Source organism: Gouania willdenowi, chromosome 1 (assembly GCF_900634775.1).
Source record: "Gouania willdenowi chromosome 1, fGouWil2.1, whole genome shotgun sequence".
In the NCBI taxonomy this organism is placed as follows: domain Eukaryota; kingdom Metazoa; phylum Chordata; class Actinopteri; order Blenniiformes; family Gobiesocidae; genus Gouania; species Gouania willdenowi.
In genome coordinates this window covers 44890193-44957256 of record NC_041044.1, presented here as the reverse complement: position 1 = coordinate 44957256, position 67064 = coordinate 44890193, and the positions used below count along the sequence as shown (strand labels likewise).

Below are 67064 nucleotides of genomic sequence, written 5' to 3'. Positions count from 1 at the left end.
TCAGCCCAAAGGAGATTCAGAAAGAGGACCACTTGTTACTGATCCATTTCCCAAGTGTTCATAAGTGGAGGTTCCTCTTCACCGTCACTGATGCCCATGTTGAAATGTTGGGAGATTTTTCCATTCAAAATGATTTTAAATGAATAAAAATGAAATAAATGAAACAGAAATCAGTGATTGCTATAACTGAAAGCTGGTTGAAGGACTCTGATATCAATGACGTTCAGATTGAAGGATACAACATGTTTTATGTCAACAGAGTAAGTAAAAAGGGAGGGGGTGTAGCCCTCTACATTGATTCTCATCTAAAATGTAAAGTTTTTGAACAAAAAACAATTGCTATGGAAAATTTGATGGAAATGCTTACTGTAGAAATAACAAATAACAGTGTTAAAAATATGTTGATCTGTTGTGTGTATAGAGCACCAGGGCCTTGTGTTGAATTATTTACAGACAAAATCCTTGAGATGTTTGAAAAAATTAATAAAAAATCATTCATTTTGTGTGGTGACTTCAATATAGATCTGGGAAACCCTTCAGCATCAAATGAATTTAAGAATGACATGAAAAGTACAGACCTATACCCAATGATAACTAAACCAACAAGGGTGACCACTCATAGTGCAACTATCATTGACAATATATTTACAAATGTACGTGGTAAATTAGTCAGTGGTATCTTTATGACAGACGTGAGTGATCATCTCCCTATATTTATAATTTATGAGAAAACCTGTTATGACATTGTACAAGATGAAATTACAACATTCTTACGACATAAATCTAGTCAGGCTATAGAGGCCTTCAGAGAAGATCTGAAGAAACAGAACTGGGATAGGGTGTACACAGATAATGTTAATACCGCCTATGAGGCTTTCATGACAACCTTAATTAATCTATATGATAAAAATTGTAAAATATCCAAAACGAGCGCTCATACCAAGAAAAATGCTGTTAACAATCCATGGATGACAAATGGACTGAAAAATGCCTGCAAGAAAAAAAAAAACTATTTGTATAGACTGTTTCTAAGAACAAGAACCAAAGATGATGAAGTTTGGTATAAAACATAAAAACAAATTAGTTGGAATCATAAGAAGGCAAAAAAAACGATTACTATACTAAATTGTTAGACAAAAATAAAAATAGTACAAAAGACACATGGAGCGTATTAAATACTGTCATGCAAACAGGCAAGATAAAAACAAAATTTCCTAATTATCTAACAAAGAATAATGTTGACATTTACAATAAAACTGAAATTGTAAATGAATTCAATAATTATTTTGTAAATATTGGTCCTACTTTGTCACAACAAATTTCAGATGGAAACATCAATGATGGAACAGTACCAGATAATGTTAACAGTATTTTTCTTGAAAGTGTACAAGCGAGTGACATATTGACAAATGTCCAGAAGTATGCCAACAAAAAATCAAATGATTATACTGTAATGAATATAGTATTGATAAAGCAAATTATAGATGTAATTATTGAGCCTTTTACCTAGATCTGTAATTTGTCATTTACTTCAGGGATATTTCCAGACCACATGAAAAAAGCCAAAGTTATTCCACTCTTTAAAAAAGGAAATAAATCTCAATTTTCTAATTATAGGCCAATATCATTACTTCCACAGATCTCTAAAATTCTGGAGAAGGTATTTGCGATTAGACTGAATACATTTCTAAATGAATTTAAGATTCACGTGGTGACGTATCGATCATTTCCTGTTTATTTGCTGTTTTTTTATCTTAATTTTTCTTGTATGTTTTTTTGGAGTCATGTGTATTTTTGTATAATTATTGTTTTTGTTGCTATTGTAGTGTGAATCAGGAGTAATTCTGTGTATTTTTCTGTAAATGTATGTATTTTTGAAGTTGAGTACAGTGCCCGTCAGCAGTATGTATTCTGGGGAAAACCGAACCTGATAGGAAGAGATGGAATCCACCCTACTTTGGAGGGAGCATCTCTACTATCAGAAAACATGGCACAGTCCCTGTTATGACATCTCATAAATGAGACCATGTTACAGAGGCGGAGTCCTCCACGCCCCTCTGCGCTTGCCTTAGGACAGTTTCCCTCCCATTGCTATTATGATAGCTGTGTTCATCGCCATGACAACTGTTGTGATGGTGATGAATATTATTTTATGGAGACGGTGTCAGTCCCCCGACCCAAATTTCACAATGATTTTAACATAAAATCAAATAAAAGAGGTATCAATTATAAAAATCTGAAAAAAATTAAAAATCTCAAATCTAGAAACACCAAAACATAAAAGCATTAGATGTGCTCTATTAAATATTAGATCACTGAGATCCAAATCTCTACTAGTAAATGACCTTATCTCAGAAAATAACTTTGATTTATTCTGTTTAACTGAAACATGGCTGTATCAAGATGAATATGTTAGTTTAAATGAAGCCACTCCTCCCAGTCATTTAAATACTCATATGCCACGAGACATAGGCCGTGGAGGTGGTGTAGCAGCTATTTATCATTCCTCTCTCCTAATCTATCCTAAACCAAAGGCCAATTACACTTCCTTTGAAAGCCTGGTTCTAAATTTATTTCATACCGAATCAAAAACCTGCCAGCCAGTCTTATGCTGGCCTACTCGTTGTTCCATTTGTCTCTAAAAGTAGTATAGGAGGAAGAGCTTTCAGTTATCAGGCCCCACTTCTCTGGAACCATCTACCAACCACGGTTCGGGGGGCAGACACCCTCTCTACCTTTAAGGTTAGGCTCAAAACATTCCTCTTTGGTAAAGCTTTTAGTTAGGAACCAGCTCATAGCTCATAGTTAAGATGCAATAGGCATAGACTGCCGGGGGGGGGTCTGGCATGCTCGGTTGGAGAGAGGTTGGAGAGGGCGTTAAGAGAGAGGTCATATAGGTTAGAGAGGGACCGGAGAGGGTCCCATTCCTCTCTCAAACACTCCCTCTATGTCTGCTTCTTCCCTTGTGTGTTTGCTCCTGTTCTCCTTCTGGCTTTTGTCTTGCAGGTCCGTGGGATCCTCAGTGTGGAGTTACAGAGTCTCAACAACTCTGTCTCCACCCTTTCCTCTGCACACACCCAACACAGCATAACGTGGATGGCTGTTCATCATAGGAATGGGATCAACACAAGGTTCCTGCTGCTTAAGGTACTCAGGACGAATCTCATCCACCCCGGAGCCCTGCCCCCGAGGAGCTTTTCAACCACCTCGGTGACTTCAGGCCGGGTGATGGGCGAGTTCGCCTCTGAGTCCCCAGCCTCTGCTTCCTCATTGGAAAACGTGGCAGTGGACAAACTGTAGCTAGCACAGAAGTCCAATAACAAAACACCACTCGGGTTCAGATCGGAGAGGCCGTTCTTCCCAATCACCCCTGTCCAGGTCTCACTGTCGCGGCCCACGTGGGCGTTGAAGTCCCCCAGTAGAACAATGGAGTCCCCACATGTGCAGCTTCCTTAATGGGCTTGAAGTCCAAAGCAAAGAAAATCCAGGATGCCAAGCAAATTTTCGCAAGCTCCTTCTAAAACGATGTCAGAAGGAGTTTGAAAAAGACAAAGACGCTAATGAGGTCTTTCAGAAGAAAGAACAAGAATTGGAAGTGGCCTCTGGGGAGGAGGACAAGCAGCGTGTCCGGGAAGAGTTAGAAGATGCTAAAGATAAGGCCAGGAGACGCTCGCTTGGCAATATCAAGTTCGTCGGCGAGTTATTTAAACTTCAAATGATCAGAGAAGTCATCATGCATGACTGTATCATGAAGCTTCTAAAAAACCATGACGATCAGTCCCTGGAGGCCCTGTGCAAGCTGCTGTCCACCATCGGCAAAGACCTTGACGTGAAAAAGGAGAAGCATCGTGTGGACCAGTACTTCCGACAGATGGAGGAAATGGTAAAAGAGAAGAAGACCTCCTCAAAGATGCGCTTCATGATGCAGGATGTCCTGGACCTCAGAACAAACAATTGGGTGCCTCGTCGAGTGAACCAGGGTCCAAAGACCATTGACCAGATCCGAGAGCAGGCAAAAATGGAGGAGCAGATGGAAGGACCACACCATCTGAGACCAAGACCTGCCCAAAACCAGAATGCACCAAGACAAGACGTTTGGGAGTCGAGACCAAGAGCGAGACGATATTAAATCAAATAAAATATGTAAATCATGACAAGGTTTCACAGTTGATTCTCTCTTTAGTTTTTTGTTTCTTTTAAATACATTTGATGGACAAAAAATATACTCATATGTAAAAAAAAAAAAAAAGTTATATATATATATATATATATATATATATATATATCCAACTCTTCTCTGAGCCCCTGGTATTTCTCTAGTTTCTCGTGTTCCTTTTTCCTGATGTTGAAGTCGCTTGGTATTGCTATGTCGACCACAACGGCTTTCCTCTGCTCTTTGTCCACCACCACAAAGTCTGGTTGGTTCTCCATTACCATTCTGTCCGTCTGTATCTGGAAGTCCCACAGGATCTTGGCTCGGTCATTCTCTACCACCTTTGGAGGTGTTTCCCACTTTGACCTTGGGGTTTCCAGCCCATGCTCTGCACAGATGTTTCTGTACACTATACCAGTCACTTGGTTATGGCGCTCCATGTAAGCTTTCCCTGCCAGCATCTTACACCCTGCAGTTATGTGCTGGATTGTCTCATTGGCCTCTTTGGAGGCCAACCTGGAGGGTGAAGGCATCAGTGGTGCCCGTGGTCATTGGGGCACTCGGGGCAGTGACCCCCAAACTGGAGGAGTGGCTCCAGCAGATCCCAGGAAATACATCAGACATCTCGGTCCAGAAAAGTGCAGTTCTAGGAACAGTAAAGATACTGCGTAGAACCCTCAAGCTCCCAGGCCTCTGGTAGAGGACCAGAGCGTGGAGGAAAAAAGAGACCGCCCGCGGAGGGTGAGGAAGAGTTATTTTTTTTTTTTTTATATAAGAGATGTGACAACCTTGGCTTTAGCCTTGGCTGGGGAGCCAAAAGGAAGAAAAGCAATGTGTTTTTGATACAGGCTATGTCAATTTTCATTAGCCTTCTGTCCTGGGTCTCTCTGCTGTAATCCAATGAGTGGCCTAACTACTTCCAAGTCAGCCCTCCAACTTCTTCCAGTTGTTATCCATAATGCGTAGACGATCCAGGATCAACACATGAGTCTGAGTGTTCAGAGCCCTGCTACATCCTTCAGAAATCACTGGCAGCTTTTCCAAAATAGTCTCCAGCGTAGTACGGACTTTTCGATAGATAAGGAAACCACCAGCTCCGATCAGCAGCATGTCCACTATCATTATTCCAATCATGTAGATGTCCTCCACATCTTCCATGGAAAGAATCGACCGACACACAATTTGAAAAAAAGGGACATTTTCTGGCGCCCACTACGAGCCATCCCACCCACCCAACCAAGCTCCAGTATCCCTTATATTTTAAGATAGGTGTACAAGAAATCTAAATAACTACTTATCAACCACTTACTAAATACAATTATGTGATTATAATCTATAGGTCGACCTTTAATAACAATAAAATGCTGTGAACATTCCTACTAGGGCCGGTCATATGGACCAAAACTCATATCTCAATATATTTTCTCAAAATGGTGAAATATGATATAAATCTAGATAATTTTATCAAATAAAGTCTGACCAGAAAAAGAATTCTGGGTTAAATTTGCTGATGCTAAATGTTACACAGGCTCATTTATTAATAAACAGCTGATCAATATGTGACACTCATAAATCATCTAACTGAGCTTTACATGTTGTTCTGAGAAGTTAAAGCAGCGACTCCTAAAACTAGTATTTTGATTCATAATAAGCTATAATATACAGTATATATACATATGATATATGAAATAACATAGTTTTCTATATCGTCAAACAGAAAACTCAATACATCTTGAATCTCGATATATCGCCCAGCCCTAATTCCTAAATTATAAAACAACCTAAATTAAAACATAAATGTGTATATGAAGCACATGTGTTTATTTAATATACTTACAGTTTATATACAAGTCAACATGTTGCATATTTACTGTTAATTTCACATTGTTTGTCTTTAAGTTAGACATTAACATTTTATTTTATTATATATTTTATTATAATTTCTTTTTGCTGATGTCAGCACTAATCTCGCGAGAACTGTCACTAAGGCCATTTCAGGTGGAAGTTCGCGAGGCTAGTGACGACGTTCATTTTAGTGAGACATTTTTTAATTATTATTACAATAAAATACAGGATATTTACTGGAAAATACTAATACAGGAAGATGGCAGGAAAGAGGGTAAAATACGGGAGTTTCCCGGCCAAAACGGGATACTTGACATGCATGCACACAACTCGCCACTTGTTCCAAGAGTCAAGTGCATATCCAGCCTCAGATGTCCCGCTTGGACATGCGGGTTCACCACCCCCGGTTCTTTTCGTCAAAAAAATCTGGTTGATAGCACTGAGTGACCAATTTATTAATTCCATTATTCCAGTTTTGGATGAGTCGCAGAGAGAGGTTCTTGTTAGGCTCACAGGACCAGACAAAGCAGCAGCAGGGAGAGATAAGGGTGCAAGGGAGGGAGAAACAGAGAGTGCTACTGCCTTCATCGAGAAGCAGATTGGAATGTTCTCTAGCTCACATACGGGAGTAAGAAAGGAGGAAATGTGACAATGTCATTGATGACATCGCTGGCAGGAAAACCAGGAGAATAAACTATTAAGGCTGGACTGAAGGATGAATAGAATGAATGGGGCTTTTTTTAGCTTGTGTTGGTTAAAGCTGCTTTATAAATCACCACCAGAAAATGACACTATTTTTACTAAATCATTCTATGTGCAATACCTCTGTGAACTGTTTAAAATGAGTGTGTTCATTACTGCAATTTCAGTATTTTTATGTTAAATCTGGAAGTTTTGTATCTTTTCACAAAATGTGAATGTCAATAGTAAAATATTTTAGTCATAAGTATTTAAAGGGGACATATCATGGTTTTAAATCCTTCCTTTTTACATATAAATCATACAGTTGTGGTCTATATAAAGCAGAACTGCACTGCTTGGGTCTGAATTCCTCATTATTATAGCTCCACCCCTTTTCTACCCCTTTTCTGATGTGCTTCTGAGAGCAACTCGTTTTGGTGCTGTCTCTTTAAATGCAAATGAGACACTTCATACCCCGCCCCCTCTTCAGATGACACTCGGTTCAACTCCACCCTGCTCGGCCATTTTTGTAGTTTGATAGAAGAGATACGGCTATGTAGCGGAGCATAAACTTTTTATTCAGAGGTTATTTACAAAATGTCAACAACGTTAGACTTGTCCATCCAGCCTTACATGTTCCAGCCAGAGTCTGACCCAGTGGAGCGAGATGAAAATGAAGATGATGAACCTGCAGAACCCTAACAAGTGAGCTAACACAAGCACCGAGCTAACGCTAGCGCCAAGCTAACGTCACGAAATGCATTTTAATACAGTCTTTTCAAAGACAAAAACGTCAAAATGAAATGACTAATAAAACTTTAGACTTAAATTAAATCACGTAGGCCATATCATCAAGGATCTAAAACGAGCACACAGCGCTAACATATGAAGACGGTGCAACTGCTAATGCTAACAAAACAATGACAGGGACGTCTTATCATCACACTTTTTAGCGTTATTTACAGCTTACCGAAGTGCTCTGTTCATCGTCTCCAAAGATAGAAGGAATTGAACCCTCAACCAGACAAAGTCTTTCTGTAAATCCTTCTTTATACTGGTGGAGGTTGATGAAGCAGTCATCATTGAAGTGCTTCACACACACAAAAATGACCTTACCCACAGATGTGGTACATTTCTATAAAAAATAAAACTCAACCAGACACTTTGAAAAGGTTCTGATGCTGGGAGACGGTGTAATGAAGCGTGTGGGTTACTACATCCAACAACCCAACATTTAGACTTATCCTCTCGTAACTTCTGCATCCTGGAGCTTGGACTACAAAATAAAAGCCAGAAATAAAAATGGCGGATTGCTCGAAGTGTTGGACCTGGAGTTGATGAACTAATTTGGCAGTTCTGCTGCAAATACTGTGATGTAATAGTTCAAAAAACATAATAGAGAATAGAAAAATTGAAACAGATTGAAAAATATGAGCAAAACAGAATATAAAGATATCTACGGAGCACCTGAAGAGAGAGACTAGTTTGATTTTTTCTGTACTTCTAAGCACTATAAATATACAACAAAATGCATTTAAGGGCTAAAAAAGTGGATTTAACATGATATGTCCCCTTTAATTTAAAAAGAACCTATTTATCATTTATTTGTATCTTGTTTTTGTGCAATGCCTCACTCTAATAATATTAATGATTTGTATTTTGAACCTGTTACTAAGATATTTAAATTTTTAAATTTACATGTTTGTGTTCTTTTATATGTGTATTTGAAACCATTATCAAAATAAAATAAAAAGTCAAAAAAGTAATTTTGCTAATTTTCTCCTTATGTAAAGTGTCTTTGTTGATATGGTGAAAACCACTATGTAAGTGTTAGAAATGATTTTGATAATAATATAACAATGATGTAAATATCAATTACTTGGTATAAAAAAACGCCCTATAAGGGGATGACAAAAGAAAATCTTGCCTTGAGCACCAAAGAGGCTAGGGTCAGCACTGCTAAAATGGATCCCTGAGGAACACCACATGTTATTTTATGGACCTTAGAGGAGAACATATCCAAACTTACCATAAAAGTCCTATCTATGCGATATCAAGCTGAAAAAGGCAGACTGAGGTGGAGAAGCAACCGAATAAAGTCACAAACACTGAGGAGGAACGAATCGCTTTTGCTTTGTGTCGTCGCAGATCCCCATGACTGAGGAGGGTCCGCCGCACACACACTGGCTTCAGGTGAAGAGAGTGGGAACAGATGGGATAAATTGCATGTAAACCCAAGAGAAGCTTATTCAAGGTGAATAAATGTTACAGTCTGAATGTGGCTGCCGCTCAGAGCAGCTGAGATCACAGCCCCCTCTGTGTGCTAGTGGGGGGACAAGCTACAGCAGCAGCTGCTGAGGGCAGTAACCACAGTGATTTGTGCATTCATGTCAGAGTCTAAAACACCAGAAAAATCTCCACGAACACAAGAAAAAGTCCCTACATTTGTCACTAAGTCACGAAGAGCATTCACAAAACATACCGGTATGGGAAGTTGAGTTTCTGTTTCAAAACAGAGTGGAGAGAGGATTCTACAAACTGCAGCTTTAATTTACTGTGTTGATAACCTGTTTCGTAGTACAGCTGCTCTGTAACAGAGAATGTTTGGTTAAGTGAAGCTAACGGAGAGATATCAGGATTTACTTATCCAGCTTCTTAGTACAGGCCCTTAGTGTAAACCATTAACAACATATGCAGACATGGTAGAAAAAGTGAGATCACTAAGTGAGACACATTTAGGACAAGATCATGTAACTGTAGACAAAGTGGTAACTTGTTCAGTATTTTATTTCATCTCTGCACTACAGGCTTTTTTGCAACGGTTCTTCACAACAGTGACATTTATAAGACGATGTAAATGGAAAACATTGGTCAGAAGTTTGTGAAAAGTCAAACACTTGGAACAAAAATGAAATGTAAATAGCTAAAGTACAATTTTGAAAAGTGAAAATTACACAAGCAAGGAAAACAAAACAGATTTAGTACATTTTCAAAACTTCAAAGTGATACAAAAATAGAGATGAGTTCAAAATAAAGTGCAATGTTGCTTCCACGTCACACAAAAACCTTCCTTTTTAGTTTAAATCATCACAATGTCAATAAATCTGAATAGTAATAAATATAGGGTGCAAATTATTGTGTAAAGATTGGAAAGATACCCAGGCAGATCTCCCATAAAATGCACTTCAACTTTTTTCTAACGCAAGACCTGATGTCATCCACTAGGTGGCAGCCTCAGACATATTTCATTCTACCACAATGAACTTAAATAACACATGACTGATGATAAGCACTCCATAAATCTATTCCTGCAAGTGTGACACTTTTATTGATAAAGGTTCTCAGCCAAGCAAAGCTGGGCACTATTGGATTGCATAATTTATTTACATTTTGATGCAAAAAAACTAACAGAATCTTTTAGATGGTTTTGCAAAGTTCATCCTGCATGAGGCGTTTACATTTACTCTTTACCAAGTGCTCAGCGAGACTGAACATTTGCTCTGAATCACATATTCTAGTACGATGGTCTGGCTTTAGTATTTATTTTGTTAAGAGATAGAGATGTGGTGTGTGGAGTTAAGAGCAACAAACCAGATGTATATTTTTCACATTAAAAAAAAAAAATAAATGCAAATAAAATGCAATGTTTGGTGTTTCAATCAGTTAAACACCACAAATATTAAAATTAAGAAACTTTGAGCATCACATGCTAAAAATAAATTTTACTTTTTACTGTTTTGTTGCTGCTCTTCCAACATTTTTGACGTTCCTTCTTTGTAACAATGACAAAATTAGATAAATACATCCTAATAAAGAAAACCCCAACTCAGTTAATGTGTTGCATTCAAAGCACTCCAAGGTAAAATCAGGCTTTAATTGGTTTTATCACATCATTTTGTATGTTTTAAAAACACCCACTCTTTTTAAAATGCTCAATGGCACTGGGGCAGGTGTAAAATGTGAGTAATGCCAGTCTGAAACAGAAACGTCACGTTCACGCATGCTTCATTTTTTTGTTCACAGTGTTCTCTACCTTAGAGGTCAGCTATCAGGTATTATTTCATGTACAGTGTCACACATGCATGATGCTTGTTTGTTATGCAGGACATGACAAACACATACTGTATGTTCACACACACACACACTGGGTTGACAGTGTTACAACAGGAGTGAATGCATGTTTATTTGGTTTGTTTTCTTGTTGTTTAGAGCCATGATATGTCAGATGTCGGTGTGAGGCTACAGTAAAAGGCATTACACTGGACTCTATATCACGAGTGATGCTTGGCGCTGCGGTTGTTTCCTTTGTCATGAGTGGAGCTGGAAGTGGCTGAAGCTCCAGCGTGCCCTACCCTGCGTACGCTGCCAGCTGAAGCCTCTGCTCTCACTGCTGTGTGGCACCGCCTCTCCTTGTTGCTCTCCTGGGATCCCTTCATGGGCCCGAGAACTGTCTTGGCCACGCAGGTGAGCTGAGTGACGAAGCTGCCTTTGTCTCCTGGAGACACGGGTCGTGACTTTGCTGAGGAAGGTGAGAAGGGAGACATGGGATTCTCTTCAAGAACCTCGAGGCGAGCTCGCTCCTCTCTGAGCCCAGAGTGACTGCCTGATGGCTTCTCCTCTTTGGATCTGACTGTAGTTGTTGGTTGAGTTTGAGCTGCTGGTGCAGGTCCTTTCACTTTCACTGCCTCGGTTAGCTTTTCATGGCCACTGCCTTTCTCTGTGGTCTCCATGTTTTTACGTTGCTTAAGCTGCTCTGATGATGACACCTTCTTCTGGTTACTTTTTTCCACACCTTTCTTCTTGTCCTCTGTCTTCTCCTGAGCCTTACCTACAGCTCCGCTGTCAGCACTCTCTTTTTTCTTTGTCGGGCCAGGATTCAAGGTTTTCTCACTTGGTTTGCTCTTTATTAGTATTAGCTCAGGATTCAAGGAGTTGGAAAGTTTGTTTGCAAAACTTGGCTGGTTCTGTGTGGATGAGGCACTAGATTTGGTCTCAATAACAGCTGCATTCTTCACACCGTCAGCAGCAGTGCTTCTTCTGTCTTTGGAGGCTTTAGCGTCTGCTTTTGAAAGCGTGGTGTGTTCTGGGGCTTGGGTGTCTTTTTCTCTTGGTATGAGCGTGTCACGACTGAGGGGTGACTCCTGTCTTCCCAGTCGCCTCACAGGTTTCAAACCTCCAATTTCCCCTCCCATAGTAGGTGAGGGGGAGGAAGAGGAGGAGGGGGAGGGTGGGGCAGGGCCGTTTTCTCCGTCCATCTCCAGTAAGCTTTGAAGACTGTGCTCACAGTGAAACGACTCCCTCCTGTAGTCACCATGCGTCACCTCCAGGCTGTGTTTGCGCAGCGACACTCCTCCAGTCAGTGGGGATGGCGATGTCGAGTTGGAAGAAGATGAAGGTAGCTTCTCCACCGACTGCACACGCTGCAACAAGGGGGACCTGGGAGGCTCGGCGCTCTTGGGACGTGGACGGGAAACAGGGGGCGACGAGTGCAGCTTGGCAGGGAAAATCTGGGTAGTGTTGGAGCTCCCCACTGTGTGTCCGCTGAGAGGCGGAGGGGAAGAGGTGGTTGGGGACGGGGTGTGGGCCAGCGGGGAGAGAGGAATATTACCGGCAGACTTGCAGCGTGCAGAGCGATACTGACGGTGAAGTTTGGGAGACAAGCCGTGCAGGGAGCTGGGTCTCATGTGGTGTGTGGTGGCGGGGGAGTTGGGGGTGCTGGATGCTGGAGAGCTGCTCTGGGAGGAAGTACCTGAGGAAGAGACAGAAAGAAACCTATTGGAGCCAGAGTATGTCATTCTCCCCTGGTTATCAGCAGGTTTGAAAGCTATTTGACAATGGACATCACAGTGATCTGAGCTTTTCTGTCAAAATTATCAACGTTTTCAAAACCAACCAATTAAAACTTGCCTCATTTGGCTCAACATACTAACCCACGTGAGGTGATTCAAGGGTGGATCGGTGGCTCTGTGTGGGTGAGTGGGCTGAGAGGCTGTGGGTGGGGGATCCTGGCAGGCTGTCCCCAGAAGACAGGGAGCGGTTCAGAGACGAGAGGCTGCGGCTGGTCTGGAGCAGGTTGGACTGCTTGGTAATTTTCCTGAATAGGGAGCTGCGTTTCTTACTGAAAAAGAGACAGAGTTTGAATGAAACGTGTGCATTCACAGAGTCCAATGTGTTTGTTGAGCAGATACACACTCCTGTCCCTCTTTGATTTTGGTCCCCTTGCTGCGTCGAGCCATCTTGGATTTATAGCTGGACTTGCGTGCAGGACCTACTTTTATAGAGGTGTTCTCAAAGGGCGTTGTTGTTACTGTCACAATGTTTCCACTCTGGGAATACAAAAGTATATCATTTCATTTGCAGTCCTATCAAGGTGAATAGATTTGAAACACATGTTCTTTTTGAGATCACCTTCAGAATGAGTTGCACCACCTCAGTGTGGACCAGACCATGGACTGACTCTCCATTTACTTGAGTAATAAGGTCACCAGCACTGAGTCCTGCTACTTGGGCAGGTCCACCATCCTCCACATGCTGGGATTAACACACATCTGTTACCATCATCAGTGAATGTTGCATTAATTAATGAACAAACATTTTAAACCTGATCATCTAAATTCTTAGAGGTATAAACATTGTTTACTGATCACATTTTTTTCTGGGTTTTGTGACATTAAAATGAAAGCCTTTCATGAAATGAAGATATATTTCCACTTTCCCTGCTGCAGGCAGAGACAGGAACCCTGCGTGTGGTTCTACTTGCTTACCCAGACCATGTGGTGGACACTGTACACGTCGCTGTCGCCGATGTAGACACGGATTGCTCTGAGAGTGAAGCCGTACTTCTTCCCTGAGCGGTGGATGGTGATTGGTGAGTGCAGGATGTTGACCATAGGGCAGTAGTCCCGGCTGGGGGAGGAGTCACGGGATGAAGGGTTGGAGGAGAGAGAGCGAGGAGACATGGGGCTCACCAGAGGCGAGGCGCCATGCTGCTCCACTGGGGAGAGAGTTCAACTTTAGTCACATGAACAGTTTTCACACCTGATGCTACATGTCATCACACCTGCAGGAATGATGACGGACAGAGCTGTGGCAGAGGCAGACTTGATCACTTTGGTTCCAGGGCGAGAGATATGTTTCTCTCCTTCAGACAGCTGCTGCCGAACTCTGCGCAGCACCAGGTCTGAGGCGGCGCCTCGGGGTCCTGCTGGGTCAGGAAGCCCCAGAATGCCAGCACTGCTTGGCAGAGGCAGTGATTCATCAGCTGGTCTCAAAAGTTTCTCTATGAAATAAAAAAAGACTTTCTGGTCTGGTTTGTTGGTCATTAAACAAAAACTTTGCTCTGTGTTACCTCCAGCTGTGAGGCTGTTACTGTCTTTAGGGAACATTCTTAGATCTCCATGTGAGGCCATTGTTCCTTCCAGAGAGCTGCCCCTGGCCTTCTTCCCCAGGACTGACATGTCTGAGTCCAACTCCAGAGTGGAGGCCAGGCGGTAGGTGTCCATGAGGGTGGAGAAGCGTCTGCGAGCTCCGGACGGTGGGCTGGACTCGCTGTCATTGAAGTAGGACTCAGAGCAGGACAAGCGCTTCCTGGTCAGATAAAGTGGTCCCACATTAATTGAAGGATTTGTTGAATGAGATGAACCCAACTTTGGACCCAGAGGTCACCTTGAACAATAACAAATCTATTTGAACTTAATCTCCTCTTAATGATAAAAGTAGAATCAATAAGACAATACAGTAGTCCCTCGTTTATCATGGCGGTTACGTTATAAAAATAACCTACAATAAGTAGTCAGCTTTATTTTTTACAATTATTACACATGTTTTAAGGCTGTAAAACCCCTCACACACTTTATACACTTTTCTCAGACAGGAAGTTTGTTTGAGAAATAAAAATATAAATGTTTTCCTATTAATATATAAATGATAGCTTTTAGAAATCACAAATGACATTTTAATGATCAAACTACGAGTTTGAACACATAAGAAATTATTAATAGTGACTCACACATATTTCACAGATCATCTGACCGTGACGTGGCCTCTTCGTCCTGGAGCTGCTCTACTGTAATGTGTTTTTCCACTGAAGGCCTTGGTCCAGGTGTGTTTTTCCAAAAGAAGAACATAGTACAGCACAACCTCTGGCCACAGTTTTTTTCCAGCAGGCATTTAAAGTTTCAGTTTTCATCTTCTGAATGGCCCTCTGAATATTTTGGAGACATGATGCAATGGTATATTCACACCAGTAGGTCTTCAGTGAGAAATCTGGATCCGAGTCCATAGCCTCAACAAGACGCTGCAGGGTGTTGCACGTATAGAGAGCCATGAAAGCGCGGATGATGCCTTGGTCCATGGGCTGAATCAGAGATGTAGTGTTTGATTTGCACACCATCATTCAACAAATCATCAGCGTGGCATTGTCAAGAGCAGAATCACTTTAAAGTCTAGTCCTTTTCCTCTCATATAACGTTTGGCCTCCAGGATGGAACATTGTTTGAACCAATCCAGATTGAGCACTTTTGTCATCCAAGCCTTTGCGTTGTGCATCCAGTTATTTTAGTTTTTTAGGGCTCTAGGACTTTTTAACCTATAAATAGGCCCTGGTTTTATCATAAAACCTGCATCATTTCCACACATAACCAGAGTCACACAATCTTCTTGGGCCTTAAATCCTGGGGCTTTGGCTTCGTCCTGCATTATAAACGTGTGAGAGGGCATTTGTTTCCAAAATAAGCCTGTCTCATCCATTTTAAAAACTTGTTCAGGCTTACATCCCTCCTTGATAATCGCTTTAAATGTGTTGTTCACGTATGCCTCTGCTCCAGCGGTATCCACAGAGGCAGCCTCTCCGTGCAGAGAAACACTTTTATGTCCAAAGCATTTCTAAAATTTGTCAAACTAGCCCTTGCTGGCATTAAATGGACTTGGTACTGCGTGAAAAGCATTCGTCGATGACCCGGGCTCTGCATCCTCCTCTTAATCGCTGTCATGAATGTCATCGCTGTCAGCAAAGGTTTCATAAAGATTTTTAGCTTTTGTGCGGATGTTGTTGGTATCCAGCGTAATGTTCTTTTTCCTGCTGTCACTGATCCACAAGGCTAAAGCAGACTCCGTCCTTACGATGGTCTTGTTGCGGACAATTACAACCCTTTTTGCATCTGTGTTAAAACTTTTATTGCTGCTGTTGTCCTTATGTTATTTTCCTCCTTCTTTATGTAACAAACCAAAGATTCATTTATTCCGTAATGGCGAGCTACAGCCGCGTAACTTTGACCTTCCTTCAGCATGTCCAGGAGTCCAACTTTTTGTGCGATGGTTAACATCTTCCTCTGCCTTTTGGGTGCGACCGCAGGTGCCTTTGTCGGTGCAGAACGTTTTGTCAAAGTTGTGGGTTTTGTCGGGGAGAAAACTTTGCAAACATAGAGCACTTCAGAGTCACACTGCTAGTGATCCGACATTGATGCTGAACGCATTATGTACTGTACAGTACAGTACAGGAGACACGGCACAGAGGAGATTGACTGACAATGGTCTACAGTCTCTTAGCCAATCAGGACGCAGAACACAATGCGCGCTCACGCGCTGTAAAAAAATGAATGCAAAATTGCACTGTAAAAAAAATCCGCGAAACACCGAGGCCGCGAAAGGTGAACCGCGTTATAGTGAGGGACTACTGTACTCATAATTACTATCATACAAATAAATGTTGTGCTCACATTTCAGGTGACCTTGCCCTCCAGCTCTTGTCTCGCAGTGTGACACTTCCCAGGCTTTCTCTCTTGGTTACCCGATTCTCTCTGGGGACCTTGTGCTCCCTCAGAGTTACACCGTGGGGTTTATGCTCCAGCTGGGACAGATGCTCCATGCTGCTGTACACCTTTAGGTTCCACACAATGACAGCACGGCTATCAGCTGTCAAACATTGACCGATGGAAGTGAAATGTAACAGTGTGATCCTGACCTTACTAAAGCGAGGAGAGCAGGAGGAGAAACGATGAATCTCCACTGGCTCGTCATCATTGGTGTCGTCTTCATCGTACGACTGTACGTGATGGTAGCGTTCAGAGCGTGCTGGAAATGAGACAATGATCCAATGATGATGGTGACCATGGTTAACAAGTGGTGCAGGGATCAAACCACAGACGCAGGCTTACTGTCAAAATAACTGGTGTCCTCCTCAGATTCCAGGTGAGGGATGAACTCAGCCTTCTGTCTCAGCAGACTGTTCCAGTCGACGTCAGTGAAGAAGGAATGCTGCTTCACTTCAAAAGCACCACCTGATCCCATCAATGGAGGAGAAACAGGATGATCCAAACTACGTCATTACAGTCCAATCAGTGGCTAAATGCAAAGTAAAGGGTGGGTCAAGATGTTGAATTAGCCAATCAGAAGTAGTTTATGTGTATGAATTATAAAACAACAAACCAACTAAACACTTGAGATTGAGTCCAATAAAGTGTTTTCATTGACTGCAACTAGATGAAAATTATTATTTGTTTATGAATGAATAAGACATACATTTAAATATACATTTTCTGTCCAAATAAACACTGTTTTACATCCTGTCATCAACTAGCACTGCAACGAGCTGATAATGGACAAAACAATGGGCTTTTTTATCTCATTCTTCAGCTAAACTCACAGCAGTAAAACACTGTTCAACTGCTTTTTATACATTATACAAGTATTTAAAACTACGTGAGACCTGGTGAGGCACAAAGTAAAAAAAAGACCCAACTGTCTTTGACAATTTAAATAAGCAGTTTTGTAAATCTGTCTAGGAATCTTTGTTATGGCTTATTATTATCCAGCAGACTGACCTGTGCCGAGTCGAACCAGTGGATTTGTCTGCAGAAGTAAAGAGATCAGATTCTGGGCATCAACAGGAAGAGCCTCGTCTCCTTCTGGCCACACAATGTCATCTACCAGACACAGCATTGAGGAGCAGAAGATGTATGAGTGTGATGAGACATGTAACACAAAAAGAAAGAATTGTTCAGACACATTTAGTGAAATGTAGCACTTAACTTGTATAATGTTAAAGTTTATGTAATTGCATTATTATTTAGCATTATGTTTTCTGTATAGGTGCTCAGTTCCTTCTTTTCTTAGTTGTACCACCATGCCTCAGACAAGCATGGTCTATATTCAGTTTAACAGCCTGAATAAAGTTTTCTCATTGCTCATGTCCATAAAGATTGAACAAAAGAGTCAGGGGTGGATTAATAAAGGTTTATGGGTATTAAAACATATACAAATGTCATTCCACGAGTTAATAAGGAGAACAAAGGCCAAGGAATCAGGAATGCACCGCTGCTGCGCTTCCAAATGTGCCCTCATTCCATTTTCCTCTGATGAATATGTAAAGTAGGGGGATCTCCCAGGTACAGCAAAAATATGGGAGGAGGAAATGCAAATAAATTAATGCAGGGGACGCAATGCAATTCATGAAATCTGGAACTGTTTGAGGTGATAGTTTTAGTACCAGAAAATACCATGAGTGAGAAGGAGGTGCAGACACACACACAGAGATCATCACTGCAGTAAATGTGGACAGAAAACACAGCAGAGATGGAAAAAAAGGCTCCAGTTGTGTGTGTGTGTGCACAGAGATGAATATATGGATATGATCATGGATCTATAACTCTTCAGACTCACTGCTCCACTGATCTCCTTCAGTCAATGTTTTAAACTTCAAATTCTCGTGTCGTTATGATGTCAGGCCAGAATCAGCAGATACAGCAGTGTAATTTACGCATGATCAATGATGATGACACATTAGAGAGTGTGTGACACAGCGCTGCTCAGACCTGCTGGATGATGGTCAGTAGTTCATCTTCAAATAATGCAGACTGATTGACAGACTGTGTAGCTCAATTAACTCAGATCAATAGTAGATCAATAGGACGGTTTCTGTTCTAATCTGACTATTTTTCATTCACTGATCAGAGCAAAGTTACAGGGAACTGTGTCACTAAAGGATTTAGGGAAGCAACTGGATTAACACCTTTATTTCAGATGTTTGTGAATCCGGCCTTTAGTGTACAATGTATTTCATCTCCTGTAAATATAAATGCTGACCTTGTTCCAACCTTGGTTCCTCACCTGTAATGACTTGTCCAAACAGCTCTTCTGGAGTGTCCCCAAAAAACGGCACACACCCCACCAGGAACTCATACAGGATGATGCCCATTGCCCACCAGTCCACTGGCTTTCCATAACCCTGTCGAAGAATCACCTCTGGAGCAATATACTCTGGAGTCCCACACACCTGTAACAATATATAGTACATGGTCATTTATCTAACACCATCCCTAAGCAGTCCAGTCTACTGCGTGAACTCAACCATCTTCACTTCCTCGATTAACACCAATTTATAAAGATGCAGTTAGCAACTTTAAGGCGTGCATTGATGCATTGCATCACCTAGTAAACCAGTGGGGGCTAGTGTAGAAAATGTAAGTACTGTACGCCCAAAAATGTGGGTATGTCAAAATCCACTGGAGTGAGCGTGGAAATGTGCGGTCTTTCATGTGAAGTCCTGAGGTGGTGTACGTACATTTCTACATAGTTTGATGCTTTAAATTCTAAGGATTTATTAGGCAAACTACCAAAATAATACAATACATTCACACATAAACCTCTGAGCTGCTGTTGACATGTAGCATTTACACATTTGTTTTGAGTTATTCATTTATTTTTATCTGTCTAATCTGAGTCACACACATGTTGTTCACTACCTGTCAAAGTTATGTGTGCTGGGGTCTCCACACGCACGCACGCACACACGCACGCGCACACACACACACACACACACACACACACACACACACACACACACACACACACACACACACACACACACACACACACACACACACACACACACACACACACACACACACACACACACACACACACACACACACAGCCTGTTTGATGATCAGTTGGAGGACAGAGACAAACGTTTAGCCTGATGTGCTTGACCAGAATGTCATATTTTGTGATTATTATTATTATTAGTAGATAGCGTTTTCTGTCTCCTCCTTAAACATCTTCCCACTTCTTCTCACACCCACAGTTAAGCATTCAGTGAACTGTGTGTGTTCATTGTCATATACTGAATAATAAATTACCTCATGTTTACTTCATCATCCTTTTGCACTACTATTATACTATTATATTATCTGATTATATTATCCTATTTAGTCTTGTACATATTAGTTTTTAATTACTGTTTACATTTTTTGTTGATTGTTTTTATTTAATGTTTACATTGTTCAGAAAGAGCAGAGTCCACCAAAGTCAAATTCCTTGTTTGTTGAACATACTGTACATGGCTAATAAAGATGTTTCTAATATTATTTCAAGTATCTTCACTGTTGAATCATCTCCGTCATACATGTTGCTGTCGGTCTAATAATTCAAAGAAATCTCTTCTTTCCTGTGTTATTGGTGGTAAGATCACGCTGAGAAGAATCCTGGTGACAATCTCATTTCAATATTATTTACATATGTAAATGACCAGATGTGCATTCCCATCCACACAGATGTTCAAAGGATAGGTGTGTGGATCCAGTCCAGAACTGTTAACAGCTGTCTCTGGATTGATACGTACGCTTATTTCACACCATTTTTCATGCAAGTCTTTGTACATGAGGTCCATGGTGTGTTTTCAAATTCAGATGAGCTTCGTTCCTAACATGAGGTCTGAATTAATGCTCACCACACAATTATAGTGGAGAACACGTCAAAGGCTCAAACATTGCTCTGTTTCAAAGCTAAAATGGCCATGTTCACCTGGGAGCATTAATTCCTCTTTAATTCAGAATAAAAGTTAATTCCTCTTTAAACTGACCTTGTAAACACCTAATTTCTCATGCAAATGTAATTAAATCCAAATTTTTGGGGCTTGTTTATTTCGATTTTAATTCTGAATTAAATAATTTCTCTTTCTTGTGAACACTTAATTCCGCTTGAAGTTAACTCCTGTCGTTCTTCTCATGCGCGACCTGCCACATTGGCTTGCTGGTGATGTCATAATCCAAGATGGCCGCCCGGACTCCAACCAAGACTATTTATTTAATAAGAGGCTTAGAAGACACGTATATAATGAAAAAAGTGGATGGACAGAAGAATAAACAAGAGAACATTCACACCTACTTATTACACACACACAGAGAACAGCAAACGGAACGGCTTCATAGGGGCATGAAGCACCAGAGCTTCACTAATGATGCATGGATCATTATAAAGTTCATGTCCTGTAAAGTGGAGGTAGAACAGCTGTTGCATTAACCACTGGTTTTTATACGACTTCTATCTCCTTTTCCTGCTCAGCTGAACAAAGTGTGTTATTGTTGAGCTGCTGCTTCAAAACTACATCAAAATAAAAGTGAAAACACTTCTCATCATGTGGTCTTCTATGTCGGAGCTGAAAATAAAAGGTTTGTTGTGTGTTTTTCCCGATAAATGTGAATACGTTGCATTTTCCCCCTGTTCAATCGCTTCCAAACCCCCAGACCTAAAGCAGATTTAAATAAACCTGTTTTCCATGTAAACCTCAATTCAGGATTATTATTTCCATGTAAACACTTTAATTCCAAATGATTTAATTCAGAATTACTAATTCTGAATTAAAAAACATCACGTAACCGTGACCTACAGTATGTGCTGTCCATCCATCCATCCATCCATCTTCTTCCGCTTAGCCGTTTCCGGGTCGCGGGGGCAGCATCCTCAGTAGGGAGGCCCAGACTTCCCTCTCCCCGGCCACTTCCTCCAGCTCTTCCGGGGGGACCCCGAGACGTTCTCAGGCCATTTGGAGGTGTTGATTCTCATTCCGGCCGCTTCGAACCGATCCAGTGAGAGTTGAAGGTCACGGTATGTTGGAGCCAACAGGACCACATCATCTGCAAAAAGCAGTGATGCAATACTGAGGCCCCCGAACCGGACCCCCTCAACGCCCTGACTGCGCCTAGAAATTCTGTCCATAAAAGTTATGAACAGAATCGGTGACAAAGGGCAGCCCTGGTGGAGTCCAACCCTCACCGGAAACGATTTCGACTTACTGCCTGCAATGCGGACCAGACTCTGACTCCGGTCATACAGGGAACGAACAGCTCCTATCAGGAGGTTCGATACCCCATACTCCCGGAGGACCCCCCACAGGAATCCCCGAGGGACACGGTCAAATGCCTTTTCCAGGTCCACAAAACCCATGTGGACTGGTTGGGCAAACTCCCATGACCCCTCAAGGACCCTGCTGAGGGTGTAGAGCTGGTCCACAGTTCCACGGCCAGGACGAAAACCACATTGCTCCTCCTGATTCCGAGGTTCAACTATCCGGCGGACCCTCCTCTCCAGTACCCCTGAATAGACCTTACCGGGGAGGCTGAGGAGTGTGATCCCTCTATAATTGGAACACACCCTCCGGTCCCCCTTCTTAAAAAGGGGGACCACCACCCCTGTCTGCCAATCCAGAGGCACTGCCCCCGATGTCCACGCGATGTTGCAGAGTCGTGTCAGCCATGACAGCCCCACAACATCCAGGGCCTTGAGGAACTCCGGGCGGATCTCATCCACCCCCGGAGCCCTGCCACCGAGGAGCTTTTTAACCACCTCGGCAACCTCAGCCCCAGAGATAGGAGAGCCCACTCTCGGGTCCCCGGGCCCTGCTTCCTGATTGGAAGGCGTGTCGGTGGGATTGAGGAGGTCATCGAAGTATCCCCCCACCGATCCACAACGCCTCGAGTCGAGGTCAGCAGCGCACCATCCGCACCATACATAGTGTTGACGGTGCACTGCTTCCCCCTCCTGAGACGCCGGATGGTGGCCCAGAATCTCTTCGAAGCTGTCCGGAAGTCGTTCTCCATGGCCTCACCAAACTCCTCCCATGTCCGGGCTTTTGCCTCGGCGACCGCCGTGGCTGCACTCCGCTTGGCCCGTCGGTACTGCTGCCTCCGGAGTCCCACAGGCCAAAAAGGCCCGGTACGACTCCTTCTTCAGCTTGACGGCATCCCTCACCGTTGGTGTCCACCAACAGGTTCGGGTATTGCCGCCACGACAGGCACCGACTACCTTGCGGCCACAGCACCGATCAGCCGCCTCAGCAACAGAGGCACGGAACATGGCCCACTCGGACTCAATTTCCCCCGCCTCCTCCGAGACATGGTTGAAGTTTTCCCGGAGGTGTGAGTTGAAGCTCCTTCTGACGGGAGTCTCTGCCAGGCGTTCCCAGCAGACCCTCACCATACGTTTGGGTCTGCCAGGTCTAACCGGCATCCTCCCCCACCATCGGAGCCAACTCACCACCAGGTGGTGATCAGTTGACAGCTCCGCCCCTCTCTTTACCCGAGTGTCCAAGACATGCGGCCGCAAATCCGATGACACGACTACGAAGTCGATCATCGAACTGCGGCCTCGGGTGTCCTGGTGCCAAGTGCTCATATGGACACCCTTATGCTTGAACATGGTGTTTGTTATGGACAATCTGTGATGAGCACAGAAGTCCAACAACAAAACAGCACTTGGGTTCCGATCAGGGGGGCCGTTCCTCCCAATCACGCCCCTCCAGGTCTCACTGTCGCTGCCAACGTGAGCGTTGAATTCCCCCAGCAGAACGACTGGAGAGTGCTCCTTCTGGGGATTCCCTCGTTCTGCTGGGGGACTTCAACGCTCACGTTGGCAGCGACAGTGAGACCTACAGTATGTGCTGTATTTCATAGAATTCACTGGTTTATTCATATTGGGCTAAAGGTAAGGAGCAAAAAAATCGCATAGTCTGTGAAAGAGGGCGGGCTGAAGGAAAGGCAGCGGTGAAGTCATTTTTTGGGCTGTCTAGAAATCACGGAACATGGAGTTTTTCCAATGCTTGTAAATGTCATTGAAATCTGTGAAAATGATAAAGTTCACTTTTAATTTGAAACGTCTTCATTGATAAACAATGCAACAGATTGATTTGACCAGATCATTGACCAGATCATTGATCAGATCGTTGCACTGTGAGGATCGGCCACATTCTGTCCGAGTCACAGTTAAAATCTCTCTCCTTGTTTTGAGCGCTTCATCATCATCATCATCATCTTCATCATCCATGCACATTACATCACGTCGTCATGTCATCATCTGTCATTAATGTTTCACTTGTTAGTGTGAGCAAACTGTGGCTTTACGTTGTACACAGTGTGAAAATAGTTTAATCACTCTGACATCTGTCAGTTTGTAACGAGCTACGCACACACACACACACACACACACACACACACACGCACACACACACACACACACACACACACACACACACACACACACACACACACACACACACACACACAGGTCATAGGCTCCGTGATGCACAGGTAAAATATAATGAAATGTAACACATTTTGTCTCATCTAGAACTGGTAAATATGAACATATTAGTAACGCTGATGGTCAATTTTTTGGCATGCTTCTGTGACTCCTCCCACCCCTCTGACAGCGTGTCAGTGTCGCTTTGGATCGATTCTTTCCGAGAGTCTCTTCTGTAATATTATGAGTCCGGCTTCAAATGTAACTAAGTCCGTATTTCTAGTGCAATATAATGTTTCACCTTATGGGGGCGCTGCACTTATTCCAGGTTTAGAAGAAGGACTTATGCACACCGGAGAATGTGCATAAAGCCACATTTGAATGGGAACGCCCACATTTCAGGGCTGCTCCACCCATAGTGCGTAACTGACTTAAGTACAGAAGGAGAACAGCACATGACCAGAAACAGCGCCGCTGTGTGGCTTTTTGCACATGGGAGAATAGAGTCCTTAGAGACGACCAGTGTGATCATTAAATGTGCTGGCTTTATTTAAACCACTTTAGACCTTTGGGATCTAAAACTACCTCATTATTAAACCTAAACTAGGTCTTTATCACAATGTGAAGGAGCACAAACCATCATCTACATACCTGTTTATCCAAGAACTCCCGAGTATCCTTCTCTATGTGTCCTTCGTACAAGTTAGTGGTCAGACTCATGAGACCCATCTTAGAAAGTCCAAAGTCAGTCAGTTTGATGTGTCCCATTGAGGTAATCAGGAGGCTAAGAATAAATTGAGTTCAAGTGAAGTGATGACCTAACAGCATTAGCATCATCTCTTTCCATTTGGCTGATGTGCTCCAACTTACTTGTCAGGCTTGAGGTCACGGTGCACAATGCCGTAGTTATGTAAGTACTCCAAAGCCAGGACCGTCTCAGCAAAGTACATGCGTGCCATTTCCACAGGCAGAGCCCCGATGTTCTTCAGGAGAGTGGCACAGTCCCCGCCTGCAGACAAAGCCTTGTGATTAGTCCTGCTGCCATTAGCAATTAGCACTAGCTTATGTTTTATTGAACAACAGTTTTATATTTCACACATTGGAAGAATATCAACATTAAAAACAGATAATGAACAATGCACCAGCACACACCAACACAGCAGCTTCAGTTCAAACTGTGTACATATTATAACGTCCAAGAAATTCCCATAACTCTTCAAATTCTCCTTCTTTTCCTCTAGTGATGTAGGTCGTCTCTCTAAGAACAATACAGTATGTCATCTCCTTCACCCACATTAACTGAAAGCACCTCCATTTTCATCCATTACACAGCGATCATTGTACAAAATCAATTAAAGTCAAAACTTTTCAGCTAAGTGTGAAGCTAACTTTTCTGGGTATATACTATTGTTACACACGTCATTGTTTGAAGAGGGCAGTGTTGTGTTTGAGGCTATTTTAGGTTCTCTATGACAGGGATCACCATGTACAACAAAAACTATCATCTAACAGCAATCTGATAAATCAGGAGGTGCTTGATTCAGATGGATGAACAAGTCAAGAACATGAGATCCATCCATCCATCCATCCATCCATCCATCCATCCATGTTAATATAAAGCATTTGTAAACACAATTACAACATGCATATGTTTTTGTGTAAATTACCTCATGAACAAATAATCCAACCATCTATTAAGGTTTATTCTCCCACTATCATCCCCTTAAGCACATTAGTAAAAAAAAGTGATTTATTTTCAATGATGAATGTAAATGTATTCTGAGGTAATGTTTTTTTTTATTTGGGCGGGTGAAGGCGTGGACAAAGTAAACCCTTGTTTTCCCTCTGATACAGTCAGATGATGTGTTCTTGGTAGTTCTGGTTCAGAAGACGTGCGGTCCTGCTGGATGGTGGCTGGTTTGTGGGCTGGGGTGGGGGGCTTCACCTGGAAGCTTGCCCTTGGAGGTTCTCGGTCCCAGGGGGGTGTCTTTGGGGTCCAGCGGGCTTGGCGGGGGTCTTCCAGGGCAGGTGGCGTGGGCCGCACCTTTGATTTAATTGCAATAGCAAAAGATGCATTGCTGTCTTTAAAAGGTTACACTTCTTGTAGTGTTGACCTTTGATAGCATGTGCAGACAAAGAAAAAACAAAAAAGACATGTATTTTGCAGAAAAAGTGTTTCCATAGCGCTTTTGCGCCACATTTCAATATCGAATCACCTGAAAATTAGGAGGAATTGGGAGAATAGAGCCCTATACAGTATGTGCAAAAATAGAAGGACTGCATATCTGTTGGGCATCACGTCTAATTGACCGACTCGTTACACAGCAGTGACAAACGCATCATTGGCTTCAGTCATTCTGAAAAAGGTCAAAACCTCACAGCCATAGGTCATAATAATGTGAATGTAGAACAATGATGAAGCAAGTGGAGTAGAAGATGGATAGATGGTGAACATGACCACAGCCTTACCTTCTACATATTCCAACACCATGCAGAGGTGCTGGCGGGTTTCAAAGGAGCAGAACATGGACACGACAAATGGGTTTTCAGCAAAGGTGAGGATGTCCCGTTCTACAAAGGCTTGTTGGATTTGATTCCTTAGGATCAAGTTCTGCTTGTTGATCTTCTTCATAGCAAACCTCTGTCGTGTCTCCAGATGACGCACCAAGTACACAGTGCTGGTTTTCACAAGGAGACATACACACCAAGGTTTGTTGTACCTAGTAAAAATACAAATATCATAACCAGGGATCCACTCACCCATATGCTCCATTACTGATCAGCTTGATATTCTGGAAGTCAGCTTCACCTGGAGGTTTCATTGCTTTATTCTTACCCTGAGGTACACAGATGATGATGATGATTATTATTATTATTATTATAAGTGCTGTAATGTCTTCATCCTAAAAAAAAAACCTTGATTTAAATTAAATGTATGGAGAGAAAAAACACAAATGATATGAAATTTAGAATATGAGGTCAGTCACTTCTAAACTTACAAAAATATAACATTTCCTGGCTGCCACACACACCAATTTAAATAAAACTGATCAATTAACACTAAGATGAACAAAACGGTTTAAAATGTTACTGCTTCCTGTTATGTTCTCTGATATAAATATGCATCTGTGGATATATTCAGTTATGTTAGAATTTGAGTTACTTTGTTAAATAATTTGTAATATACAGGTATAATGACAGCCCAGAAAGGGAAACATTAAATGAAGTATTCAATTGATTAATAATTTGAGAAACAAATTACATAAGATAATATTTTCAACTCCCATTTGATGAATGAATGGATTTAAATGTATAGCTTTATATGTTGGGAGAGTAATCAAATACATTATAAAGGTTGTGCAGGGTTAGTATTAAATATAAAAGTTCTTAAGAAAAAACATGCAGCAAAAAGGATCCTTAACATCAGATTTACATCCTCCATTCATATTAATCATTTTCCTTTTTGATCCACTTTGTTTAATCTTGGAGGTGTGCCTATATAAGGAGAGATGGAGTTCTGCTCCTAGAAGCTCAGCATAAATAAGATGGAATGGAAACCTGTATGCTAAGTCATTAGCAGGATGACGTAAGGCTTTTTCACTCAGATCTGAAACAACTGTTGCTGTAAGAAACTAACGTATGTGACAAGGTAAGAAAAGATGCAGCTTACCTCAGTGGAATCATCTGTTTCAGGCGTCACTGGTCCCTCACTGTCATAACTGTCCAGGTTTACCATGTCTGTCAATACACAGTAAATACAGTCAATGCATTTAATGTCAGTAACTGTAGATTTAGTTTTTGGCTTGCCTTCTATTGGGTCTCTGGTCAGTCCCAGCTGGCTGATGATGTAACGTGGAATGTCTGTTTTCATGAGATGACCCTCCTTGGCGTGATCCTCCGCTGCCTCCAGCAGATGGTAAAACTCCTCAGGGTTAAACTCCTGCAATGGTTAGAACTGAACGCTTAGGATGTACAGTCATCTACGGACTCTTTCCTACAGCCAAACATTTAATGGTTTTAAGAATCACCATGTATTGTTAGCAGTGCCATAGTCATTGTTTCAGTGAAAGCTTCTTTGCTCTTTGTACATTTCTGTAAAAGTCAAGCGTTGACCTCAGTGCTGCTGGTTCTTACAGTAAAGGGAATGAAAGAATATCTTTTTATGGCAACACCTGAAAAAAATGCAGATTACTATCATATTTAAAAGTGCATAGGGCAGAATTTGAGAAAAATTAAACATTCATTTTAGGTTTTTTTTAATGCTAAAGGGTGATGAAGCGATCTAAACCAAAGAGAATGAGTCCACACACAGTTGTTTCCTTAAAGAGATGGTGTGATACATGTTGTTCTGCTGTTATGGTCCAAACACTGCAGACATAAGGTCAAATGACGCTAGTGTGCGGTCTCAACAGCTCGAGGAGGTGTCCCCATAACCCGGAAATAAAAAAAGAACGAGAAGACGTACGCAGAGGTATGTGCGTATTTTCTCATCCAAGTCCAACCCAACAGTGAAATGTCAAAGAAATGACACATGTCCGTTTGTTTTAGTGGCAAGCACCGATTTTATTAACAAACAACTGCTAATGTCAACATCAGATCAGCGCACGGGTAACAAGAGAATGTCAAACACAAACGGGCGCCATGCACGTAAGAGACCCACTGGATCTATTTACATAATACATGTATCAATGTTGCAACAGTGTTCCTTTCTAGTTGTCTTCTGCTCCATCCTCCTTACCCCACGGATCACAGCTCTCATCAGCTGTAGCTCCTACTGCACCTTAACAACACTATGTGACCAAACCCAACCACCAGTTTTAAATATCTGTCTGAACCCAACACGTTGGGTCCTGTCACCATTCAGCTGGGTATCCATCCTCTATCCACAGTATCAGCTGTGCTCCAGTGATAAACAAACATTAGATATGGCTGCAGTTACACTAACCACTGTGGTGTCACTATGGAGTCTGATTTATACATCCTGCCACAAAGATCCACAAAGGTGCATTTTAACATCAGAACAAACCAGTGGATAATCACAATAAAGTTAAGCTGCCAATAAAAACCTGAGAGTGAATAGTGTAAGATGAGTTACATGTCCGTCATCGTCACAGAGTCAATCTGCGAGTAGTGACGTGCACTGGTAAAAATGAGTCACACTGAGACGTCAGCCATTCTTTAACATGAAGTGACTGTGTTTACAGTCGGACTGGAGATTCCTGTATGAATGGTAATCTAAATGCAAATGTATTTTCCCTCCAGGAACACCAAGCTGATGCTTACATTTCTGTTGGCTTGTGTTGATCTTCATCCCATGCTGTGCAACACATCAGCTAGTCTACTGTAAATGCCATTATTGTGCTTACCAATGAGAGTCTGTACTAATCTATATGTAAAGCTAAATCAATATGCAGGGCTGTGTATAATCTTACCAAACACTCCAAAAGCCTGGCAGGACGAGCGATGATGATGAGAAGCTTTTTAACCAACTCTGTGACAAAGGCAACCTCAGAGCTCTCTGAACGCTCGAAAGCCTGAATGCAAAGACACAAAGTGATCATGTAAACACACATTATACACAGGCAATTATCTCTATCATTATATGCCATTTCATTTAAGTTATATTTGTTCATGAATAAATTAAACTAATATTATTTTTAATGCTTCTATACAGGAAAGAAGGAGGAAGATGTCAACACAGATGTTCTTCCATGAAGCAGTCAGGACTACGTCCATGGTCCATAACCTCCAGCTCATGATGAACACCACGACACTGGTTGAACTGGTGTTGGTTCTGGAGCAGATAGAGGCAGACTTTGGCCCTTTGCTATAGAAAACCCACAATCATCCAGAGCATCACAAACATGTCACTGTGCTGGTCATTGAACAACTGGGATGTTTTTAGCTCCAGGAACATGAGGCCTACACTATTTCTCTCACATCCATCCATCCATCCATCCATCCATCCATCCATCCATCCCAGCTGGCCTATTGTGCAGGGCAGGGTACACCGTAAGCATGTTATTGGTCCATCATAGAACTAACATAAATATTTATTTCAGAGTCTCGCTCGTACATTTGGAACATTTGGTGACAAAGTAGCCTGTAGTTTAACGACTTTATGGTGATCAAATTGTAAAGGTGGCCACCTGAGGGCTGATGGACCACATGTTTTGGATCACTCACTGTTTTGACTCATTTACAGTGAAAACAGGCTTGTTAGCAGGCTCAGCTGAATAATTACACAATATCAAATGTGTTAAACACATGATGCTCTGCCTTGATTCCAGTGAGACTCTCAATGTTCACAACATAAACTGCTACTTTCTAAATAATTAGAATGTTGGTGAGATCTTTTACCAGAACAAAAATCTAAATCAACAAAAGATGATTAAAAGAAACTAAGATTTACCTCCACGTAGCATTATGAGTGTTATCTGAAAAGTCTGTTAGCATCAATAGTTTTCTCACATCGTTGAGCAGCTTCTCAAGATTCTCCTGAAGCTCAAAGAAGTAGACAGAGGTGATGAGGCCCTCACGGGCTCTGGTCAGGCAGTCCCTGGACAGCTCAGTTATCTGGTGGTGGATGAAGCTGAGAACTCCGTCTGCCAGAGGAAGAACGTTCTCAGGTGTGAAAGCCTGGATGAACTCTGCTAGCTTGTCCTCCATTTGTGCTGTAGCCTGGAGATGGAAACATGAGTTGTATGAGAGGAGAAGTTGTAGAAAGAATAATGAGGTACAATCAAGTTAGAAAAGCTTTCAAAAGACAGAAATGAAAAAGAAAGAAATATAACAAAAATGTCTTTATTTTAGAATTGAGAGTAGATGAAAAAGTTGTACTTTAGGGGCTTCAGAGTTTAAGGGTTTAACCCCCCCATGCCTTCAGAACTGCTCTATAACATTGAAAAACACATTTTTCAATGAACTCTAAACCTTCTTTGGATATTCTTCCCTGATAATTGTATAAGAGGAGGAAATGTAAAATATATCTTTGCAAATTCAATTATAAATTTCATATATATAAATGTACCCACTAGTGTTTGCCTACATGCAATATGAAGTATATAAACTACAATTCCCACCTACTGACATTCATTCACAAGTGAATTTTTGAGCAGGAATTAATCATTTTCGTCTGCTCGTCAGCAGTGCAGAAAAATAGCCAATCGTGTTCAGTTGCCATGGCAGATTAATAAATAAATGGCCAATCAGAGTCGCAGAATTTTAGAACACTTTCTCCCAAGGTATGACCCATTTCTGCCAGTAACTACAACCCAGGAATAATTCAAACAACGTTGTGGTCCTATTCACACACAGTATGAGCACAATGGTGTGTTTGATGTCCTATGACGAGAGATGCTGGTTTATTCCTGCACACGCTGTATAACCAGGTAAGATATACTGTACATCTGTGAACAGTGTAAACCAAACGTTAATTATCTTTGAATAGACTATATATAGCACTTAATGTTTAACTCATCTTATTAAAACAATGAATATAATTAAAATTTTATTTAAATGAGATTGAAATGCTTAATTTAATACAGTCTTGTGCGTATGTGTTATATATTAACCTACTTTCAGTAATGACCTTTGAAACTGTAAAGTATTGTTTCTGTTTTTCTCCTTTACAGAAACTCGAACCCTTCTTAACATCATCACCAACCAATGACGTCATAATCAGAGAGGTGCTTCTTAACTTTAACGAAGATAAAAAGGAATATTATGACAAACGATGGCCTCAATGCTCTCACTATGTTCTCAATAGAAAAAAAACTACTAAAACGAGTTTTCCTTGATTTCAACACCAGAGTTAATGAGAAACGATCTGTCCATCATATTACACTCACTCACACACTGTTGATGTGTATACGTTACTGTACATTTTATCTTATTTGATACCTTTCCTTTCTAAAGCATAGAGCATTATATGTTCATTTACCCACTGTATCTGTGGAACTGGTGATTCTAAGGTGAAATCATTACTGTTAAATTATAGTTGTCGTCTGACTGTTGATTTAAATTCACATACTGGACTAGGTAGAGAAATGTATTGTCACATGATCAGCCCCCCCAAGAACATTTGTCACCAGCCGCCACTGAAAGAAAAGTATGTTCATGTTTAACAGACATTATCCTGCTGGTCAGAGCAAGATGTTTGGGTTTAGCTGATGCTCCATCACATCTGTAGCATCCTGAGCTGTTCATGCACTGAAATCTGCTTTTAACACCCAGGCCATGATTAAATCCCTTTGGAATGTTTAGTCTGACATTGTCTTCATGTTAAATGCAGTATTTACTGCCCTGATATTCTGTGTTTACAAGTAGTTAAAGAGGAAAAGAAGTTACTTTGTTACTTTGTGTAACTTGTTTTGTTCTGACTGAAGGTTTTGTGAAACAATTCATATCTTAACATTCTTTTATTCAAGATTGTTTGTTGGGATTTAGCAGCATCTATGTTCCCTTCATTTCTTTGTTGATTTTTACTTCACACAGTTCTATCAGTTTGAAAGGTATTGATAAAGTGGGACTAGAAGCAAATGAATGGACTGGTTGAACCCATGCTACACTGTTGTGTGTGAACCTTACCCTTGGAAAGCGCTCTTTGTACACATGGTTCATCATCATGATCTCATTATCGTAACAGGAAGATGATAGTCCATGACTGAAGAGAGAAAACAGACAATGATTCATGAGCTATAAAACCTTAAACATTCTAATAATCATAATGGCTTAAGATTTATATAGCAGCTTTTTTTGAGGAGACTCCAAACGCGTACAGAAACCATTATTAATTCACACCAGTCATACTAGTGGTGGTAAGCTACAATGTAGCCACAGCAGCCATTTTGTGCCTACAGCCCCTCTGACCACCACAACATTCATACACAATTCATACAAGGCAATGTGGGTAAAGTGCCTTGCCCAACAACACAACAACAGCGGGATTCGAACTCTTTGATTATTGGATGACCCACTTTACCACTGAACCACAGTCCGTACATGCTGCAGGCGTTGAATAAATGACTTTCTTATATCATAAAAAAGTCCTTTGAAAGTAGATTTTATTCAGTCAGATACACACGTAAAAGCTTTAGTTTGGTTTTTTACCCTTTTCACACTCAGCCGTGGTGTGTTGATGTGTGTTCTTTCTGCTGCAGCTACCAAGTTAAATTCCTTGTGTTGTTCTAAACTGTACCTGATGGTGATGACTAACTTATCTCACATTTACAACTAGTAGGAAAATAGTGATGAATTATAACATCCAATTTTTACCATGATTCATTTTGAGTCTTTGGGATACGTTTGCTGCCATTCATGTTTCCAGTACCTAATGTTCTACTTTCCTCCACATTGTCCATAGAATTATAAGGAAAAAATGAAAGTCTTTCATTGATTGAGTTACAACAAATCATGGTGAATATCATATTGTCCCGTGGAGAGGCACCAGTATTGTGACATAATATGTAACTGGATAGTTCTGTAGAGAAATGCATAATGTTGCTTTTTCAGGAGATGCATTTTCTAAACAACATTTGAAGCAAAAGTTACATAAAGCAATAATAATGTCAGCTTAAATCTGCTCCTTTTAAAAACAGGCTTGAGCCGATTGGCAGCAGCGTAGCTCGCTTAATCTCCCAAATGTTTGCTGACCTGAGACTGTGGGAGCGAGGGCGCATGTGGGGAGAGCAGCGGCCGCCGTCGTCATCCATGATGCTCTCTGTGCTGCCAAAGTGTTTAGATAAGAAGTGGAGCTCATCCATGGTGGGCTGGAAGGGAAGCTGGTGCAGACGTTCCTGTGAGGAGCTGGAGGACTGGAGCAGGATCAGAGGGACACCAGTTACGTCAACATTAGCTGCAAACTACGTTTCTCACATGAGGAAACATTTTAAATGTTAAACTTTATTCATTGATTGTTATTTATTCTGACAATAGTGAATAATAGGCAGCAGTGGGCTGCCACTTTGGTGGGCTGCCACTTTGGTGGGCTGCCACTTTGGTGGGCTGCCACTTTGGGGGACTGCCACTTTGGTGGGCTGCCACTTTGGTGGTGCACACAGAGAAAGTTTGGGGTTGAGGGTCTTGCTCAGGGATCCATGTTGGGATCCCTCCCCCACCCAACCACCCCACACCCTGTTCTATTCCCTCCATTCGTCCTTCTTTGCTTCCAATGCCAGATGGATGAGGGCATCAGGCCTGACGTCACGGTTATGCAACATGTCACACACCAAAAGAGAGACAAACTGTGAATACATCAGATCAAACTGTCTGTATAAAAATCTTTAGATAAAAAGTTATTAAAGATTTATATTTATACACAACTACAGAAGCTTGACTAAGACAGTTTTCTATTATTTCTTCAAAAAATAAACATTTATTAAACAGAGGTTTGCATTTGGTAACAGGAGTAATTGTCAACTTAAACATCTGTAAAGATTTGTGAAAGGTAAGCATGCATCTATAGTCAGACACCATGTTTCATAGAAACAGTCACTACTTAATGTAGCTCTAGAATATAGATATATATAGATAGAAGATCAGCACATTGGGAACATTCATTTATAGATAATTCAGTGAAATCTGTGTATGGGCAAAACAATTTACTACATGGAGCAAACAATACATTTTGGTCAACCTCTGTGAAGACATTATTAGATAAATCCAAAATGCATAAATTGCTAAATAGTCAGGAATATGAAAAGCAATGGCTTGAATGAATTGTTGTATTAAGGAGCCAGCAGACACATACAGTACTGAACAAGTATGGAAAGCATATGCTTGTCATGATAAGAGATGTTCATAAGTCTTTGTTTCAAAGTCTGAAGTAAAAAATAAAAGTCTTGTGTCTCTTCTGGTTGTAACAATTCTTCTGTCATCTGTCATAAGAATACTGTACCTATATCTAAGCATTTACTGTATTATCTATTAGTATACAGTATCAGTGCTGATGAGTTGTTATATGATCACTATAGTCAGGCTTTAATAGCTGAACTGCAGACTTTGCATTTTTTTTGTTGGGACCAAATGTGATGACTAATGGTACAGCTGCAGGCGTGCCGCCGGTCGCCATGGTCGTCAGCCGATGCGTATTATGGTTACCACGGTTACCATGAAAAAACAACTTTAATGAATAATGATTGTTTGTCTTACGTGTGTTTATAACGTCATGGATTCCCAAACTAGAAAAAAGAAGAACTTAAACCTTTTATTAATAAGTTCATCATTTTTCATCAAACAAGGCACAAATAAACACAATTTCAGGTCAGTACGGTTAATTAGGTTAAAGAATATTTAAAACTATTATTTTTTATGAAATGCAGGTAATAATGTGTAAAATAAGGCATTAATCAAACACAAAACTAGGTCTACTTTAATAACCTGAAACCTTTTCTTTGTTTATATCAATTATAAATATTACAATTTCAATTTTAATTTAGCAATTTCTCAACAGAAATACTTTTATATTATACTATTTTCATACATGAATGAAATATTTTCTCTGAATTTTATTAAAGAGAAATTCACTATATTTTAAATATTAACTTATTTTAGCCCTTAAATGAATAAATAATGTTTTAAAATACAAACAACTTAATTAACCCAGCAAATGAATTATAGAATGATGAGTTCACATGAGTCATTATGATCTCACCAGTAGCTCTTTTTCAGTATTGTGCAGTGCACGTTTCTGATGTTCACAGCTTTCCCTGTTTATAGGGTGATTTTCACATCAGTGCGATAGCGCTCACCTGGTGAGGTGCACCGCGGAGAATCATGCGCTCACACGGAGCAGTATGAGCGTGTCGGCATGTGCTTAGAGCAGCACGTGCACCCATCAGGACATGCTTGGAGCACTCACACAACACTGTTCATGAGTCAAGTCTGAAGTCTCTGTGTGTGCCACTTAAGTGCGACTCGAGTCTGAGTCATAAACTCGAGTCCCCATCTCTGGTACCACAAACATCAGCTTTTGGACGTATTGATAACACGTTATGACTAAGGAGAAAATGGGTATTCACCGTTGAGCTGGGGGTGTTGGTCCCATATCCAGAGGAGGGCAAAGATGCCAAAGACCATCGTCGTCCATCCGCCCTGCAAAGCACACAGCTGTGTCAATTCATTTAACTCCATGTGAACCTGTGCACACTTTAAGATCCTCAAGCAGTGGTCTCCTGCTGAGAACCAAAAAGGACGGAGCCTGGGAATACAATGACTCGTCATGTTGATAGAATGCAGGGCTGGGCCAGATTTATCAAAACAACCAACATCTCTTTCCCTCTGGATCAACATGTTTAGTTTCATTTGCAGCTCATTTCTATTTACTGTCACATAAACAAGACGTATGGCAATGAATACTCACCGTCTGGAGGATGTGAAGGAGAAATGTGCAGGATTGCTGGGAGAGAAGTTTCTGGGGCTGTCCAGAGGGCTGCTCCCTGATAGGATGACAACATATTTAGGATGGATGGATGGATGGATGGATTGAAGATAGATAGATAGATAGTAGATAGATGTATAGATGTATAGATAGATAGATAGATGTATAGATGTATAGATAGATAGATAGATGTATAGATGTATAGATAGATATATAGATGTATAGATAGATAGATAGATAGATAGATAGATAGATAGATGTATAGATAGATAGATAGATAAATGTATAGATGTATAGATAGATAGATAGATAGATAGATAGATAGATAGATAGATAGATAGATAGATGTATAGATAGATAGATAGATAGATAGATAGATGCATCCTTAGTGTTGCTGAATTATATCAACAACTTTTTCCCAAAAGCTTTTGTGGTGTCCCTGATGGCTATTGCTGCACCATGTCATGCTCTGGTGTTCTCCCCAGTACCCCCAGATGTAAGCGCAGTACTAGAGAGATCACATCCCCTGTCAGACATGTCCTCTTGTTTTCACACTGATATAGCCCAGCACAGCGTCTGTATATTCCTCCAGGTCAATACAGTCTCCAGATGCTGTTGCGTCTTTAAAAATGCTCCACTGGATGAATTCAAAGCAGCTCTGCAGTGATTGGATAGCCTCCTGTGGCCAAACTCTGGATTCTCTAACTGAAGGTGGAATAGGTTTCCCCTGAGGCCTGTGGGCCGGCCTTAGGATCACAGCTAAGTGGTCAGACCTGTCAACGTGAGCCCATTTAATTAGTTCAGTTGTGTAATAGTTCTCAATGATCAATAGAAGCACTTTCTTCATCACCAAAATACATTTTGGAATAGACGAACCAAGCCACTCTGCGATGAGTAATGAGGTGCGACCAATCATGAGAGAGATTTACAGTATCAGTAAACTTTGTGATATAAAGACGCAGGTGTAAAATCTAACAGTCGTGTGAATATTTTTTTTAAGATGTCATTGGGAAAAAAACCTAAAAATCTAAAAAGCTGTAAACTTTAGATAAAGTTTGAGATAAAGATATTCAATATTAGATGAAGTTACTTTGTAAAATGAGTTTGTACAAAGAATACAAAACTAGAGGGGGTAGATCTTTGTTCATTTAAGAATATAAATTACTCTCTCTTTCATCAATTCCCCCAAATGTGTTTGATAGTTGACGGACATTTATTTGAGAATTCTTCTGTGGGGTCCTGTAATAAATAGACGTACGGCTGATGTTTCTGAGTTATACTGATTAAAAATACAGTTAAAACAACCCATGAATGCCTGGAGGTCCCTTTTGTGTCCGAGTATATTTGATTTATCTGTTTTGACATTTTCTGTTTTATGATATTTTTTGGTTGATATGGACCAGTTATTATTTCTGCAATAGCCTCAAACATACTTGGACTCCGCCGTACAAATTTTGTCACACAAAACACTGTTCTGCACGTATTTTTCACATCGTTATGTATTTTTCACATTAAATGTAATAGTGACCAGCATTTCAGCACCTGGTGAAACAGAGGAGAGATGGAGACGAGCTAGGAAAGTACCGACACTTTTAAAACACATCCCAGGAGCACAAGGACGAGAGAGAAGCACTGAGGATTGTGGGAAATGTAGGATTTTAATGGAGTACGTGGTGGTGTGCCTGAGTATGTAAGCTGTGAGGAGTGGGACGGTCAGCGCTGCCCACTTCTTCAGAATGTTACCCCTAAATCTACCCATGTTCTGGGGTGGACTCCACACCCCCATGTATCCATCATTACCTGTATGTTGTTTGTATGTACGGTAATAGGCACTATTTCCATGCAGGTGATTAGAATCACATCTACCAACAGTCTGTTCCTTCTTTATTTTTTATTTTTTTAAGTTGGGAGCTTTAGATTATGGGGTTCTAGTTTCTATAAAATGTAATCTTGTACTAATATGTTTGTCAGAAATTGAACTAAATTTTGCATTTTTCTTCAGAAAAATGTCACTTTCTGTGTTAATGCTTTGTCCAACTGAGAATTAGTTTGAAGGCTAAACATCTCAACATATTAAATATATTTATATGTATATACAGTATATATAATATATTAGGGATTGTGCTGTGATATCATAAGAAACTTATTTGTAAGTTCTTTCAGATTTAATCATTTTACTTTCAGTTATTTCACAACAAGATTACCGAAACAAAGATAAATCAAAAATAGGATGAGAATAAACAGCCGTGATTTTTTAATCTACACCTTTAAGTATTTTTGGCTGCAAAGTTCACTTTAAATATTGTATTTGGTTTTTGGGTTAAGAAAGTTTCTGTGCAGTTAAAAATACAGTTAAACTCTGGATGAAGTGATTAAAACAACAGCAGTCATGCTAACTTGTTTAAAAAAAACAAGCGTATTGACAATAAAGCATATTTTAGTCAGGATAATGGTAACCAATGGTAACCAATGGGAATCATGAAAGTATCTCCATTGTACATACCAAGGTGACCTGGTAGAGGCAGAGGGGAGTGTGGGCGGGGCAGCGTAGGAGACGTAGTCGTCAGGATCAGACTTTTTCTGTTGCTTGTCCGACAGCTGTGGAGAAAAATAAGAACGCTGAGGTTAGACAAACGTGCAGTGATTGTGACCATGTTAATCACAGCTGAGCCTTAATGTCTGTGTCAGAGTAGATAGATCTGCCTGAACAGCCTGCATATGCTAATGAACAGTACGGTAGCAGCACAGCAGATAAAGGGGTGTATTTCTCTAATGCCTGCCTCCTTATATCCAACATAACAAATGAGGAGAATTACAGATGAGAGGGCTCCTAAAATGTTGTTTTACAAAAGGATAATGACTATACAGTATGTATGACTCTTTTATCAGTAGGTCCGAGAACAAAAAGTAGATTTGCCATGGAAGTTTTTTTTATTGCTATGCGCCAGTTTTTTGTGGCATGCGACACAGTGTCCCACAGTGTCCTACAAGTAATGAAGAACCATGTACACCATTCACCTACATATACTGTAGGTCTAACCAGAAAAGACTGACACCTGACAGAAACCACTTTCTGTTCTTGGGCCTACTGGTAAAAAGAGAGATAAATATAGTCATTATCCTTTTAGAAAACACCACTATAGGCTGGAGATAACCAGGTTTCTGGATACATTCTACTGGACTAGTAAAAAAAAACCTGACACGGCAGAATCCACTTTTGGTTCTCGCTGTCTCTCCTCAGAAAGTGCAAACCTCTGCCAAGTTTAGAGGCAAGGTGAAAGTCACCAGCAGGTGGTGCTGTAGAACCAGCCAAACCTCCACATGATGCTCCACAACTTGTTCTGAAAACTGTATCAACAACACCTGCTGGATCTTTGCTCAAATCAAACTCGTTCTTTCTTTTGACATTGTCTATCCGCACACACACGTTACATCTGGTCAGAACCTTCTGAGATATCCTGCTAACAAACATCCACATTAACAGACAAACACAGATGAAAACATTAGATTTCCTTTAAATAATGGTTACTTTACTGAAAACAATGTCAGCAAAAACATTTCAAGTGTGTGTACACCCTCAGGTTTTTCTGACCTTTAAAAAATGCCTTGATTATGGGCGTTACTCCTAGAGTAAAGCTGCAGTATGTAGAATCATGAGACTTGTATAGAAACAACCACACTCCACCCTCCCCACCCTGTTTCTAAACCAGTCACTCTCTACTGTAAGGACAGTCACTAGAGCTCCTCCTCTGCCACAAAGCTCACACACAAGCAGCTGCAGTGACCCCAGCAGAGCAGACACTCCATGTCTACACTGCAAATTAATTATGCATGTTCTCTCCACCTTCAATATGATTCTGTAAGCTTTTAATGTAGAATGATTACTCTGACTCTGCTCCTCCCAAACACGTTTGTGCTTTTATTCTGTTGCTTCTCCACGTAGATCTTCTTTTTTCCTCTTGATTTCTCACGATGGGGACTTCTGCTGGAATGTCTACCATTATACACTTTTACTATTGATGGTACGTGAACGCACTTGACTTCAGTCGAGCAGCCAATAGTAATGCCCAAAACAGCTCATGGAGAAAGATCTCTGATTGGCTGAAATCCAGTGTCACAATCCTGGATTTATAAACCTCTTATATTGAGCAAAGTGTCCACTCAGAACACTTTGGATTATATTATAGTCTAAGGTTATTATGGATTTTGGACCAAATGATACAAAAAAAACATACATACTGCAGCTTGTTCTTGTTTATTTAAGATTATTGTGTGTAACACATAGTCCAAGTCAAATAAACTGAATGTATTAAATGATATAAAACAACCTTAGCACCAGGCCTATTCTGGGAACACAGTGATGAATACTACTGTAAATTATAGCATAAGCAAAACATGCATTCTCCTGTTTTTACTTGTTTTTTTTGTGCTAATTTAGACATGTTCAAGTGTGCACATCTGTAAGTCCATAGCTGTGCTGCTGTAGCTGTGTTTCACAGCTGGATAGCCAATCAAGGACGAGGAAGGAGAGGGGGTGATGCATGTGATGAATGGCTGGAGAGGGAGGTGGAGGGCTGGGAGTCGATGTGTAAACACATGAGGGTATTTCACCAGAAAAAACTTGGCATTAAAGCAAAATTAGGGACAGTGGGAGCCTAAGGAAACAAGGCATCTGCAAATTCAGGAGACAGTCAGAGTTATTTTACACGCACTGTTGCACACACATGTATTTACATTCCATACATGACATGAGCAGTGCACGTGAGAAGACAAACAGTGCAAGTGACACACAGAAGGGGAGAGAGTTAGACTATCAAAAAGAAGGTGAGTAATTTATTGTAATGTGGATAGGGACCAAAATTCTGTATAAAAAGTAAATAAAATCATCCTTAAAAAAGTGCAACAACTCTCTTCAAGACGACATTTAGTCTGCATCACAGCCCCTGGATGGGAGCTGTGATGCTTGTTGCTAGGCAGTGTGTGCTGAGGAGACTTCTGATAAAGCCAGCCATGCACAAAGCAACAATGAATGGAAAGAAACACTGCTCATTAAAGATGTCACCTAAGTTCAATGTTTAAGAGAGGATGGAGGAAAACAAGAGGCCACAGAGACAGTAAAAGATGACGTAACCTCAAGTGTCACACACACCATCAAGTCACGTAGATTAGATAATACACACACAAGCTACAAAAAAATAAAGTCTAATTAAGAAAAAGTTTTGGTTCAGTTAATTCATATATGGGACGTATTCTCCCGTCGGCACTTAAGCGTTTTTTTACATGCCTGCAGTTACGCGCCCATCTCCTCAGCATATTCTCCGGTCCAGGCTCCAGACACGCCCACTGAGTGTAAATCGACCCAAACCATGTAGTCTGTGAATGAAGGCGGTCTGAGGCCAGGGAGGAGGACTGGACTATGATGTCATTGAAATCTGTGAAAATGATGAAGTGGACTATAGGGTGTGTTTTGGTGGACTGGGAGGGGCAGGGGGAGTGGTCGTGGGAATGGCTCTTGTGAATGGTTGAACGCAGGTATAGCGGGGCGTTTTAATTATTCTATCTGTGATTAAACGTAGTGAGCGGCCAGAACCAGAGAGAGCACGGCGAGACGGATGTGGCTGTGATCAGTGGCAGTACGAGCTGCTCACCTGACTATTGAATGTACTGTAAATGTGGGTGCACTCATTCAAGAACTCTAAACCGTCTATTGAGTCCCAGAGTGTGGCTATCGCCCAACACCTGTTACAGTGACACCCAGTGGGAAGGCGGTATGGCAGATCAGACAGCAGCACTCACCCAGATGTTGGCACAGCTCACAACAGTACAGTTGGAGCAGGTTCTTTCATCCAGGAGCGGCAGACCCAGATAAAGCAGCAGCTACCGGCACATGGATCGGCTGGAGGTGGGAGGACAACGGTGTCTGGCGGATTGTTCCTCCAAAGGATGGGGCCGGAGGAGGACCCACAGGGCTTCTTGGAGATCTTCAAAACCACGGCTGCAGCCAGTGGGTGGCCGAACACAGAATGGGCCTGCCCCTGCAGACAGAAGAGGTGCAGGCTGCAACCCGGCGCCTTCCTGGCCCTAAAAAGAACCATCCTGGATGGGAAGGGGATGATTCCCAAGGATCACCGCTGGCGGTTATAGGACATTCAATAAGGCCAGCGGACCGACCCTTCACCTTGGCCCTGCAGCTTTGAAATGGCACGGTCACTGGCTTTGCCCGGGTGACCGGGAAGGAGAGGGTCATCCTGGAGCAGTTCATTGCGGGTGTTCCGGCATAAACGGGGCATTAGGTTCGGTGTCATTGCCCAGAGGAGTTAGACACAGCCGTCACCCTAGCAGAGGACTTCTTGGTTACAGGAGCATGGAGAGGTGACTTGAGGTTCCACCGAGGCTGATCCCAGTGTTGTGGAGGAAGTGGAGGGTCCCGGTGGCTCTGGGAGCTCTTTTCGCTCCACAGACAGTTTCTCAAACACTGGGGCAACAAGTGTCCAGCATTTAAGGTGGGGCAGGTGATCCAGGTTGTCAACCCTCCAGCGCTATCCCCCGGCTCAAGTGGGGCTTATTGAGTGCCGATAAGGCTCTGAGGGGGTAAATACTGAGCGATGGTGGATTTGGGCCGCTCACAGTCTATGATCCATCAGGACCTGGTTGGGTCCGGGGCTCTGATTAACGCATTGCCAGTGAGGATTAAGTATATTCATATAAATCTCTGGTCTTTGGAGAGAGCAGACGTGTTTTCATTCGCTCCGATAACATGACCTTGGCTACAGCTGAACAGCCTGAAAAAATTGGGCCCAAGACTGAAGGAAAATGGTGAAAAAACCGCAGGGAGGCCCTTCAGAACCCAATTCGGGTTTGGAAGAGGTCAAGGAGATGATAAGCGAGGGTCTACGAAACCTATCTGCCGAGATAAAGTCGTTGGAAAAGACGCTGGAAAACTCACTGGAAAACCTACAAAGCGAAACAAAGGTACTGAAAGAAAAGAATGAAAGAAATGCTGAAGAGATAAAATTGTTGAACACCAGGGTTGAACAGCTGGAACAAAAGGAAAGAGAGAAAGATGTCATCATCACAGGCCTAAAGATAAAACCCAGGAGTTACGCGAGTGACGAAGAAACAAAATCGATTGAACAACAGGTCATTGACTACCTGGAGTCGAAGGACATTGTCCTGAACCCTGACAACATCAACTCCTGCCATCTCCTGCCAAAGAAAAATGATAACAGAGCTGTAAAAATAACCTTCACGAATATGAAATTCAAAGGAGAACTACTGAAGCAAGGAAGAAAGCTGAAGGAAACGAAGGTTTTTATTAATGAAAGCCTGACAAAAAAAAAATGCAAGCATCGCATGGAAGGCACGCCAAATAAAAAAAGGAGGAAAGATTTTAAAGACGTGGACAAGGTACTGCAGGATTTACATCACACCACTGGGAGAAGAGAACGGAAAACCAATCCTCATCAAAACGATGGAAGACTTGGGAAAATACGAAGGATCCACCTAAACAACAACATTACTGATGGTAATCATGGATATGGACCCAGATCTATATAAACACTGGAAACAAAACTCAGACTGTGATTATTTTACGGAGACTGAATTAAATGTGGAAACCAAGAGTAAAAAAGGTCTGTCATTTATTCATTTCAATTGCTAGGTGGTGGGGTGATTAAGGATTACATTAAATTTAAATTCAAAGTGTTTATTGTCATATGTGCAGTTAGAAACACGTTTGTCCTGTACAATGAAATTACTACCTTGCTTATGAACTAAGATATAATAATGTGTTTTTACAAGTTAAATCTAACAGTGGAAAATACAACACTGCCAATAGAACTAACAACAGCTGGATTAACCTTGATGTAGAGACAAAACAAGCTGCAAACTTGTGTGTCCAAAAGAGACATTCCCGAGTGGTGACATTATGGATGAAAAGGGAAAAACCTTCCAAACACCTTCGAAAGAGGAACTGTTCTTGAACTGGAGGAATGCTAACAACGTCTGGCAGGGAACAAGGCCAACACGAACAACGATAGAGAGGAGGAGGAATAAAAAAAAATAAAATAAAAAAAAAAAGACAACACTGACTACAGATGAGAATACACAAAAAAGGACTGTTCAGAACAACTCAAGAATGTTTGAGCAGAGAGACATGTAAACCCATGTAAATTTGCGATGGTAAAACAGGGGACGGGACCCGGATAAGCAAACTGCTTCTCTCGTCTCCTTTTTCGGCATGTAAAAAAAAAAAAAAAAAAAAAGTGAATGTAATCATGTCGGAAATAAACTGAATAAATAAAATAAAATAAAATAAATGGTGACGTGCACACATGCCAAAGGCATAACTTGGAGGTGGTCATAAGCCCACTCCTCACATATTTCCTGATCTTAGGTACTGATTGGCTGGGTTTGGACAGATGGGCAGGACAGTGTGCGGGGATGCCTTCACGGCAGGGGGTGGAATGGGATGTGAGGCTCCTCTGGCTATTGTGACAGCTCGGCAGGGCCTGCATTGGAAACTCCAGTGACAGATTCATCAACTGAGAAATAAAACAACTTTAACAACTGTTTCAGTGGTGATAAAGCTCTATATAAATCATGTCCATTTACCATTTACCATTTACTCTGTAGTGGATCAAACTGTGGCTTTACATTGGACATACAGTAGTTTGAAAATAACTGGACATCAGTCTGAACAGCAGCAGCAAACACACTCATCTAGAACTGGTACATTTGTAAATGTGAACATATCAAGTCAAGTCAAGTCAAAGTGTTTATTGTCATCTGTACAGTTAGAAACACGTTTCCCTGTACAATGAAATTCTTGCTTTGCCGACCGCCAGTGAATGCCTACGTAATAAAGGAATAAATAATAAAGGAATAAATCGAGATAAAAGAACTATAATAAATAACAGTGGCATGCAACACTGTTATTCAACAAAAAAACCTGAACATTAAATACAAAACACCTGTACAATTAAAAATACAAATATATTAGCTATACAGAGGAGAGGTGATATATACAATGGTATGTGCAAAAAAGCTGTTTCATAATAGAGAGACATGGTGTTATCTGTGCATGGGCGCATCTAAAGTACGAATGCAGGTGGTGTGCAAAGTACAGTGGAGAAGGGGGGGGGGGGGGTGGTGAATGAATAGTTCATTAGACTCCAATCACTTATTTAGGAGTCTAATGGCCGAGGGGAAGAAGGAGTTTTTGAGTCTGCTGGTCCTGCATTTCACACTTCTGTACCTCCGGCCTGAGTGTAGAAGTGTGAACAGTCCGTGTTGGGGGTGAGTGGAGTCCTTGATGATGGCGGCAGCTCTCCTGTGGACTCTGCGCTTGTAGATGCTCTGCAGAGAGGGCAGCGGAGACCTGGTGATCTTCGTAGCAGTCTTCACTACTCTCTGCAAGCGTTTGCGGTCCATGACAGTGGTGTTGCCGTACCACACGGTGATGCAGCTGGTCAGGATGGGCTCAACAATGCAGCTGTAGAAGTTGCTGAGGATCTTTGAGGACATCCCAAATTTCCTCAGCCTCCTCAGGAAGTACAGCCGCTGTTGAGCTTTCTTCACCAGCTGTGTGGTGTTGAGGGTCCAGGTGAGGTCGTCTCTGATGTGGACCCCAAGATATTTGAAACTGCTCACCCTTTCCACTTCCAGCTCCTGGATAGACAGTGGCTGATGAGGACGCCTCTCCTTCCTCATGTCCACTATCAGCTCCTTCGTCTTTTCCGTGTTGAGGGTGAGGTTGTTGTCTTCACACCATGTCACCAGACTGGACACCTCCCCCCTGTAGGCCGCTTCGTCTCCGCCAGTGATACGTCCTATCACTGCGGTGTCGTCCGCAAACTTCAGGATGGTGTTGTCCTTGTGGGAGGCGACACAGTCGTGGGTGAAGAGGGTGTAGAGGATGGGGCTGAGGACACAACCCTGAGGAGTGCCAATGTTCGTGATAAGGCTGGCTGAAGTCCTGGACCCAATCCTGACAGACTGGGGCCTGCCAGTAAGAAAGTCCTGGAGCCAGTCACAGAGGGAGGGGTGGAGTCCAAGGGAAAACAGTTTGTGGGTGAGTTTGTGGGGGATGACCGTGTTGAAGGCAGAGCTGTAGTCTATAAAGAGCATCCTGATGTAGGAGTCTTTATTTTCCAGGTGGGAGAGGGAGAAGTGAATGGCAGCAGCAATGGCGTCCGAGGTGGACCTGTTGGGACGGTAGGCATACTGCAGGGGGTCCAGTGTGTCCGGTATGCTGCTCCGAATGTGGGTCAGCACCACCCTCTCAAAGCACTTCATAATGATTGGAGTGAGTGCTACTGGCCTGTAGTCATTCAGGCAGGTGGGGGGGCTCTTCTTGGGGAGGGGGACGATGGTGGTGGTCTTGAAGCAGGAGGGGACGGTGCTCTGACTGAGGGAAAGGTTGAAGATGGAGGTGAGCACGTCTGTCAGCTCGTTGGTGCATGCTCTGAGGGCCCGCCCAGGAATGTTGTCTGGTCCTGCTGCTTTGCGGGGGTTTATCCTCCTCAGGACCGTGCGTACCTCGGCTGATGAGACGACCAGTGGGGGGTGGGAGGGCGGTTGGATTGAACCCCCTGTGACAGTTTGGAAATTATGAGAATATTATGAGTCCGTGTGGCTTAAATTGTGACTGAGTCCAAACTTCTAGTGCAATATAATGTCTCACCTTTCAGGGGCGCTGCACTTATTCCAGGTTCAGATGCACGTAAGAGGAAAATAACTCAAGTCACACGGAGAACGCCCACATTCCAGGGTCGCTCCACCCAGAGTGTAACTGGGATCAAGACGCTCAGTGACTGATGTAAGTACAGGGGCAGAAATGCACGCAGACAGACACAGCACCGCTTTTCTGACTTACACACATGGGAGAATAAAGTCCATAATTATTTATTCAGCTATGACTCATGTACAGAAATAGGGGATTCTATTAATTTTAGAGATTTTTGGATTTCATGACATTTAGTATGTCAGTAAAAACTACATCAACTAGGGAAAGAAATGTATGAACATTTGAAATGAAAACTCTGAGGCCCCTGTGATGTATAAACTACTGTATCCCACATTAGATCACAACAAGCATGTTTCCACAGCACTAATAGGAAAACCAGACATGAGCTTTCCCATGAATGAGCCACAGGTTAAATACTGAAGGTTAAATAATGTTAAATAAAAAACTATTGTAATGTGTGACAAAAGATGCTACACAGTGATTTTGTTGAGCCTCTGTCATCACTGGTGAAAATCAACAGTTATACGTTAAGGGACACACACTATGGTACACACACACACATAAAACATACTGTACCATGACACACGCACGCACGCACGCACGCACGCACGCACGCACGCACGCACGCACGCACGCACGCACACACACACACACACACACACACACACACACACACACACACACACACACACACACACACACACACACACACACACACACACACACACACACACACACACACACACACACACACACACACACACACACACACACACATTAACAGGTCAATGAAAAACAGATGAAACCAAAAAACATACATGGCTCTCATCACCATACTAATGTCATTCTGAGGTGGAAACAGCAGTTTAGATTTTGGGGGATCAAGGGGTGATCTTTTTAACTGCTGATGCAATATAAGTGAAATTATGTTTTATTACTGACACTGCAGTGTTTACATTAAAGCCACACTGTGGACTATGAGTTATTTTAAATGACTCCTCAGGACAATATACAGCGCTGACAGTATCAATGCTCTGAGCAGGGATTCCCTCTGGAAATACTGACTGTAAGTTTGGAGGAGACGGACCGTCTTTCACCAGGTCATGTGACCTGGAGGATGCCTGGAGAAGTTTTACTTTACGGCGGTCACGTGACCACAGGCTCAGATATTAATAGTTCCCACGTGACGTTGCTGTGGGCAGCTGAAATGAGTTAGCCTCTATTTACAGCCAAAAGAGCTCAATATGGTAGTTTATGTTGGGTTAATGGTGAACACATCACTGTGATAGTTCAGTTAAACGTGGATTCTTTAGTAAGGGAAGTCAGCAAGTCAGATCTGTAACTTCAGAATAAGGATTGGTTCTCAGGCCTGGGTCGGTCGGGCTGGGCTCGCACCGAGGCTACAGTGTATGGGCTGGATGAACAGCCGCCACCGCCGCACTCTTCTCCCTGCCACCGCAGATGCGGTGCTCGGCCCGCGTCGGTGGCGCTTTCCCCCTACTCAATGGTTTCGCCGCCATTGTCGGCCCCCTTTGCTGGGGGTAAAAGGGGATCTGTTGTGGGTCGCCCATCCGCCCTGACCTAGGCCGCCGTGCCGGCGGAAGGGGCCGATGACTAGGGTGAGGCCAGGGAGTAGGGGGGGAGCACCACCGATGCGGCGAGGAAGGCCGAGCACCGAACTCTAGCGCCCCTAGTGGCCAAAAGTTAGACAGTGTGCCTTTAAGGCTGGGCAATAAAACAATAACATATATAGTGATAGACATTTGATCAATGTCAAAAGAAAATATGTGCAATAGAATTGTAAAGCTTTTTAACTTCTTCTGGATCTTTTAATTGAACAGCTTTGAGGGAAAATGACAAGAGTGATTCTATTTCTCACTGTATTTTATTCTAAGTTAGTCACAAATCAAATTTAGCAGGGAGGTCATCTAGTGCATGTCTGTGCTTCGAGAAGGTGTGGGTTTGGCTTAGCTCACACACACACGCACACACACACCTATCATATTACAACTCACCAATTATTGGAATAAAGTTCCACTCCATCCAGGCACATCCTGTGAGATCACAGCGTATAAAAATGTGCTGCTGCTGCTCTGGTTCTGCAGCAACACACACACACTTTTCCAACTCAAAATCACTGCACATTGTTTGATTGCGTCATACGCTACTATTAGGCCTTGCTTTTAACGCACTAAACCGAAGGCCGAATGTTGCTTTTTTGCAATATTCGGTGTATCCCTACAAATGAATACATTTTATAATTAGTTACCTATTTTGATGATGATTGAGGGCACAGACTAATAGCTACTCATTCCGTACAGGTGGATAAACTTACAAGGAATTGGAAAAAAAATTAAATTTGCCAAAGCAAATCCTGTCATCATTTTCCAGGTATGTTTTATGTGTGGAACATAACGCGCAATACATCCATTATGTACAGAAGCCTTTATTGCACTGTGGTATAGTACAAAGACTTTTACATCATCTTTATTAAACGTGTCCTGGATAGGGACACATCTACACACTGTCGCACATTTGATGTAAGGGACAATTCAAGGTGGTTTACACCAAACAAAGAACACATCATCATAGTAGTAAAATAGGTTCTAATGTGGTGTTTTTAATGTGTTCACTCTATTATGACTACATTCTAATCTATTTCAGGTCAGAGGTTCAACAAACTTTATCTCTGATGAGAAACTCTGAGTATTTACTTCCTGAACATGTGTTGATGTTCAGCTGTTGTGCATAGTGCACTGTGCACATTCAGACGTTACTAAAATCAGTCGTTGTCGTTGTAGGATTTGTTGTGTTTTAATTCAACTGTTTTAAAAAGGAAAAATCTAGGGGAGAATAAAAGGAAAATAGTTGGTCAACATCTCTACAACGTACAATATTATACAATATAAATAATATCACTATTTACTGAGATCTTAATGGTTGTTTATGGAACAGATTTTAGGAACCTCACGATTCGATTTGATTACGATTATAGGAACTATAGAACAAATGTACCTTTTATTAAAGCAGCAGAGGATGTGTGTAAACCGTTCTGTTGTAACTGCATGGTGAAGTACCATATTAGCAAAGTCCTCACTACACAATAAACAATATAATAAAAAATACACATCATTAACAAAAAGGGCAGTTCTAAATGATAGATTATATACCATTTATTATAGATAATAAACTAAATCAGCAGCTCAACCATAATGTTTAGAAAATATCTGTTAAAATTCCTTCTTCAGTATTTCATGTAATTTACCAAATATAAGATGATTGAAAATGATCAATTGCTACGTCTGAATGACAATACATTGATACATGGATTAATTTCCCACCTCTAATGCCTACGATATTAAATAGTTCAATTAATAAAGTTAGAAACACAAACCTGAATATTAAATATTAGCATTATTATTTTATATTTAAATGTGGATCTTTTCCTAAATGTTTTCAAAAGTCATTTTACAGAAACAGACAAAAAAGAACATGAAAAAAATCTGATGTTATGCCAGAACAAAGAATATTATAAACCAGTGCACATGGCTTGTGTGGTCACGTAACCTTGGTGAGCCCCTCCCTCATGCATCAGCTGACATAAGTATGCGCTGAGGGACCTGCTACTCATCCTCTCTATCCTCTGTTCACCTCCTGTTGTCCCACTGCCTACATCACTCCCATGTGACGCAGCCTCTGCCATTCTGTCACCAGAAAGGATTGTTCTCCTTACACTAATAAAATAAATCATATTTTAGCTCCGCTTCCATCAGTCGGTGAGTTCAGGTTGTTTTAATCCCTTATTATCAGGAGAGAATGAAATATTGTTACTGTAAGATACTCAGCAGAACATCCTCTCCTTCCACTGTGAACATGAAGCGTCACACGCCCACATCCCTGAATATCAACTCTAATCTGCCTGATTGTTTAACAAACACTATTTTGCCCTTTTCTTTTAATTTTGAAAAACAAAGTAATTCTACAAACATCAGTCGGTTCCAATTAATCAGAATTGATGTAAATTCATCTAAAACCTGTGTTCTTTCCTGACTCATCTTTGGTTCATGGAATCACTGACTAATGATTCAGATTGTGATGAGTCACCTCTTAGAGAAATGTCACTAACATGAGTCATGAATTTATTTCATGTAGTTTAGTCACTACTTGTGTGAAGCACCTCTAATATACACAAACTTTATCTACTGTTGGTACATTGTGATGTCATTTCCTCCACTTTCCTGTTTGTTTGTTTTTTGTAGTTTTTCAAAACACATTATTTTGCACCATATTTGTTTTATTAACTTTTAAAAATGGGACTACTTTACAGTTTTAGAGCCTGTGTGCCGCCATGTTGAAATGATGTCATTGATGACGCCAACCACCTCTTTCAGTCCATTGTGTTCTATATGAGGTGAAACATTCAGGATCATTTAGCAGCTTTTTCATTCAAAATAACAACTTGTGCTGCTTTGTGTTGATCTAAAAATCAGTAAAAGTTACAAAAGTTGATATAAAACACTTTTGTTGACCAAAATTTGATAAATAAAATCCATAAACTGAAAAAATCTGTGACCACAGGGGGCGACAGTTCTGCTGTTTCATTAAGGAGAGAAGAAGAGCTTTGTTCACGTTAATACAGACAACCAGGATCCACTGCTGCTCATTAATGCTGACCCAAGTAAAATCTGTCTGCTGCAAAGAACCAACGTTCTAGTGAGAAATGGTGAAAGTTTGGTTTAATGGTTTAATTATCCAGATGTGTTGCTTTTCTTCTCTCCTTAATGTTGTCTATGAAACAACAACCCAAAGCATCACAACAAAAAGCTGCTAAATGAACCAGAATGCTTTACAATGAACTAAAAGGGGCGGTTCACGTCATCAATGATGTCATTTTAACATAGCGGCGCACAGGGTAAAGCACTTTTAAAAGTTAATAAAATAAATATAGTGTAAAATAATGTGTTTGTTAGGCATAGATTTTCTCAAAGGTTTTAATGTATTAATGTATATTTATACTCATAAAAGATCAAAGCACAAGGATGTTCCAGTTGCAGCGATGCTCATTACATATAATCACACACAACCCCTAAACCAATTACAGCTACAGTAATATATCTAGTTTATACATAATTAAACAATCAGTTGTAGCTCACACACAATCTGTCTTAGTGTATTGAACATGGAAACCTGTACCTTATAAAACTATGTTGTTTAAAACATACGTTTATTACTGGAAATGGAAATATATGTAAAAAATATTATTATTCAATTATTCTTGACATACACTGTTAATACATGTATTCAAAGCTATAGAAAATTGACTTTTACCATTTTCCACGAGCAGATTTCTCATGTTGTGAATCAGCAAAAGGAAGAGGAAATGTCCTCTGCATCTTTAGACGCCGTTAGCAGTTAAAAGACGACAATGATTCCTCACACATACTGTAACTAAGAATCCCTCTGCACTTCACACCACTGAATACATTCCTGGAGCTGCTGCTGTACCTTTTAGTGCGTCGGAACATGTTGCTCATTGGGTGTCAACGTGGATCTCAGCAACAACAGCAGGATGATGGAAGCATCCGCAGCAACGAGTCTGACAACAGACCAACCCATGGTATAGCTCTGAACATGTGTGTGTGTGAACAGCAGAAGAGTGAGATGGGAAGAGAGAGGAAGGGGTGGGTGGGTGGGTGGGTCTCTCTCTTTTTTATATAGAAACAACAACAAAAGAGCTGCAGGGAATTGTGGGTCATTCTCTCTGAATGAAGGGATGTGCTCAAAGTATCTGCACACTGAAAGAACCCAGTGCTGAGTTAAAAGCTTTCACTGCGGGCTACTAATTTTATATATATATATATATATATATATATATATATATATATATATATATATATATACACACACACGGCACAACTGAGATTATGTAACTGTTAGATAACTGCAAAAAGGAGATTTTGAATGAATTTAAAGCAAAGCAAATGTGATGTTTGGCACAAACTATGTCTGCTTATGAATGGATGCACTAGGCACAATAAATAAAAGCCAACGGAGCTCATCTATTATGGATGGAGAGCTGAGTGTGTCCTACAGAGAAACAAGGACTGAGGCAGGCAAAGTGGAGAGGAATCGTCTCATGAGAAAAGGAAATCACAAAGAAACAATCTCTGCACGTCTGGTTTATTGTAAATACAGAAAACACAACATAAGGAAACATGTTAAGTACAGGTGACCTTTAACCTATGACTGACGAGCAATAAACAGATAATGTTAAGTGACCATCATTGAACAGCAATGGTGTCGACTAACACCTTAACATCATTTAGCTGACTAGACTAAACTAGACTAGAGCTGAAAAAGTCCTAATAATGTGACATATGTTATTGTTTACAATAGATCGTCAAAAACAAACCAGTAAGAATTTGTCATCCCACGATATAAACCATAAATTCCCATGTTGGAAATTATCGAGGGCCATTTGTCCCTCAATTTAGCCAAGAATACCCCCAAGTTTTTGTCAACAACTTATTATTCTCTGGAGCAGAAAAACTGTTCATGGAAGCTCCACCACAGTGCCTCCACAGTGTGCGCCGCCTCCGCTCCCGCAACACACACACGGACGGCGGTGTTCGTCACGGCAACCAGAAGCTGTCGTGATGCGATACATCGTGGAACGCTATTTAGTTAAAACCAGATAAACATCCAACAAAGTGAACCTATTCAAGTTCCTCCATCAGATCCACCCATAGTTCCACAAACACAGGTACAGAGATGAATCTGTAGCAACGATAATAAACTGGAAACTCAACTAAAGCTAACTATGCTAAGCTAACACACCGACACACAGACTGGGCTAAGAGCTAACGCTAACCACTCTATATAAGGAATAAACCAAGTAAAAAGAACACACTTTACTGTAATAAAACCACAGAGAACCATCAATTTGTTTATGGTCAGATTTAACACTAAAAACTAAACATGTCACACGTTGTGTAAAATAAATGTTAGCATAAATATTAATGTCACTATTAATTCGTCCAAACTTGTGAAACGCAATATATTTTAATTATATTTCATGTGTTCACAGACAAAGCTGGTCCCATTAGACTAATGTAACTATTGAGATTATTACACATAAATATAGTGAATGATTAAATCATCAGCTTGATCTGGTTAAATTATAGGAAATCAGAGATTATTTATTAACCATAACTGTATGTAACTCATTATCAGATATAAAATAAATTAAATTCAGCAGCAGTAAAAACACTACTGGAGTTATTTTTGCTTTTCGTGTGCTTTTTTTTTCAAAAATGATTTCAATAAATAAATTACATACAATAACACTAATAGAGCATGATGCATATGCACAAAGATATTCCATAAAATATCAGCCCATGAGCTTTTTCAGTCAGCAGATATTGTAGCTTTTTAATGTGTTTAATGTATTCAGATTTATTTGTGTTTATTTAAGTGTTTACGCTTTAAGGTGGGAATTGTTATTATTTATTGTTTTCATTTATTGTAATTTTTATCGTTATCGTGATAAATTTCAGAAACGATCTGGATTTTTTTTAGTCTATAGTGCATCTCTATTATATATTGTTTGTTAAAAAGTAGATAAAAGAAAATACAGTTTTTCCTAACATGATGAATAATTGTGATAACAATATTGATCCAAATAATCGTGATCATAATTTTGGCCATAATCGTGTAGCTTTAGGGCAACAAGCCAGTAAAAAAGGTACAGGCTCCGACACAGCAGCTTCCTGTGTGGGTCACTGACTTCCTCATGATTAAAGAGCTACTTATGGTCCAAACTCCCACTTCAGACACACATTAGTTATGAACTAATAAACACGACTAAAGAGTGATCATGTACAGGTGTGCAGTAGTAAACTTACAAAGGAATATTTAAAAAGACTAGAGAGCAGAGGTTGATAAAGCATGTATTTGTGACAAGCCATTGAATTTGTCTCAGTACCTTGGACAGCTACACACACACACACACACACACACACACACACACACACACACACACACACACACACACACACACACACACACACACACACACACACACACACACACACACACACACACACACACACACACACACACACACACACACACACACACACACACACACACACACACACACACACACACACACACACACACACACACACACACAGTCCAGGAGGACGACACACACTTTGGTGCCTCTTCACAGCCCATTCCAGTTCTGCTGATAATAAAGGGAAACCTCAGGGTTCTGACCAAACCTTTCTGATTGTTTTTCCACTCTTCACATCAGGAGGGAGAGAAAACGGCACAAGAGCGAGAATCAATAAAAGGTTAAAGATTGAACTCACCTGCTGTGTTTGCGAGGCAGTGGTAAGTCCTTCTGGTAGAAAGACAAGAAACAAATATAAAAAGAGATCAGGTACAAAAACACATTCTAATGTATTTTAGCTGTGTTTAAGATGTCAAAACATCGCTTTTTTAAAGATTTTTTTACATTGATTACATTTAATCTTTAGAATAAATCAGACGTGATTTACCAACAATGGATAAATACATCCTCGTAATGTTTTACAACCAGAAAAAATAAAAACTATATAAACAAGAAACATAATTGACAGGTTGATTATTAAATAATCAATGTTAATCGTAAAGCTGCTGGAGACAAAACTATACTTGATCAGATATAGTGTACTTCATCAGATATTATTTTTCCCACCATTTATTTCTAAGATACTTAGACACTTAGTTTTAAAGTGTGAATGACCATGGCACCATGATCAGATTCATTGATCCTGATAACTGTGAATATCTGGCAAAGAGGATATTTGGTGCTTGTCAGAGGTTTGCGTTCTTTAAGTCCAGTATAATTCAATAATGGCATCACTAAGTTATATATATTAGGACATCATCTAAATGCTACTCTATGCTTAGTCTTGTTTATTTTGATTCATTTTACAGAATTAACTTAATCACGAGTTACATTTTTTTATGGAATACATCAACTCCACTGAACCGCTACATGCCTTTTTATTGAGAAAATAAAATCTTCTCTTGACAAGGGTGGAGTAGTAGGGGTGGTATTCTTAGATCTCAGGAAAGCTTTCGACACAGTAAACCACTCTGTTCTACTTTCTAAGCTCTCACAGTTTAATTTATCTCGTGACACTGTGAGCTGGTTTGAATCATACCTGTATGATCGTACTCAATCTGTATTAATTAACAACAGCAAGTCTGAGTCTCTTATTCTAACCACTGGGGTTCCTCAGGGCTCAATATTAGGGCCCCTCTTATTTAGCCTTTATATTAATGATTGTCTGCTCTGAAGTTGAATGTTTGATGTATGCAGATGACACCGTTGTATTTGTTCACGGTCGCTCCAAGGACATTGTTACAGATAAACTCACCAAAGCAATGACTCTTGTCACTTCCTGGCTGTAGGAGAACTGCCTGCAGCTAAATACTTCAAAAACTGGAGCTATGTTTTTCAGTAAAACCAATAGAGCCTCATCTAATCCTGACATACTAGTAGCTGGAGAAAAATTACAAATTGTAAATCAATACAAATACCTTGGGTTAGTAATAGATTCTCACTTCTCCTTTAAAGCCCATATTTAGTTAGTTAGTTAGTTAGTTTATTTCTTCGGTCATTGTGAACATCCAGATCTAACAAATTATGTAAAGCAGATATTAATATTGACACATTATGTAAAAATATCAAAGTTAATCTAGCAAATTTCCGCTCAATCCGAAATGAAATGTCAACCAAAGCTGCAATAATTTTTCTACATTCCATGATTTTCAGCCACTTTAACTACTGCCTAACAAGTTGGTCTCAGGCTAGTCAGAGTGCAAAAAGACCTTTGGAAACTTTATACAAACAAGCCTTTAAAGTCTTGGGTTGAAAACCAAGGCACTATCATCACTGTTCAATCCTAAAAAAGTACCACCTTTTAAATTGGGACAGTCTCCATAGATTTGCAGATCTGAGTCTCATATTTAAAGTAACACATGATGTGACCCCAGCTCCTCTGGCAGAGTTCATCAGCCAAAGAAACAGCTCTGAGCGCGTCACTCCAGGCTCTGTAAGAGGCCATTGTGTCACGCTTTCAGTCGCTTGGCCTGGTCAGTAAGGGGCGCTACTGAGTGGAACTCAATACCTGAGGAGGTTAAACAGCTAAACACTTACAAGGCCTTTACAAAATAACTTAAAATTTGTCTCATTAACATGTACGTCTGCAACATTAAAAGTCGAGCATGTTGCGCTGCATTGTATTGTATTAGATAACGTAGCCTTTTGAACACGTGTTTTTTGTGTGTTTTAATATTGTAACAGGTTTTTTGTGTGTTTTAATATTGTAACAGGTTTTTTGTGTGTTTTAATATTGTAACAGGTACTGTTACTGTTGTTATTGACTTGTAAATGTATTGTCATGCTTGTATTTTAATGCCTTTTTACATCTTGGCCAGGGGACGACAGATGAAAAATAGACTTCTGGCTAATTCTGGCTTTTTTTTAACCACGTTTGTTCATGTGTTATATGAAATTGCACTGTCCCCTTTCAAATAAAACAAAAAATAAAAATAAAAATTTCACAGTTCTTTAAAACTTTAAAAATAAGGTGAAGATAATTATTGGGACAGACAGATTCTCACCATGTAGTGTCAGTCCCTTTGTGTATCACTATCATAATAATAGTTGGTGGCAATGTGGTAATTTGTGAAGTTTATTCAGAATAATGGGTACTGCAGTACCTGAAGTACATTGTGTGATTGGTTAAAAATAAAATAAATCTTTAATTATGGAAACACCAATAATGATAACGGGTGTGATTGGAGGAATGAAATGACAGGGAGAGTTTGGGGACCTGATATCCAGGACACATACTGCAGTTGAGGGTCTGAACATAGCGGACGGGGAGCATGCTGCAGCTAGTCCTGGACGTTTATCCACCGCTAACATAAGAACCAATGGGGGTGGATAAACTTACTGCCTCTGCTATTGACCAGTCAATTGTGATTGATGTATTGGACACCCTGTTATTGTATCAGGCGACTGCATCACCAGATATAATAACAATAAATACCACCTGACTTCAGCCTCGGGAAATGCAGATCAAACAAAAGCCTCTCAGAAAAACAAACTGTAGTAATTCTATGAATGAAAAACACAATCCACAAACCATAGCTGAAAAAACAAACACATTAAATGTCCAAAGTCTGAGAAAATCCACAGGAAGATGAAAAACGAAAATTAACCAAGAATAAACCCAAATTATGACAAAGTTTTAAACCAATTCCCACAACCTCCTCAGACTCAAGTCCTTACAGCATCTGTTTGTTGTTCATATCTTTCTGCTCTTAACTTAGTGGCTAAGGTTTGATAACCTTACTCTAGTTGGTATAAACAGGTAGCACTCCAAAATTATATATTTTTATTTTATTGGTTGGCAAAAACTCTGTCTAATGTTGAGAAAATGATGGCATGTGAATTGGCACATGGCATCGTGTTCTAAAAGGTCCGTCTGTTGTTTTCTAACAGGGCTGAGTGCCACAGCACCACCTCCATGTTCAGTCCATCCCTACTGTACGTGTCCAGATGGACAGAGAACACTTGGCTGAAACAGTAGAATAATAAAAACAACATGAGCAGAGCCTGGTAGCATGCTAGCATGCTAGCACACACACTGGGAGGCTGGAATAATAATAATAAATAATGCATTGAATTTTATATAACGCTTTCTCATAGACACTCAAAGAGCTTTACAGAACTAAGGCATTATTCTTTCACTCCACACTTAGCGGTGGTAAGCTACTCTTGTAGCCACAGATGCCCCTCCCACCACCACTCACTCACACACTACATTCATACTAGACAATGTGAGTAAAGTGCCTTGCCCAAGGACACAATGACAGATACCACAGCAGTGACTGTCCCCCACTGTGACCCCTGGAATTCTCAGTGGTCTCCATCATCTACTGACCAGGACCAGACCTGCTGATCTTCACAGATCTAACCAGATCAGCCAATCAGAGGCTGGTATGGCCATAAATAAGTGCAGGCATAGGGTGGAGGGGGCGTGGCCTTCAGCTCTATGTGTCTACATGTGCATCACATGGTTAACACTGCCTCATGTCACTGACACCAGACATTACTTGTTTTGTAATTAATGCATTAGCCGCTTCACGCCTCCTCCTGTCACTTGCAGGCTAACTATGTTAAGGTGCTGTTAGCATAGCATTGACCTACCACTAACCTCAGTCAATGCAATTATACTGTAGCTAACCTTCAGATAACCTTCAGATAACCTTCAGATTACCTTCAGATTACCATCATGTGTGAGAGGGAGGATGTAACCTGCTAATACTAATATCTGACATTGTTTTATTCATTGTGTTTTATAACTTCATACAAGGACAAACATCGAACAAAGATCCATCATTTATGTTGTCAGCTAAGCTAAGTGGCTAAGTGGTTCGACACTGGTAGAACTATAATAAATATAGTCCACAAAAGGCTTCAAGTCTACACTGTGTGTGTCTGTGGGGTTCACAGACACATTGATTCCTTTTTATTTGTGCTTAATATAGAGTGATCAGACGTCACTGTCATTATATAAAAGTGATTTTTACATATCCCCCCCCCCCCCCCCCCCCCCTTAAACAGGTTGAAATTATGTTATTTTGGCATGACTGGATACAAAAAATGACTTTTATAGTTGTTAGCTAAAACAAATCCATTGATTTACCAGGAAGTTACTCAGACTTTTTGTGTTATTTAAACTTGTACAATACTAATATGTTTTACTTAATTTCATAGTGTATTTAAACTAATATAATGTGTGTTGTAATAATAATAAAGACAATATAGCTTCATTACTTACATAAATGATTTGTGCTAACTTTAGGTTACTTCCAGTATGTTTCAAAGCTCAATCCAGTGTAAAGAACATCTAATCTGTATGGTAGATGTCTACCAGCTCTATGTGTTAAAACACACATGATAGTGGTTGACCTGACCCATGAACTCTATGCCTCAGTAACCCCAAAACCTCATGTTGAGCACATATCTACATGTAGCGTAGTTCACAAAACATACATTTGCAGATACCTCAGCAGCTGCAAAAGTGCAATAGTTTGTGTCTGAACAGTGTCTGCAGATTTTTACTTGTTTGTTCATGTCCATCATTAATTTATAGATGATTTAATTATAATAAACAACAGGAATCTATAAAAAGCTCACCTGTACTGTACAGTATCCAGTGATTTATTTCACTCACACTGGTTTAATTATCATTTTAGATAAAAACTTATTAAATCCATTTCACTGAATCATTCGGGATTGAATCGTTCTAAAAGAACCAAAATCATCCATGAATCAAAACGGCAACAAATTGAGATTCAAATCAAATCGTTGTAAAAATGAATTGTTACATTGTTCTCCACTGTAAGACTGTCTGTTGTATGGTTCCTGTAAATGTTTGTGCAGTTGCACTGTATATACTGAGACCATTCAGCTGCTGTGTGTAAGATACAAACTATCATCTTTAAGGAGTAAAGGGCACTATCAAGAAATCACACTCAACTGTGACACAATGGCCATTAGTGTAAGTGCAGTCATCAGACAAGCAGGCGCGGGAACGTTGTGTCTGCAGGACGACGCAGGAAATTCAGACCATGAATTGCAGAACGAAATGCATCACACAGCCTCGGCCTGGGCGATGAATCATTTATTTCTAATGAATTCAAGTGTTTTGTTGCAGACGATTTAAAGAAATATTAAATTTGACCTTTTTCTTCTCTTGCTGTGGCGCACTTTTTGACCCTGGGAGCTTCTGTAGCTCCTCCTCCCTCTTGTTACACGCACGCACACCTCTGTGCAAAAATGTGAGTGAAATAAAGCTGTGTCACGTAAAGCAAACAACTCTTTGGTGTAAATGAGACGATAAAACAACGCAATAGGAGCATCTACAGAAAGTTTAATCACGACAATTACGTCATTGATCGGATCAGCCAATTAAGACATTACAGCCGATCACATTAATTACATATATATATATATATATATATACACTGTATATTCAGTACATAGCCTGTTGATCTCTGCTCCCTTCACTGAGTGGTTCATTACTGCTGTGTATCTAGGGCCACTGTAAATATACTGAATACATATGATCCAATGAAGCATAGCAGCCACTATTAATGAACTTATGACTCACTATTTTAAATCTTTCAAAATTCTGGTTTAAGAAATACCAATTTCCATTATTAGAGGATGTATTTACATCAGTATTGTTATATGTGATCTTTACAGTATTATTATATATTTTTCTTCTTCTGTCTGCGTTAATTACATTGTTTGTCTAACTTTGACAAATAAGCCATCAAAATGTTCAGAAAACTCCTGAGATCAATGCTTGTACTTTTAGAATTTGTAACTTTTTGAGTTATTGTGTGTGCAATTCTGATCCCATTCACTTCTACTGGAAATATGTTCAACGTTTAACCAGTTTTGATCATGAAACCTTTAACATGTTCAGCTCAGACCTTCAACTTATTTCAACCTTTTTCAACTTTCTTCAGAACTTTATAGATTGTATCAGATCCTTCAACCTGTCAACAATCATGCTAGGTTAATGCTAATGCTAGCTCGTGCTAATGTTAGACTAATGTTAATGCTAATCTCAATACTAGACTAATGATAATGCTAATGCTAGGCTTATGCTAAGCTCATTCTTATGCTAATGCAGTTTTAAGCAAGCAAGTCAGAAAATGGAGAGAATGATCTTCTGAATTCTCTCATGCAGCGTACTGTGATGCAGGACAACACCTTACTTGCATTTTCATCAGGAAATGCAAATATTCTAGTTATTTTATTTTTTTGTTTCAGATTACAAACATTCTCCCAAAACATGTAGGTGAGAGTATTTTCTTTGCTACATACAGTAGCTTTTTTCGTTTCAGGAAGGTTTTTTCAGGATTTCTGTTCATTTTCAGTCAACAGAAAATCCAAGGTCCCACACTAGGAGACACATTGAGATCATTTAAATAACAATAGACAATAGTAGGGCTGCACCAACTTTCTGGCCGATCACCAATTTTTTAAAAAGCCTGACCTGCCGATCGCGATTTTGCTCAATCCTGATTTTTTTATAACTGACATCATACACCTTGAATGTTCTAATCTTATTTTATTGTAAAACATTGAACAATAACTGTGAAACAACACAAACTTGTTTTAACTGCACATGAGGTAGTTATCTCAAATATAAATGAAAAGTTTAGAACATAACTGTAAAAATACTACATTATATCACTTCCTTTAGTCTTTCCTTTTTCACACTTTAAAACCAACACTGCAGACCTGTTTAAAGTGCACAGCACTAATTTAGTTTTACAAATAAAAACATAATCTACATCTTAAAGCAAATACTTTTCTTAAATACTTTTTACTATTGTTGTTAAATTTGACTCTTACTCTTTGAACAATCAACTTCTTTAGAGTTTCTGTATTTATATATATTTAAACAGATCATTTTCCCATGTGTGTTTTTCAAAATAAAGGTGTGTTTTTAGCTCAACTTATATATTTTATGCACTTCTAATACTGTGATGAACGTATTTGATTAAAGAGCCTTTTAAATGATGCTTAATATTGGTAATAGTTTAGATGAGGCCTTTCTAAACACAGTGTGAGAGATTAGAGATTAGCAGTTGGTGGACCTGACCACCTCTCGGTCCAGGGGTTCCAAACAGGAGCTCTCACAGAAAGAACCGGTCCTGATCCAGCTCACCTGCAGCCTGCGGCGGCGGATGATCCCAGAGTCCTCCATCCCGGTGCTCTGGTTCAGCCCTACACCGGGATGATCCTCCGCGTCACCGGAGACACACGACTGCGACATCCGCAGCAGCTGCACGAGCTGATTACCGTTAAACACGAGCCACGGAGAGTCACGTGGGGAAAGACCGCGAACATGTAAATAAACAACCGTACTCCAAATGTCGTCTTTGGGTCCACCTCTTAGTGATGCTCACACACATCTGTCTGTGTTCCTATTGGTTCCGCTATTGTTGGTGCGTCCGTGCGCGTGCACGGCTCTGAAGGACAGAATCAGCGCGTCACGTCTCTGATCGCACGTGCACTCCATCCACAGGATCCAGTGACGATGATCGACTACATGTCCTTCTCCTGGTCTAAAGGTGGAGGAGCAGCTTCACAGGTTCAATGCAGTGGTCATCATCATCATCACCATCATCATCATCATCATCATCATCACCATCATCACCATCATCATCATCATCATCATCATCATCATCATCATCAGCTCTGGGATACCCTGCCCCCCCCTCCCCCCATCCATTCACGTGACAGAAATGGAACATCTAAGACTCGTCATAGAGAACTGCAGATCAATCATTCTCTCTTTTACATTGCAAAACATTTCAACATTTGGAAACAAATCGTATCAGGAATAAATGTTTTCCTTAGTCATTGCATCACATCTAAAAACAGACCCGATCAACTGAATTCAGAACCACGGGCAGCGACATGGGATTTATGGAAGCATATCTGTACCATAAGTACATTTAAAAAGTCATTACAGCAGAACTAAGTAACTTGTGCTGAGAGCTCCCCCTAAAGGTCTCTTTGGTGATGTCACTGTCAAAAACACTCCACACACCCCGCCCCCTGCCCCACCCCACAGCTACATGCGCACCTTTGCTCTCCCAAGACAGTAGCAAACGATCACTGAAAAATCCTCATCCAACAGTGACACTAAGAGTGTTTTCACACATATAGACCATGTGACCAGTATGAGGAAGAGAGACAAGTTAAATAAATGAATGATATGTGTGTGTGTGTGTGTGTGTGTGTGTGTGTGTGTGTGTGTGACTGCACAGTAGCATCAATGAGTGCCATGTTTGGTGCAGGTGAACCCAGAGCCGTATAGAGAGAGAGTGACGACAACGGAAGTTCAAAATTCTTGACCGTCATGTGATTCATGGAGACTCAAATAGTTCCCGGAAGTCATGAGGGGGTTGCAGCTGCAGAACCTCCAACCTCAGTTTGAACCAGGCAGAATCTGCCACTCAAACAATCTGACTTATCACACATTTGCTGAATTTTAATGATCAGGATTTTAAACCAACATTTCTGCTAAACACTAATCATAATCATCCGGGCCATTCATCTAAATTAAACATTTTATTGTATTTTATAGACACATCAGCGCTCTTACCGGCTGCCTCTTTGGTGTTGAAACATACATTTGTGGACTCGTCTAAAGCTGATTAAACGTCTCCAGCTGATTTTACTTCACAGATCACCTGCAGAGTCCTGTCTTAATTTTGCCAGTTTAGTGCGTTTTTTTTTTAAATTTATTTGAAAGCCCAAATAACAATAAAAATTCAAACTTTTATTCAACTAATTTAACTTAACTTTTTAAATTACACTTTTCAGAGTTTATATTTTTATTCTTTATTAAGTTATTTCCTTTTTAAAAAAATAATTTTTAACTCCATTAAGCCATTATTTTTGCCTTTTTTTCTTTTCAAATTAAATAAAAACTACTTTCAAAACTGATTTTGAATGTTTTAAATAATCAATTGGCTGTTGATCTAACTATATAATCATTGCTAAAACATTGCTTAAGGCAAAGACAAGTGCAGCAGGTAAACATGTCCTGTTTAAACATTTTGTTGTAATTTTCACTCACAGCTATTGCAGCCACTCACTTCTTTCCCTGGAATGGTCAAGGTCAATGCCATATATGGCATTATTGAAATCTTTGTAAACATTTAAAAACTCACTTTTTGAATTACTTGAGATGTCATTTGTAACATTGTGATGTTATTGAATAACATGTTGAAAAGATTATAACGGCTCAACCACACTTTATGTCTGTATGAGTTATTGGTTATACAAGAGCACAATAACTGATGAGCGGATGGCGTGAGTGGAAAGCATAAATTAGTCCTGCACATGGAGTTCAAGGCTCTTCCTCTTTGATTTTGCTCAAGACTCTGTGTTGGGCCTTTTTCTCAGAAGGGTGTGGTTGAGCCTGAGATCTCGTATTGAACTGCTTCCTGCACAACAGGTCAAATAAAAGGTCAAGTAAGAATTTGAACTGTGATCCTTCCTATTTAATGAACACGCTGGAATAAGAATAGATTATATTCCAACAATTTCTTTATTTTTCTTCTCTCTTTGCCAACTTGAAAAAGCAGTGAAATCTAAAGTTTGACTTAACAGGCATTACAGTCAAACCTGTTGAAAAAGTGGTTGAACTGATTGTCTCTCTCCGTGTGGCCTGTAATGGTTCTAATCCCTTCCCATACCTATCTCATGTTGTTTTGTTTCTGTTTTTGTCTCATCTTTCTGCTGTCGGACGCCTTGGCCTCTTTCAGACTGACCTTTAGTTCCTGCTGGGCCTGCTTCAGCCCCTCTCGGTCTCCATCTCTGAACGTTCTCTTTTTTCTATTGAGGGCGTCTTTAATGTCACTCGTGATCCAGGATTTGTTGTTTGGAAAGTAATGCACAGTGGACTCAAAACAGTCTGTCAGAGTCTCCTCTGCCAAAGGAGACCACTTCCTGAAGGGGCGGGTGGTCTGGGGTTGGCTCTGGATCTTGGGCGTGTACTGTGGCCGCAGGAGGACAAGGTTGTGATCTGACTTTCCAAGTGGTGGGAGGGGATTGGCTGAGTATGCCTCCTTAGAGTTAGCATACAGTAGGTCTATTTTCCTATTCAGCCTGGTGGGGCAGTCAACAAATTGATGGAAATCATGAAGTGTATTGTCCAATGTAACATGGTTGAAGTCTCCAGAGATAAGAATGAAGGTCTCAGGGTTCTGGGTTTGCAGCCTCAACACGACAGAGTGAATGATGTCGCATGCCGTGTCCGCGTGAGCGTGTGGAGGAATGTAAACAACAACCGCGATGGCGTGGGTAAACTCCCGCGGTATGTAATATGACCGAAGACTTACTGCTAACAGTTCAATGTCTTTAGAGCAGAGCTTCTCCTTCACAGTCACATGACCCGGGTTACACCATCTGATGTTCACGTACAGTGCCAGTCCTCCTCCTTTCCTCTTGCCACTTTGTTTACAGTCCCGGTCCGCTCTCACCTGGTGGAATCCAGGTAGCTCCACGTTTACTTCTGGGATGTATCTGGTTAGCCATGTCTCTGTCAAACACAGCAGGCTGCTCTCTCTGTAAGTCCTGTCACTTCTTATCAAAGCGGATAGCTCGTCTGTCTTGTTTAACAGCGAGTTCACGTTTCCCATAATCACAGAGGGAACTGCAGGCTTATACCTCCACCCCGTAAGGCGTTTAGCCTGGGACTGGGACGACGCAAAAATAATTGGGACAGAACGAAACAAACGCTGGAGCAAGAAAGCCATCGAGATCAGGAAGCTGAGCTCTAACATCAACAGGGACTGGGACTCTCGTCATTGGTCTCCAGTAGGCATGGCCAGCCTGAGAAAGAACTCATAAGGACACATGAAAGCCATCAGAAAATGCTTTGATGCTTTCCTTATGAGAGAACTCACAGGGATACATCAAAGCAATCACCTCTGAGGAAGACTGGCAGTTGGGGCAACTGTGGCTTAGTAGTAGAGTGGGTCATTCAATAACAAAAGGATTGGGGGTTTGAATCCCGCTCAATCCGAGTCATTGTCGTTGTGTCCTTGGGCAAGGCACTTTGCCCACATTGCCTCGTATGAATGGGTATGAATTGTGATATACTGTATGAATGTTGGTGGTGGTGAGAGGGGCCGGAGGCGTGAAATGGCAGCCACGCTTCTGTCAGTATGCCCCAGGGCAGCTGTGGCTAAATTGTAGCTTACCACCACCGATATGACTGATATGAGTGACTGATGTAAATTATTAATAGCTTCTGTATGGGCTTTGTCTACTGAAAAAAAGCGCTACACAATTGACA

At 40.8% G+C, this 67064-nt stretch overlaps 1 protein-coding gene across 6 annotated transcripts; it reads right to left on the bottom strand.

Annotated features, from left to right (window-relative positions):
• Window positions 1-9555: 9555 nt before the first annotated feature.
• Window positions 9556-63367, bottom strand: LOC114462173 (microtubule-associated serine/threonine-protein kinase 1-like). 6 transcript variants are annotated; one of them, XM_028444888.1, is made up of 27 exons: window positions 62916-63367; window positions 55473-55504; window positions 38854-38948; window positions 36333-36408; window positions 35992-36064; window positions 33626-33786; window positions 32561-32636; window positions 30443-30652; window positions 29404-29505; window positions 27779-27911; window positions 27642-27709; window positions 26732-26808; window positions 26441-26649; window positions 24842-24980; window positions 24623-24755; window positions 18785-18950; window positions 17500-17601; window positions 16834-16956; window positions 16641-16750; window positions 16396-16556; window positions 14028-14266; window positions 13740-13958; window positions 13444-13673; window positions 13088-13210; window positions 12872-13005; window positions 12610-12797; window positions 9556-12428 (listed from the first exon to the last, which is right to left on the bottom strand). In XM_028444888.1, the coding sequence occupies exons 1-27, from the start codon at window positions 63021-63023 to the stop codon at window positions 10951-10953; spliced, it is 4965 nt and encodes a 1654-aa protein (XP_028300689.1). In that variant the 5' UTR covers window positions 63024-63367; the 3' UTR covers window positions 9556-10950. The 6 variants fall into 6 exon arrangements, with proteins under 6 accessions (XP_028300689.1, XP_028300674.1, XP_028300665.1 ...); XM_028444873.1 differs by having other exon boundaries at window positions 27642-27911; XM_028444864.1 differs by having other exon boundaries at window positions 13740-14266.
• Window positions 63368-67064: the final 3697 nt, after the last annotated feature.

Coding starts and splice junctions, on each gene's coding strand:
- LOC114462173 (XM_028444873.1), bottom strand. CDS start 63,023: ATGTCGCAGTCGTGTGTCTCCGGTGACGCGGAGGATCATCCCGGTGTA. Junction 26,650..26,731: donor ATCAGTAATGGAGCATATGG/GTGAGTGGATCC, acceptor TGTGAAAACCAG/CACTGTGTACTTGGTGCGTC. Junction 13,211..13,443: donor GTGTCCACCACATGGTCTGG/GTAAGCAAGTAG, acceptor TGTTAATCCCAG/CATGTGGAGGATGGTGGACC.